This window comes from Coloeus monedula (assembly GCF_965178545.1).
Source record: "Coloeus monedula genome assembly, chromosome: 5".
Taxonomy (NCBI): domain Eukaryota; kingdom Metazoa; phylum Chordata; class Aves; order Passeriformes; family Corvidae; genus Coloeus; species Coloeus monedula.
Genome location: NC_138785.1, coordinates 67,827,090 through 67,897,984, shown reverse-complemented (window position 1 = coordinate 67,897,984; position 70,895 = coordinate 67,827,090). Strand labels below are relative to the sequence as shown.

Here is a 70,895-nt window from a genome sequence, read left to right as displayed (position 1 = left end):
TGCACAAGGTACTTCACAGTCAGCCTCCCTGCTGTTCTTCAGACAGGCAAGATGCTATTAAGGAAGGGGACTCCTGCTTCTGAAAAAGCTCCCCTACTTTCAGAACATTCCAGCAATGACTAAAGAAACCTCAGTACTCTAAGAAGCTGAAAAAATACTGCCTTTCCTTCTGTTAAATCATGTAATTCTGCAATGCTGGTAATTTTTCCACATTCAATGCTCTGTACCATTGATGGATTACATTCAACAGCAAAAGTGCCAAACTCCAGAGCTGTGCATTAACTACTCATCCACATTAAACATTTCCTACAAAAAACTGACACGTACTGAATTATTTCCCTAAGTTAAGCACAGAAGTTTTCTCTCATACCTCTCAGGTATGAAGTCAGTCTGTCTGCATTCATCTTCACATTCATTTCTCTTCTGCTTTTCATCAAACACAAAGGAGCCAGAAGCATCCTCATCTTTGCAGAACCGCTCCTGGGAACTACCTGAAGGTTCTGTACTACTAAAAACAGGAGGGAAAAAAAAAAGCTTTAAAAAACTACCCATCTGGCTTACTGCTCCAACTAGAAAACAGTTAAACTGAAGTAATAATTAACAGTTCATCTCATATGACACTCAAATGGTGTAAAAACTGCAACTTCTACCACAGGTTAATTACAACACAGGAAAAACTACACAGTGCAGTTACAAAGCTACAAGAACTCCATTCACTCTTTTCCTCCCAATTAACTAGTCCAAATCGTGTAAAGTATGAGGTGGCATCAATTAGCAGAGCTAGCCTTGTTACAGAAATTCAAAGTTGTGAAAAGATAAAAATATTTCCATCTTGAATGCACCTGACACTCTCCTGAAGAGAGCACAGAAATCTCTCTCTCACTTTAAACGTCTCAAATCCTCTAACATATTGTTACTGTAGGAGACACATGGTTCCATGACATCAGGAAAAGGAAAGAAGGAAAGGTTATCAAAGTCAAGGAACAGTAATCACCAAATTTGTGCTTATGCCTCTCGCTTTCTAGAAAAGTAATGTTAACTTATGCCCACCAGTGTAAAGACAAAGGGGAGGAATGCATTCTGCAGGCAGACCAAATGCCTTCCTCCCCATAAATGCCTGACTGCAGATGATCTTAAGACTAAATAATGGGAGTATCTTGAAGACTAACAGAATTCAAATGCAAAACAAAGCATTCAAGGAGACTCCCATTTCTGAGTCTGATCTTTTTTCTCCCAGTCAGGAATGCTCTAAAGGAACTACAGAGCCCTCCTTAAATTCCTTAAGCCCTGACTTAATTCACCCATATACACACACTGGCTGCAGATCCCAGGTTTCTTCAGCAGGAGGATCCCAGGCATGCAGTGCTATCTTCCACAGCCTGATCTGCTGGTCCCAGGACCTACGGCTGTACTTCTTGAACTTGTTGGGAGTTCTAGGGTGAACTCCTGGAATTCGCTGGTCCCTGTAAATACACAGTAAGATTTATTATTTCAGAACATGGAGGTTTTTCCCCTTAAAAAGAATCCTCAGCTCATCAGATCACACAGGCATCAGTGGTCTAATAAATAAAGTTCATATTTTTAAACACTTAATTGAGATGTGTATAAGACATTACCAAAAACAGATCATAAAAGCAACAACTAACCATCATGTGCTGAGTCAGACTGGAAGCTCATCCAGTCCAGCTCTCTGACAGCTGCCAAAAGCAGATCCCTACTGCCCATGAACAGACACAAAACAGAAGCATAACTCATACTCCTTCAATAATATCCCAACCTCCAGCTCCTTCAACTTTATTTCTCCTGAGTCAAGTGCAGCTTCTTTTATTTAGTATTGTACCCAGTCTGGCTGGGATGGAGTTACCTTCGTGCTCACACAGCTTCAAGGCCTTCTCCTTTCCCCATTCAGCCCTGCCCCATCCCACAGACACTAAGTTTACGGTGAACTCTAAGTTGAGAGGGAAAACTGCTGGGACAGCTGACTCAAATTACCCAGAGATACTGTGCACCATATAATGTCACACTCAGCAATAAAAACCAGAGGAAGAATTTGAAGAGAACTAAGGCAGTGTGCTGTTTTACACACACACACACCAGGAACAAGTAAGAGTTCATTTGGAAAGCTGCAACACAGTGCAACTTACTTTGGAACTTCTTTAAGGTATCTGTCATATGCAAGGGTATTCTTTCCAAAATTGATCTGTTTTTGTCTTCTCCTCAGGACCACTTCATCAGTTTCCCATTCAGCTGGATTAGCAGAGTCACTTGCAACAGAACTTGAAAATAAAAGTAAGAATTAAGTTGAAAAAAACCTTAATAGTTTTACAAGTTACATAAACATATTCTAGAACTGCCTGTATTCTTCCTGATAGACAGTGAGCACCACTCTGAACTCACTAGTTCACAGAAGTGAAAGCTGTGCTAATCAAATCTGAACCTCAAATAATCACACGAGTAGCTTTTGAGATAAAACTTCTCAGTGCTACTCCCTCCTTAAGGCTTCCTTCAGGCTTGATATGAAACAGCCTGTGTTTCAAATATTCATTAATGCATGTAAAGTAGTCAGAGATCATCAGATGGTTATTGCTAAAACCAATGCAACAATAAGCGGTAATAGTTCAATACCTACTTTGTGATTTTTTTATTTGATGTCCTCATTGTTTTGCCTTCTTCAATTCTACCTTCCCAGTTGGGGCAACTGGAAAGAGGCCTAGAATGTTCTGGTTCTGTAGAGCTTAAAGAAAATAATGGGAATTCATCATGAATGTTTGCTGCTTGTAACACAGTTAATGAACAGAAACATCAATAGTGGACAAAACCACTCCACAACTGTAAAACCACAAGCATGCTCCTCTGTTTCAGTTCTAAGTCACCTTCAGCCTGCCCTCTTCTGTCAATTTTAATGCCTCAACATTTAACAAGTGATGTAAGTAATACAGAAGCAGATTTAGCTGATAGTCTTACTTTCCCTAAATGGTTTCACATCAACAGATGAAATTACCATCCGTGCTGACAACATCATTTTAACACAGGACAAAGATTCCACACTGAAAAGGAACATATCCACTCAGCAAAAGAGAAACACAGAACACTGCTGGCACATCCACTTAAGTCTCACACTCATGCCATACCGTTAGTATTTTTTATGACCACATCAAAGACACAGAAAACACTCCTGAACACAAGGCCTTTCCTAAGGTATTAAAAAGATTAATTTATTAATGAAACAATATTAAACATGCCATCAAAAATTAAAATCACCTTCATACAGCGTAATATTCAGAAATGTATGAATTACATAAAAAAATATTTTCATGTACCCTCAGTAAAATATTTCCTGTTATATTCTGTTCAGTTTTCTGCACATATCTCAGCACTCACCACTTTCCACCCCTGCTATCAGACTGTAAGATACAAGTCTCAACCACTTCCTCCACCGTAGGTCTTCAGTCTAGAATATCCAAAAGCCAAGAAAAATATTCCTAGAATTACCTATGTATAAAATTCTATCTCATCTCAAATTTTCCTCAATAACCGTAGGGAAAAAAAAAGGTGCTCACTAAAAACTGCAGTAGAACTGAATATACCAAGTGCACTGTGAAGTGAACAAAGATGGCCTGCCCACACTTACACATAAAGATGCATAAGCAAAGTATGAAAATAACAGCATATGGCTTCATTGGGAATTTTATACTAATATTGAAGCCTTCAGCAATAAAGGGCTTAACCTACTGCTTCACTAAATAGCATTTCTCCCTTTCATTTGGAATACTTGCTAATACCATGGCATGTATTTCAATTAGACAAACTGGGTGGTCTTCTTCAGGGACGATGCAGGTATCATCTCCTAACTCTGTGCTACTCTGTTATAAGAAAACACTCAACCTAAGTATGTCCAAGCTTTTCTTGGACTCCTAAAGAAGAGTGTAGCAAAGTGGAGACGTAAAGAAAATTCACATTTATTCCTCACCTGTCCAGCCAATGGCCTGAATGGCCACACTGATATTCCTCAAGCACCAAAGAATCTGAATGCTTCCAGCTTCTATATTCCTGTTCTTGATGCCAGCAGTGTGGATGCTGCACAGAACTAGAAAACAAGAATTTTCATCTGAAATCAAGTCACTGGTAGTCACTGAACATTGCCCATAAAAAACAAATATGGACAATCTGATTTGGCATACAGATATGTGATTTACCTCAACTTATTCAGGAAACATTTACTTAACAAAGATGTTACGACAGTGCAATTGCTGAGAAAATGTCTTTGATTAATGCAATTAAGACATCAACATTTTCAAATAAACCATTATTATTTAAACAACCAAACATATACTCTATTTGCAGACAAAATGGTAGGAGAAAAAACCTAATTGAGGACTGTCACCAGTATTTATAGACCTGTGGACATGTGCCAACATCCACAGACCATCCTCCAGCAGCAGTGCACTACCTGACATTTATTTACTGCCCCATCCCGTAGTAAATGCATAGAAAAGCCAAATTCAGGAACTACACTTCAATGCAATGGCTAAGGAGAAGTAGGTCAAATGTTTATGTGGAAACACTTTTACCCAGGAAATTCTTGACCAGACATGGCTGCAGAGCCCTCACAAGGAAGCCTGGGATCTGACTGTAGTGCTTGCAACACGCTGGTGGGTCAGCCAGGGATTGCTTAAGGGTTGAGTTCTCTACATTTTCCTCCTGATTCTGGCGGCTTTGACATGTTAAATGACAGGTTACTAAACAAAACACAATCGCAGCATCTGCTAACACCAGACCTGGCTTCTGGGCTGAGGACCACACCTGCAGATCCCCCACCACACCTGCTTGAGAGAGCGACCTGGTACTGCAGCCTCTGCACTGTAAATACACGGTGTTTCTGTGTGTGCAACAGCAAACACACTGCTCTGTACGTGCCAGCTCTCTGCGCGTAACTAAACAAGGGAGAGGGAAGGAAGGATTTTTCATATTTTACTCCTGAGTTAAGCACTCATATTTTCTTTCCCTTCCTCCTCCACCCTGCCTGGCTTTGGGAGTTTCCTGCTCCCAGAGGCTCGAAGTTACCAACAACACACAGCACAAACAGCTCCCTCCGAATCACAGACCCAGGCAGAAGGACGCTTCCAAACCCGCTCGCTTTTCGCCAAGACAGTGAATGGATAAAACCCTTCTCTGACCACCTTCAGCAATTACTCGATTTAATGACTTGAAAGAAAAATTTTTAAAAAGCACACCAACTTAGCTACATTACAACACATGTCGTAAGTACGACACTGTTTGAAAACGTAAGGGGAAATGACAACCGAAAACTATGCCTTTTAAAAACATTCCGGTATTTGCTTTGCACCGCCCGCCCACTCCAGCCTGAAGCCAAGCCGCAGTGCTCCCAGCCGGGCTGGGGTGCCTCGCCTGCCCGGGCAGCTGGTCCCTCACTCGCCACGGGCAGAGGAGGCCGAAGGAGCTCCTGCAAGGGGCCGAGGCCGCAGGAGAAGGGGCCGTCTGGCGGAGGAGCACGGGCTGCCACGGCTGCATAGCCAGCAGCTGCCCTGGAGCCGCCCTGGGACAGGCAGCGCGGCACCCCCGCCCGCCCAGCAGGGCGATGCCCGCCCCGCTCCCCGTCCCCCCGCGGCCGCTCCCACCTGCGCAGCCCGCCCGGCTCCGCTGAGCCCGGGCGGCGCGGCCCGCCGGACATGGCTGAGGCGGGCGGCGGCCCCGCCGAACATGGCCCCGGCTCCGGCCCCGGCTGCAGCGGCAGCGGCAGCGCAGGCGCGGCCCGTCCTCCCGCGGGGAGCGCAGGCGCGCTCGGGCGCTGCCGCAGCCGGGGGAGCCGGGACGGGGCTGTTCGTGCGGGGCCCTGGTCGGTGTTACCGGAGGAAAGGGGCGCGTCCTGCGCCCCTGTGAGGGCCTGGGCACAGCTTTCCTCACACCGAGGGCGCCACTGCCCTCTCGCCATCTCCCTGCGGCTGCATTCCCCGGCCCACTCCGCTCGCAAATCTAGGGAAAACCCAGCTCCCACATCACGGCGTTACCTCACGCAATAGCCAAGGATTCGTTTTAGGACAAGGTAGTTTCCTGCTAGACGTCGTGAGGGGTTAGTGGCCACGACAATTTACACGCTACAGGGATGTGTCCCACATTTCAGACCATTAATGGAATCATAGAACAGCTTGATTTGGAAAGGACCTTAAAGATAATTTGCTCCAGTATTTATATCTCAACTCCTTAAACAGCTCAAAGTCAACAAACATTTCTTAAGAGATGGCACTCAGAACTTTATTCTTACTATATATCATCCTGACTGAAATGGTACTTAGCTGCAGACTAACCAGTTTTTAAAATCATAGAACGGTTTGTTGGAAGGAACCCTAAAGATCATCTACTTCCAACTCCCCTGTTATGGGCAGGGATGCCTTCCCCTAGATCCCATCCAACCTGGACTGGAACAGGATCCCTTCCAGGGATGGGGCATCCACAGCTTCTCTGAGCAACCTGTTTCAATGCCTCACCACCCTCACAGTAAAGAATCTCTTCCTTATAACTAATCTGAACCTACTCTCTTTCAGTTTAAAGCCATTCCCCCCTTGTCCTATCATGCCATGGCCTTGTCAAAAGTCCTTCTCCAGTTCTCTTGAAGATCCTTCAGGTACTGCAAAGTGCTGAACTCCAAGGTCTCCCTGGAGCCTTCTCTCCTCCAGGCTGAACACCTCCTGCTCTCTCCTACCAGTGGTGCTCCAGCCCTCTGAACATCTTCATGGTTCTCCTCTGGACTCACTCCAGTAGGTCCTCTACTACAGGAATGTGGTAAGATTCTTTATTGCTGTTGCTTGGTAATAAATCTGAGCACGATCACGATAAAATAAACGTTTAATATAGGACACACCATTGCTGCATGCCAGTGCTCCCTTGGAAAGACAAATTTTTCATCATTGCCCCTGCTGATTTCATGACATCCAATGTCACTCCTTCCCATCTGGTAGTTGTGAAAAGTCATTGGAGGTTTTTTTCCTGAGGTTCTTATTTAGATTTCATACACACCTTCTTCCATTTATGCAACTCTCTGCATTCAGGTTGTAGTAGGAAAATCCGTCCAAGAACGACTTCCCATGTACCCCTTCAGGAGAATTTAAGCCCTATTTTTATTTATTCCCATGTTCTCAGATAAGACATTGCATACAACTAAGTCAGATTGATTTCCACCCATGTAAGGTTTTACCTGGTAACTTTAAAATTAAAACCAGAACTCTTACAAAGAATCAATCGTATTTTTATTCAGCTCTTCAGAGAGTTTTAAGATTAACTGCATGTATTCATTAAACCTTTTCCTTAAGGGCTCTGCAAATAATACTGTTAAACAGGTAAGCTATCTAGCAAAAGAACCACCAAAAACCGCAAATAAGAAATCCTGCAGTATGTCTTTGGAAGAAAATGTCTTGTAATCCATGTAAGAGCTTGAGTATTTATTACTCAACTCCTTCAACAGCTCAAAGTCAACAACACTTCTTTAAAAATTGCACTGAGAACCACAGTCTTACTGAGGTTTGTCCTGACTGGAATGGTGCTTAGCTGCAATCTAACTAGTTTTACAAAATCACAGAAAAGGTTTGTTTTGGAAGGGACCTTAAAGACCATCCAGTTCCAACCCCCTGCCATAGGCAGGGACACCTTCCACTAGACCAAGTTACTCAAAGTCTCATTCAATCCCCTTAGCACTTCCAATAATGGGGCAGCCACAACTTCTCTGAGCAACTTGGTCCAGTTTCAACACAATAAAAATACTGAAGAGATCACATGATAATCTGGTATTTTGGTTTCAAGCTATGCCAAACCTCATGGTAGAAAAACTATTCGTATACTGGATTAAAAATATCTCTTGCTTGGAAAAAAATGTCTTTTTGGGGTTGACAAATTTTGTTAACCTAAAAAACCCAAAAGATAACATATTTTTTCAGTATCTTCTGGAACACTACAGTTACAGAAGTAATACAATGTGGAAATAAATAATATAGCCGTGACCCATGTGTTGAGAAAGACCTGTTGAGCTGCAGCACACCAGGAAATTTGGGCCACACATGATATGCTCATATGGGGTATTTATACAGACAGAGTCCACCCACAGATTTTCTTTAGTTTAATGACATCACATTTATATAATATACTTCAGATTACTAACATTGCCCACCCACAAGTCAGTGATGTGGAAAAGCACACACATAGCTGGAAATGCAATACTAAATCGCTCTTAGTGATTTACACACAATAATAAAAAAGAAAATTCTTTCAGTAAATATTTTAGCCACTTGCATTACTTAGTTTTTTGATTTTTTCTTTTTTTTTTATACATAATGCTGTAAGAAAACTGATTCTAAACCCTATCCTCATATTTAAGAAATGTACCAAGATTATGTGGGAGGCAATGGTGTGTTCTTTACTGCAAACAGAGAGCATCTTCTCTAGAAATGGCCCTATATGTGCACGTGGCTCTTCGCATGATAACCTGAAGCTATCATGAATACACATGCCTATTTTTGTACTCTATTATTTTCATGTTCATATGGATTTTTAACAAGTTGTTTCTCTAACACAGCCTTTAAGAAGCTCACAAACGTTGGAGGCATCTCAGATTACTTTGAGAATTTAAACCTGAGGAAAACTACTTGTTTTAAGGAATTTAAGTCAGGTACTATCATTAACATAAATCATAATTTTGTTTCAGTAATTATTACTAAGTTTTCTAAGAGGCACTTTTGTGGACAGAGCATTAGAAGATGCAAGGGTCTCATACATTTATGACTGTTACTCTGGCATACTTTTATACTGACAAAAGAGGTAAGATGAACAAAAGCAAAGTTCTACTGAAGTGAAAACTTCCAGTCAATTCAGAGTAGATTCCACTGCAAGAGCAATTAGGAGTTTAAAGCTTTTATTACACGGAATACTGTTGGCAACTGACCTGGTTTTCTATAAAACCATCTGCAGCGACATGTATCTAAGTTCCTCAAGGCCTTTATGATTTTAGCTTCACATTCTTTACAATAAATATTTTTATTCCAAACAGGCTGTAGGAACTGTATGACTGATGGTGGCAAAACCACAGCTCCAAAATCCTACCCTCTCTTCTGCAACTATTTCAAGGGCCACGTCCCTTGTATCCATGCCACATTATGTAAACTTTCCAGAAGCAAATGTTACAAAATGCTTATTTGTAAAGGCTGCTGTGCAGTGATAGGTGCATGTCAGACAATACCACCCGGCCCTGTAAGAATCTTCCAAAAGTTGAAAAATCCTGCAGAGACCATTTTAAATCTAGAAATTATTTCCCACAGAAGTACTGGAAAATATTTTAAATTCAATTGCTGATCAGCTCCTAGATTTTTTTATTAGTTTTCAGACTTGCCAACAAATCTGTCTGAAACTCCAGAACTCAATTTAGTTCTATTCAGATGAAGAGTGACATGCCACTGAAGATCTCTTCGGGAAAGAGACAAATCCATACTACCTGTCTCACTGTCAAATTCTCACTTTATACAATTTAAAACAACAGTTAATGAAAAACAGAGAAGCCACTGTTATTAATAGGTAGTTTAGATAGTTGCATAGTAGATGTTGTACATAGAGCAACTGAGATATGCTGGAACAGTTAGTGTCCTTGAACTCAACCAGTTTGGATTTTTACAAATGAATGTTATTTAAAAAATCCAAAGTTAAAATTCAACACCAACAGTATAACATAAATGTTAGTTTTCAAGAGATGCTGTCAGATCTGTTTTCAATTCCTTACCCCTCTCTGAATTCTTGCTTGCAGCTGCATTTGTAACCATTTCCTGGCTGACTCCAAGTAGAGGTGGGTGCATTCACCACCTGCAGCTCAGCTGAGACTCATGTAATGTTCCATGGTTGTGCTTCCAATACTTGTACATTTTTACATCCTACCACTTGTTGTTCCTGCTCAAACCAGTTGCCTGTCACAGAAGTCAAGAGGTGTGCATGTAATCACCAGCACGTCACCTCTGCCCATGATTTACTGGTAAGATCCTTTTGATTATTCAGGTGGGAAGTACTAAGAGCTTTTGTTCTCGTACACCAAAGCTTTAAAGTATTCCTTTCTCTATTTGACCCACCTGTGATTTTAATTTACAAATTAAAGCTCAGATGTTTGCTGCACTCCCTTCCAATGTATATAAAAAAAGTCCCATCACCTAAAGAGTATTGAAACCCTAAGCAATATAGCTCCTGGAAACCAACAGATTTAACCATAAATTAGCAGTGTAGGTAAATGGGTTATGTTGACAAATCCTTCTGTTGTTTGAAAAAAAGACATCCATCAAAACGTATGCTAGAGGCAAATTAATGGAATAAAAGGTCCATACAGGACTTGTAAATCTTCAGGAATTACATTTCTTAGCTCACTGCAACCCTTTATGAGTGGAGAGGAGCAGCTGAAGGGACACAACTGATACACTTCTTTGGAGAACAACTGCAAAGATTAATAATAACTTTACAACTGGATTAAAGAATAACAAAACTATCAATGAAGTCTAACCAAAGCAATTTTCTCAGTTAGCCCTTTATTAAAGAATCAAAACCCACGTTAAATTTAAAAATGTAAAGAATTTAACCTACGGTAAAACCTGAAAAGACAACAGTACTGCAAATATAGAAGGATAACCTTATTCCATCCAAAATGTAAGAAAGGAAAATAGGAGTTTAAACAAAATTAAAACCCAGAAGCTAACATCAGGTGAGTAAAATCCACAGGTAAAAGTGGAAAAGGACTGAAAAGATTTACATCTGTTTTCAACACTGTAAAAGAAACCCTTAGAGTCTGTACCCTGGTAGAACATGAAGTCTCAGAAACAGATCTAGCAGGCCTTTAACCAAACCCACTATGAAACTCAGTCAAACTGAAAAAGTACCCAAGTACTACTCATCGTATTAGGCAAACATCTAGAATGCAAAATTTGGCTCGGCAAGTCGGGCAAGGCACTTGGCTTGACAGCCAGGTCTCTGGGTGCTGCTGGTCCTGTCTGCTGGCAAACCACTTGCCCATGCAGGTGAGGCACCACATGGGCCGGCAGTAGCACTGCTGGCATTCCCCCTCGTTCGGCTCCTGGCAGTTCTTGATGAGCTTGATGTTAGCAATAGTCTGCATACACCCTATGCATGGCTCCAGCTCCTGAGGGAGGAGAAAAAACATCAAAATTGTGAACTGCACAGAATGGGTCCTGTTACTGCTCTTCAAAGGCATTTAGAAAATCATCTGTGCCAGAATAATCAAGGCAGAACTGCCCCACCAGAGGATATCAAGTGGTTTTATTAGAACACTCTCTAATTAATGACAGCAAAGCTTCTCTTTGAACAGAAAACCCAGAACTGCTGCATGAGACTAACGATTAAACAAAAATTACTGAAAAATAAACATTCTTTCACTCTCTGAAGAGCTTCCAGCAGCCACAGCAAGGTAAGCAAGCAGCCAGCTTTGTCATTCAAACGATTTTTTAAAAAAACTACCAATATAAAGTAAGGAAAACAAACCAAGCAAACAGTTCTTACCACTTAAAACAGCAAATGGCTGTTCCTATCTTCCATCTTTCTAAGTAAGAGACATAAAAGAGGAAACCAGGGCTGTACTGAACACAAGGACACTCATCCTGAAGGTCTAGAAACTTACTTAATTTTTCTTGGATAATATTGGAATAACTGATTTCCCCCACAGTTAATTATGACACATGAACTTGCAGTTGCATATGGGGACATCATCTTGCTATGAAGTGTTTTACAATTAATAAACAGTAATTAGCATTTCCCACATGTCTTCCAGCTGTCCAAGAACTTGACAAAGTTCAAAAGACAGCACACTGAATAGGCATGGAGACCTGAATCTTCGTACTGCTACTGGTGGAACAAAAACCAGCTCTCTCTGTGGTCTCTAGTTCCCATCTCCAGTGACTCTTCCCTTGTCAGCTCAAGTGTCTGCTCAGCTGCACTGGCACCTGGCTGTGGATCAGATCCAGATTGAACACAAGCCACTCAGCTTTAACTTGTGAAATTAGGTCTTATCTCAGGTTTTAAGCAGGAAAAATTCTAGCATAGAAAGATTAACTAACTTTTTCAACATATTAATGGAGCTTCAAAATAGGGCAAAATTCAGTGTTGTACTTTCAACATCCTTATCATAATCTCTGGTGTCATTTATCACTCAACGTCAAACCCAAGTTCAGTAGCTCAGCTGCCACTTAAATGTGTCACAAATGAAATGCTCTGCAAGAAAGCAGCTTTAGTATCTTCTCTTTATTGTGAACATCTCTTTTTGCTCGCATTGCAATCAGAACACACAACATGATGTGCAGACACACCTGATCCAGTTTTATTTTAGCTAGTTCATGAACCATATAAACTGCACAACACTACCAAAGATACCAACTCCTCGTTCCATTAGCTGAATCACTGGACCCAAACTCCCTGCAGGGTCACCAGTACTGGTTTAATTGGTTCCCCCTGGTACACTGGACAGTGCTCCAGTCACACTTCTGACTGCTGCACAAGTATAATAATGACCAGGTCTCTGCGAGTATTACTGGAGGTAGGACTCTATGCTGTTATAATTAACACCATATAATAGTGGCCATAATAATTATAGCTAAAACAAATCCCAATTAAGAATCATTAGTTTATTTCAGCAGAAGATCCAGCAAAACCTGGCTGTCTAGAAAAGCAAGCTGTACTGGAGCAAATTGCCTAAAGAACAGCAACAGCAGCTGTGACTCTGGATCCCCATAAACTTTCTACAAGTGCAATGTCATCATTTCCAAATGTTTCCATGTAACATTTTTATGGAAATTATTACAGTGGACTTTATTTCACTGTGTTATCTCTCATGTCTTAATACCGTAATGCTCACAATACAGCTTGTCTCCTCATAGCAGGAACAGAAGCAGCAGCCAGAGCTACATTTATGACATGTTTACTGAGACAGCAGGTGAGCATTTGTGAGGGAAGCATCACCCTGACTGAGCAAAGAGCACTTGTGTTTCTGGCATCACTGACCAGGAGGCCTGACTGGAGTCAGCCTGGCTGTGCAGACCCTAAGAAATTGTGCTTGGCTGTATCTTCTGAAGAAGCTAAGGAATTCAGGCCATGTCTTATGAGGGGCCAGTAAGATGAAACTGTAAGTCCTACAGCTGCACACCCTCACCAAGGGGCAGTTTAACCACCAGTCACTCTCTAAGTGACTGCAGCCCCCAAGCCCATGGAGCTCTCCTGCAGGGCAGGCTCAGGTAGGTAGGACACCTCTCAAGGTTTATCTCTTGAGGTCAAGAGATTCCCTACCTGCTATCTGTTATCTACAGCAAGGTGACAGTTTATATTAGATCTGAAACATGTTGTATGCAAGGTAGCTGAATTATTAGAAGTGTAGTGAGTAGTAGAGTGTTTGACTGCTGTTCAATCACTATTTAATTAATGACTGAATACTGCTTAATTATTAAATGAGGATTATTAAGCAGTAATCACATGATAATTCTAATTTAATCATCATTCATAGTTTAATCAATATTTTTAATAAAACCTTTTTGTTAACTCCATAATAATGAATTCTCTTAGTAATTCGCCGGAGATGGCCCTAGGTAAACATTTATCAATTGCACAGTAATCACGGGCTCATCTATATTGAAAGTGTAATTATTACAGTCTCACATGGATAGAAAGTCTCACCTGAGTGCTTGGAACGTGATATGTCTGGTTTATTTCCACCAGAGATGTAAAGGTTTCTAAAAATAAATCACTAAGGCTTTGATGGATCACAACATTAGCTGCATTGCTGATAGGAGCACGGAGCTTCTCCCGGAGCTCCCCATACTCTGTGGAGTTCAACCTGAAGAAGAAAAGATGGAGCAAAATGTTACCATGATTATCCACCCAAATACCTCGATAGTACCTTGCAGAGGTTAACATCAAGGAAGTGAATCCACAGAAAAGCTATTTAGGCTGGTAGTTATTAGTCAGAATAAATACACAGCATTGTCTTTTCTTGTTTCCTTTTGCTGTTTAGTTACTGGTTTTGGCAGAACTTGGTCAACAGAACACCCTGTCCTCATTCATATCTGTGTAAGATTGCCAGCAGGGTATGTCAGAGATCAGCTAAAACATCATACAAAAACAAAGGAAGGCTTTTGAAGTAATCAACATGAACAAAATCATGCATTAACTGCAAAGTGCTGTTTGCACCACTTCTGTTACCTTTTTAATGCCTTTTACTTAGACTATATCTAAATTCTCATTTATAAACGCCTGAGGACAGAAATTAGTTGTATCATGCAGCAGGCATCACAAGGTGATATAGTACTACATAAGTAGCAGAAGAATGGCAATCTATCAGGTTCTGTGATTTTATGATACAACTTTAGGTAAATCCAGAAATTTCACAAAAGTGACAAACCACTACTGATTTAAGGCTGCAACAAGCTGTGTTCCACACCAGCTGCTCCTGTAAATTAAAGTGATGCCCACAGCACTCAAGTGGCACCTGAGACCTCACACAGACCCTGCAGTGACATATCCCTGTTGTCATCCCTTTTTATGGTAAGAGTTCTGAACTGTAGTGTCAGAACTCTCCAGCTCAATGCTTCTACTCATGAAACAGCTTTCATGGAGAAGTCCTGGGAAGACTGCCCTCATTTTCCTACCATTCACTGAGTTCCCAGAGCCCAGCACAATGCAAGGCTGGCTTAGCTCTAGCTCCCAGTGGTCTCCATTGTTTTACTGCTACAGGATAATGTCATTTGTTAACAGATGCTGTCCGTGAAAATCACAGGGACCTTTATATCCAGAGGAACAATTCGCACTGAACATGCAGGGAAACATGGCCCACCTGCACAAAAACATTTTTCCTCCAGAAACATCTCACTGTATTTGATTCTGATTCTGGATACATACAATGATCCTGTATGATTCTGCTACATTCTAGCAGAGATTTACTATTTCTGACATCTTATTAGAACAACTTTTAAACACTGTTCCTGATGCTATTCTGTTTAGCTACAAAATACATTTTGGGGTTAGGACTTTCTTCCCTAAAAGGAATTGTCAAACAAGTTATGATTTTCTCAGCTGGGAATGTAGTTTTACCACTCTGGCACTAAAGTGCTTGCAGAAGAAAATCATTAGTTGTTTAACACTCATTTGGTCACCACTCTCACAGGTCTATAAAAGTCTCTTTTCTTAGGATTGTCATGCTTACCTTAACTAACCTCTTGTTCTGAATTCTGTTCACCTGCATTTCTACCATAATCACCTCTTTGCCTTCCTCATGCTTGCCCCACTGCACAGCTACAAGTCTGGTGATCTGTCTGCTTTTAATTACGTAATTACCTAATAAATGCTCCTGACATACAAATTTACAGCAAAAAGACACTCAAATACCTTTTCAAATATAGTTTTAGGAGCACTAACATGGCTCTTAGTAACACAACAACAAAGAGTTTAGCACCCTTCTACTCAGAGGTTTCGGCAGAACTAGTTCTTTAGCCTGGTTACACAGAGAGACTGCTGAGATAAACAGCATGGGCCCTTCCAAAACAAGCCCTAACAGTCCACGTTTGCTATGATTTACTGCTATGAGAGCACATAAATCAGAAAAGGACCAATATTACTTCCTTGCTTTAGGGGCAGTAGCTCAGTGAGAGCTCTTCTGAGCAGTGATAAAATTATGAGCCTTAAGCACAAGGAAAAATCCAAAGTTGTGGGTGAACAACACACAGTTTTAGACAAATAGCTATTTCTCTTCACCCAAAATTTGGAAGACCAAAAATTCTACCTTTCATTCCTGTTCTCCATCTCTCACCTAATTTTATCCAGTTACTTCTTTCTGCATCCAGCACAATCCTCTCCCTAAGAATGGATCAAAGAGGGCAATCCCTTTGTTTATCCGTTGTGTATTCAATGCTGCACGTGTACAAAGCTTCCTAAACAACCTTCCCTGCACTGCATGGCAGCACTGCACATGGCCAGCACCTCAGAACACCAAGCAGGGAGCAAAAGGGAAGGGATGAGACCAGGGAGTCTCCAGATCAGGCACAAAAGCGCTCCATCAGCAACATCCAACAGCACACATGTAACATAACAGGTTTCGCAGTTGTTTTACCGGATATCGAATGCCTTCACATAGGGATTAACACTGGCAACTCGGATGGTGAGGAACTGCACAGGCACGTTGGAGTCTGGGGTGAGTTCATGCTGTCTGGAGTCTGTCACTGTCAAGTGAATGTCCTGCTGCTGGGCAACATGTAAACAGTAGGTGGTCACTTTAATCACCCACGTGTCTGTAACGATCACCCTTGCTCCTGGCGCTCCAGTAGCGAATTTGTCGATTCTCCTGAATTCTGTGTTGATGGAAGAAGCTACTGCCCTCCAACCCGACTGCGGGAGAGCATGAACAGCAAGTGTCCGGGCTAGCGGATGATTATTCCAACCCTTCCGTGACCAGTAATATGCCAGGGCACTAGTGATTGCTGGGAGGAGAACTGCGAAGAAGAAGAAAGTTTTCCATTCTTTTGAAGCCAGGTAGAAAAAGCAAAGATGTTTTTCAGGTGCAGCAAAGCACATACCAAGGTAATAACCTGCAAGGAAAAAAACTTACTTTCAGAAAACAATTAAGTACCTGCAAAAACACATAGCCCTGAATCATATGGTTATCTAACCAGTGAGCTCAGCTCCAGGAGAGGTACTGTACTTCTGGATGACTTCAAATTCAAGCCTCTTGTCTTAAGCAATCGAAGGTAAATTCTTAAGCACCACTGATTTTTACCAGAATTATGTAGCTAAACAAAGCTGATTTGAATTTGCTGATTGAATAAAATTACCTGCGAGATGCCACTTAATTTTAGGAGAATTATATGGCTAAAGGAAGCCAATTTGCATTCTCTGGTTAAAACACAGAATCACAGAAGATGATGAGTTGGAAGGGACTCAAAGGATCCAACACTTAGCCCTGCACAGGACACCCCAAGAGTCACACCATGTGCATGAGAGCACTGTCCAAACACTCCTTGAACTCTGTGAGGCTTGGTGCTGTGACCATTGCCCTGGGGAGCCTGTTCCAGTGCCCAGCCACCCTCTGGGGGTGGAGCATTTTTCTAATATCCAACCTAAACCTCCCCTGACGCAACTTCAGGTCATTCCCTCGGGTCCTGTCACTGTCACCACAGAGCAGAGATCAGTGTCTGCCCCTCCTCTTCCTCTCATGGGAAGTTGTAACTGCAATGAGGTCTCCCCTCAGTCTCCTCTTCTCCAGGCTGAACAGACCAAGTGCCCTCAGCCACTCCTCACACGGTTTCTCCTCAAGGCCCTTCACCGTCTTGGTTGCCCTCCTTTGGACACTCTCTAATAATTTAATGTCTTTCTTATATTGTGGCGCCCAAAGCTGCCCCCAGCACTCGAGGTGAGGCCGCGCCAGCGCAGAGCAGAGCGGGACAATCCTTGCCCGGCTGTCGATGCTGTGCCTGATGCCCCCCAGGACAGGGATGTCCCTCCCGGCTGCCAAGGCACTGCTCACTCACATTCAACTTTCCATCGACCTGCACCCCCCGGTCCCTTCCGCGGCGCTCCTTTCCAGCATCTCCTTCCCCATTCTGTACTTAAACTGCAATTCCTTTGTGGGTGCGCGTGCCGCGGTGCAGCCAGCTGGTTACAAAGCTCGGGGTGCACATTCCAGGGCAGCCGGAGCGCTACTCACCCAGGGGCAGCAGGGAGTGCGCCAGCAGCGTGCCGGTGCTGCGCCGCAGGTGGTACTGCACGAAGGCCGCGTCCTCGCTGCCCAGCCAGGCGGACAGCAGGCTCTGCACCGTCAGCCCCGCCGAGCGCACCTCGTCGGGCGGGAACACGAAGCACACGGCGAACACCAGGTAGGCCAGCGTGAAGGTCACCGCGGGGCTCTCCATGCTGCGCCCCACCGGGCGCCGGGGTCCCCGGGAGCGGCAGTTCCCGCTGCGCCCCCGGATGCTCCAGCGGGGAGCGGTACTTCCCGCCGCTCCAGCGGTACTTCCCGCTTCGGCCCGGATGCTCCAGCGGTAGTTCCAGCGGCAGTTCCCGCCGCAACCCCGGATGCGCGGCGCGGGCGCTGCCGGGCTGGCGGGGCCGCCGGGGTGGGACCCGCCTCCCCTCGCACTGATGGTCCCCGCCCCTCCATCCATCTCCTCCCTCTCCTCCGCCCCTCCGCGCCTGCCTGGCCCCGAGCCCCGAGCCACGTCCCCGCTCCAGCCGGGAGCCGGGCCTCGCCCTCAGCCCGCGCCCGCCCAGCCCGAGCGGGACACGCAGCCCCTGCCCGCGGCTGGCCTCCGGCATTGTACGCGCTCGAGGTCATGCTCCACAGGCCTGGCAGAAGGAACCGATTCCAGTTGTTCATGACCGTAAAAGAGCTCTGTTGGATGAGGGCAGCATCTTTCTGAAGCAGGGAAATGACCTATTTTACTTAAGCGTCGGAAAAAACTCCTCTTTGTTTCTCCTTGTGTATTTTATGTAATGCTTTCTAATATTTTCTAATAAAACAGGGATGTAGGATCTTAAAATGCCTTAAAGGGAGGCGTATTTTAAGATATCTTTGTACATCCCCAAACAGTAAATGGAGAGGCCTAGCTTGAATCCCTGGTTACTATTGAAGTACAAGCAATAGCTAATAGCCACAAGATTTGCTGTTTCTTCCAGAATGTAGCAAACCCCCTGCATGCCCCCTGTTATAACCACAGACTTCCAGATTCGTCTCTTTTAGAGAAAGGGGAGATTGTATAACTGGAAAAGCACAGCAGAGAAAGCAGCATGTGATGTTACATGCTACTACTGATGGGAAACAAGTCAATAGTAAATGCCACCCACGGAATGTGACATCCTAACGCTGGCAGATGGCTGATGTGTTACTGTTGTGATGGAGATCGGGAATTTATGGTGGTTTAGTGACTCTTGAGGATGGTTACATCAGTAAAATCATGCTTGGATTCTGTGAGTCTTATTTCATTCTAAAAGACAGCCTTGTTAGCAAGTTTATTGTTTTAACAATCATTTCGTTGTTGCTGTCTGGTGACTCAACAGTAAGGACTGTTTTAATGTGTTGAATGAACTGTGAAATTCAGTAATAAAAAACGGGTTGTGAAGCAGCAAGTCTTCTTTCTGTGATTTCACGCAAAAGCACATGAAGCAGAACTGAGACTGTAGAATCATAGAAACATTTGAGTTGGAAGGAACCCTAAAGCTCATCTCATTCCAACCCCCCGCCATGGGTAGGGACACCCTCCACTAGCCCAGGTTGCTCAGAGCCCCATCCAGCCTGGCCTCGAACGCTACCAGGGATGGGGCATGCATCGCTGACGCGGCTGTCCTTGGGGACGCGGGGACATTTGTGCAGCCGGGGGGGCTGTCCCGGGCGGAGCCGCGCCTGCACTGCCCGCTCTGCCGCGCGCGGGGGCGCACTCCGGGGGGAAAGGGTGCAACGGCCACGCGTGGCGCTGTCCCCGCCCCCGTCCCGCGGGGCGCTGTTCTGATTGGCGGGCGCGCCCCGAACGCCGCTCCCTCATTGGTGAGCCGGGGCGTCCGTTGGGTTTGAAATCGTGTGGCGGCGGCGGAGAGGTTGCGGCCGGCGGTGGGTGTAGCGCGCGCTGCCTCAGCCGAGCGCCCTGAGGACTCGTCCCGGGAAGTGCTGGCAGGTACGGGGGGCTTAAGGAGCACGCTGTGACGTGGTGTGGGGCTGGAGGAAGTGTTTAGGTATCCCTTTGTGAGATTGGGGGATTTGGGGATCCCTCTGTAAGGTTGAGGCAGTGTGAGGCTGGGAGAGCCTATTCAGGGACCTCTTTGTGAGATTGGGGGGCTCGGGGACCACTCTGTGAATTTGGGGTGCTGTGGGGGTGGGCTTATGGACCCCTTTGGGAGCTTGGCGTTGGGAGGGGCTTGGAGGTCTTTCTGTGACCCTGGAGTCCTCGGGTAGGGGAACTCTGGGGCTGCTCTGTCAGTTTTGGGGGGTGGGGGGATGGAGCTGGGGGGAGGCTTAGTGACTCCTCTGAGCTGGAGATGGTTTGAGTTTGGTGGGGGAGTCCGTGGGGAGCTCGGAAACCTGTGTGAGGTAGGGTGGTATGGGACTGAGAGGGGTGGCTTGAGGGCCCCTCTGTAAGCTTGGGGTGGTGTGGTGCTTGGGGGGACTTTCAAAGACGCCTTTGTGAGATTCCTGCTTGGGGTGCTGTGGGACCGGGGGCACTTTTCTGTCTAGGGGTGTCAGGGGCACTTCTGTGAGCTTCAGATTAAGACATTTGGGGGTCGTTTCAGTCAGTTTGAGGATGGAAAGAAGGCAGGAGCTCGGGGGCAATGGCAGGAGGGCGTGGTGGAGCTCAAGTGCCACTCCCACTGAATTCGGGGATGAGGTGAGGATCTTGGGAGCATCTCTGTGTTTTGAGGATAATACGGGGTTGATGGGGGACCTGGGGTGAGTCAGGAATAAAGAGGGACTGAGGCAGGGTTGGGTTTGACTTAAAACACATCTCGCTACAATGGTGGGCACGGATGGAGCTCCTGCAAAGCCCTCCCTGGCCTTGCTGCTCCTCCCTTGCAGTCTGGAGAAGGTGATTATGAGAGAGTTGCTTACCAGGCGAGTGTTTTTGTTCTGAAGTGAGATGTTAGCACTAAAATGCTTGTATATATATATATTGCAGTCAGCTATGTGTCAGTTTGTATGAAAGTATTCAGAGCACATACCAATTTACTTTGCCATGAGTGAGTGATCTGCATCTTGGCTGCCCAAGAGTTCAGAAGGATAATTAAGTAGAAAAATGCCATCTCTGCCCTGCACGTTCAGTGGCTTTTCAGGCATTTGAGATTACGTCGGTGTTTTGGATATTGTGTCCCAGTATTTGTTAAACAACAGGTTACCTGAAGCACTTTACAAATTATAGGTAACTGAGGATTAATTATCTGATGTCATTGAATTTATTTTCATTCTTAACTGTAGAATGGCAGGTTCCTGCATGTGCCCACATAAATATTCTTCTAAAACAAGGAGCATTTTAATTTTTGTGAACTTCGATAGAACCATGGAATAGTTTGGGTTGAAATGGACCTTGAATATCATCTAGTTCCAACCTCCCTTTCAGGAAGGGGACCTCCCAGGGATGTGGACACCTTACAATAGACCAGGTTGCTCCAAGCCCCATCCAGCTTGGCCTTGAGCTTTGTTTTGCTATAGTGGGAAAACTTGCTGCCTTTCATAATACTTGTGTGCCTTGGATGCTGACCACTTGAAACAAAGATATGAATTTCACTTTATCACAGGCACTAGCTAATGAACTTATAGAATGTTAGATCAAATCTCGACTGCAGATTTTTAAAATAAATGCTGAGTTACTTTTAGTATTTTAATCCTAGAAAAAACTTGATTATTAGATTTAATATCTAAAGTGTTATATGTATATGTTGTCAGCTTGGTTTGGATTTGGTTTAGCAATGGTGCACAAGTAGCTCAAAGACAAAGCTGAAAAAGTCTCCAAACAAACCTCCTGTGCTTATGGAGCTTGTTTTAGAAGGTGTTGACAACTTTATCATGTCCTAGGCTTATTTCTAAAGTAATTACAGTAAAAAATACAGTTTGTAAAGATTCAATTAATCTGTTGTCTCAATTTTAGTTTGGAATAAAGGAAAGCAATGAAGTTCACTTCAAGTTCTACAAGTGATTAATGTAGAAATACTTTATACATAAAATAACCTGAGCTAAAGCATTAATGTGATGAATACAGAAGGAATGAAGAAATAGCTAATACAGGCGTGCTTTGCATGCCATTGCTTCCATAGCCATTGTTTGCATTCCACTGCTGATTAAAAGTGCTGTTGTCAGGCTTGCAGAAAAAGCAGCTGAGTTCTGTGGAGAGTAGGAAGCAAATTTTCCCATAAGGATTAATGTAGGAGTGGAGAAATGTTTGGAGGCTGCATCTTAGAAATTTAAATGCATAAGGGCAAGGAGATTGAAAACAGGACTTAAAATTTTCAGTCCAAGTGTTCTTGTTACCTCTTTATGACACTGAAAACAATAATTTGTAGTCTTTCTCAGCTGATTATCTGGATTTCAGCTGATTTCTAGATTAATCTCGAATGCATGATGGAAAAACAGGCTAAGGATTAAGTGTTTGGGCAAATCAAGCACTTGAAATAACTTAGAATGGTTACACATTGCAGAAAGCTAATGTCTCTTCCATTTGATACCGGTTATCTTGCATAGGTGATACAAGATAATACATCAGCTCTTATGAAATAAATCGCTTTGATAGCAGGTTTCCAGATAATTAACTGTACTTCTCAGGTGTCATGACAGGTTCATAGACAGTGGTTATGCTTAGATCCTCCTTGCCATACCTTGTCTGTTTCCTAAAAAAAAAAATAGCCATGGCATCACTGAATGTTACTGTTAGACCTTTAAGAACAGCAGAGGCTTCAATGGGAATAAAAAATAGGCAGAGTTCAACTACATATAGCATGGTGGCTTGTCTGGTATATTTTAAATGTGCTTTTGCTCTATTTCTAATTTATTTTCATTCTTAATCTTAGTTGTAGCCCAGGCTTTAGTTTCAAGTCCTTCACACTAGTAAAATTAGATCAGCACGTAACAATCTACTAAAGCTTGTGCATGTCCAGTGTAAGAACAGTATTTGAGAAATACCTTTCTAATGACAATTTTTCCCAGATTTGCATACCAATAATGTCTATGCTGCAAAGAATTCCTGAATCTTATGTGCTTTACAAGAGCAACATATACTCAGACAGTGCAGGAAAAAGCTAATTTGATCTGGGACTGATCCCAAACACACCCTAACCAACCAAATTTGTTTCTGCTGTTTGCTGGTGTACAATGTAGTGATGAGACCATGTGAATAAAGCAGAGAGATCATTGTCATTTGTCTCACCTGTCCCTTGCAGAAGCAGTTGTGTTGCTTAGCTGGATGCCCTGTTACAAGAGACATGGCTGTACATCACTGGCTGAAGGGGTTGGGAATGAGGAAACATTGCAGGTGACAGAGCTCCCTTTAAAGGACAGGCAACTTAATTAGTAAGGCCATAATGTGAGCTGTGGAAGGCATAATATCAACGATTAGCTTCTCAAGCCCCTACCAAAAGTAGAGAGGCTGCGCTGTGCTGCTTTTAGATATTTCAGAGTCTTCTGAGATAGACCTGTCTGTATGAAGACTTTCCATGCTTCCAGCTTTCCCTTTGAAGCTGTTAATCTTGGCTAGTCAGTGCCAGGCTGCCAACTTCTTCCATTATCTCAAAGTGCATCTGGCTGACCACACCCTCTCATTCATGCTGCGGTGCTGTGTGTGTTGATGTTCTAGAATGAGTCTGCAGATTTTAAATGCAGAAAATGGAGAAAATGGAGGAAGCATTAAGGATGATTTAACAGCAGAAGACGCTGGCTTTTTCTTTGCGCTGCCGGAGCCTACAGGGAGACCTTCCATTCTTCGCGTGTCCCAGAAAGAAAACTTGCCACCAAAAAGTGTGGGAAAAGCAATGAAGGTAAACCTTTGGTTTTGTATTATTTTTATTCTTTCTTCTTCTGAGATCTCTGCTACTGAATGCATGTGGTATTTGGTGCTTGAAAGATATTGTGCTCATGTTTTTCCTTTTTCTTTCCCCCCACGCCTTTCTTAAAGGTAACCTTTCAAACTCCTCAAAGAGATCCTCACACTCGAAAAATCCTGAGTCCTGCTATGACAGACAAACTTCAGACTGCTTTTGCACTTGATGGTTGCCGTGAAGACGTGGCAGATGATGTTTTGTATGTACCCTCTGATGCTGAGTAAGTAGTGAATCCACTGCTAGCTGTGTTACCCATGTGGGAACATGCTCAAGTTAACTTTCCCTATTTTAAACCTCTAAAATACAATTTTCTATTCTATCACAAGATGTAAACTGTACAAGAGGACCAAAATTAATGCTAACTGATACATAAACTTTTTTCAAACATAAAATTTTCTTTAAAATAATGAGTTAATTTGATCGTAATATTAATTATTGAACTTTATTTCTAACTCCTCTGTAATTGGTTTCATTGAGGTGACTTATGGTATGAATAAATAGCTTGAGAAGAGATACTGTAAGAAACAGTTTCGTATTCTCTACCTGATGTAGGGTTTTCATGTAAGAATACAACTATTCTGAAGCTAAGCCTTAAAATATCCTATCTTGTATGTTAAGTACTGTTATCTTGAGGAGTAAAATCTAACCAGATAAATCTTCTGAAGGATTAGCTTGAATTGACACCTTGAGTCAGGGAGTTTTAAGATTTTCTTTAATCTAGCAACACAAAGTGAATGTAACATCAGTCACAAGTATAAACAAGTTTATATGCCTTTATAGTCTAGCAGCTTGAGTCTCAAACTGGCTCATGGTAGCTGTCTGGAGAAGAGCATAAAGTCTTTAATGTTTCAATTTGGGGGTGTTGTGACAACAAAAAATAAAAATTTTTATTACTGACTTTTATTAGCCCCCTTTTAAAGTAGCATAAACATCTGACACCTGTAATTCCCACTAGCAAGAAGTTTCAGGTCTTAGTTTTGCCTTTTGCAAGCAAATACTTTTGTTTGTTTTTTAAGTATCCAATACTTTTATTTGATCCCTATTTTGTTGTTGGAAAGAGGAGAAAGGAAAAAAGATGGCAACACTTAAATATTCTTTAAGTGTGTAAATTTGCTTCAACTGTTAATTTCCATGTACAGTCTGGTTCAGAAAGCTGTTTCTAAACTAAAACACCACAATTGAATAATGTAATGGTATTTATGCCCCAAACTCATTGCTTGCACAAATAAACAAAGATTTAGTACTTAGAAAGTTCAAGTGACTTTAAAGGATCAGCACCGAATTGTTCTAGTTAGGGCATAATTGTATCAATGCACTGCTTGTACTGAACATGTCCTCTCTAGTTTTAAAATGTGAGGATTTGTTTGTAGCAAAAAAGTGAAAGGGCTCCGCGTAGCTGAACGGGGTCACTTTTGACTCCTCACAAGTGATTGACCGTTCCAAGCAGGTGTCTTGCTCCTGACTGGCATTTATTAGGTTAAACACGGAAGGAGAGTGGGAGGGACCTGAGTAGTCGCAGCCTGGGGCTGAGCTATTGCCGGGAAGAGGCGCTCAAACCGGGTGAGAAGGACTTCTTCAGCTCTTATCTCCCACCCCTGCTTTCGAGTTTATCAAAGAGGAGTTTTTAGTGAGTGGCTTTTAATCATGTTCTGTTCTGCAGCAGATAAGGATGGCACATAAAAATAATAACTTTATGGAGGAACAAAACAATGGGAGGAAATCCTGTTTCAGGAAGTAATGGCTTAACTCTCTGTAGTCTGAGGCTAAGCTTTCAGAAGTTGTGTAGAGTTTGGGGAAATAAAGTGGAGAGCTATAACTTGTAGAATATTCAGAATAGTGAGTACACAAACTCTTTAACTTGTTTCTTTTGCTAGAAAATCTTATCTTTCTCTTACTTGAGAAGTATTTTCTTGTATATCACTTGGCTCTTCAGATCTGCTGTTGTACAGAATTTAGAATGCCTGAAGTCCAGGTTCTGTTTTGGTATATAGGATAGAACCCCATAAGACAGATGCTAGTGCATACTTTAAGGGGGGAAAGTATTTGCCAGAATGACGAGACAAAGTAATGACTAGTGTGGGAGAACCTGAATCATGACTTGATTTCGTCCCAGATTGGAGTCTGTTGTGACTCAGATGAATCTGCATGAAGATGGTACCACAAGTTGTGCTTGTGTTTGAGCTGCTGCCTGTCAATAACTCCTAAGCAATCTGTGTTTCACTGCCTAGTGAAAGGGCAATGTCCAAATGCTGTGGTGAGTAGAGCAGTCTCCAGGGATGACTGGCATAAGGTAGCAGGGTGTAGAACAGGAGGCTTAAGAACACTGACTAACTTCAAAGGTTGATCTCCCTATGCTTTGTGTGTACCAGAGCTCATAAATCTTGACTGTTTAGGTGAAAAGTGAATTCTTGCTGTTATATTTTGCTGTCAGCTGTCTTACTGCAAAAAAAAAAAAAAAAAAAAGAAGAAAAAAGGATTGCTCTGAGCATGCAAAGCTACTTGTGCAAGTGTTTCTAAAGATAATTTCAAACCATGCCTGCAAAGTAACTGTGGCACATGTAATCTTTCTTCATTTTTTTTAAATGCAGCACATGTCAACAAAAGACTGAAGCTGAAACAAACTGGATACAAATGCCAGAGAAGGTCAGTGTGGCTCCTTACCCAGATGATGAGATGCCAGTGAAGAGTCGAGGTTCCTACAATATTGATTTTGATAACTTAAATGACATCAATCCTTTTCAAAGTTCAGTACAGTTGCCTCATTCTCCTGGAAATCTGCAGAAGTCTTCCATAAAAGTATCCAGCAGCCCTGAGAAAACTATTGAGGAAAGTAGTGATTCTCTTCTGCGGGATGATGCAGCTCCTTCTGCTTCAACCACAGCAAGTACAGAGTGTTTAAGTGAAGAGAAGACTCTCATCTCTGAAAAGGAATCCGCACTGAGCAAGCTGGAGTCTAACAAATCCAAACTGTCCCCTGAGCAAGCGATTGGTGACTCTGAGCAGGGTGTGAAGTCTGCTTCCACAGATGCAAGCCAAACTGATAATTCAGTGGCATTAGCAGAGGCACCTACACCTCCTGTACAGTCACCTGGCAACTTAGGTCCTGGTAGTTCTGATGTAACCAACTCTTTTAAAACTGGGGAATCAAAGCTTCAGAAAGTTTCAGTAGCAGAAAAAGCCTCTGCAGAAGAGTCAAAGCCTGATGAAGAACTGGGTGTCTCCAAAGGGAAACCTGCAGAAAAGCCTGATGTCACCAAGGCTGGACCAGTAAAACTGGAATTTGACTTTGATAATACCACTGCTAGAAAACCACCTCCTAAGAAACTAGGTAAAAGAACTGGAATTAAACCACCTTCCAAAAAAATTCCTATTACCAAAACAAAACCAGAGAATACTGAAGTGCAAAATAAAAGTAATGTGGAAGATGAAATCCCTCTTCCTAAAGCATCTTATAAGTTTGACTGGGACAAACTTGATGATCCAAACTTCAATCCGTTTGGAGGAGGCTCTAAAATTTCCACCTCACCCGAGTGTTCTAAACCCAGCTCTCAGAAAGCTCACCTGCCAGAGGAACAGGATAGTGCCTCACTGAGAGGGCAGCCTCTTCCGGTGGAGCAGGATAATGGTCCCAGTACCTGTGAAACTCTTGAGAAAGAACCCAAAAATCTGTAAGTAAATCTGTAGCTGAATGCAGAAGCACCTTAAATCCATGTGAGGAAAGTTAGATAGTATCTCAAACTAGTCCGTTCCTCCTTCCTTGACTGCCACCCTCCAATGCTGCTTGTCTGTTGTAATCTTTAACACAATTATGTTACAACTGCAAAGATCTTAATTGGGGAAACTTCTGAGATGACTAGCTCTAGGCAAAAGGTGTTCTTAAATCTTTGAGAATGGAAGGGAGCAGGCTTAGATGGGAAGAGCATTGTTCAAGTGGTGCTTTCCCTACTCCTCCGGGATTAAAGTGTGGAGAATCAGGTGACTGCAACTGTCTTTAAATAAAACAGGGAAGTAGGCAGCAGTGTTGCACATGGTGCGGCATGGGAAGGGACCAGGCAGTTTTGTTCTCTGCTCTAAGTTCACCTTGAACTCTAAGGTGCTATTTCTTCCCTGCATGTTCTTGGTATCTAAATGCTTTCTCAAATAAAAATACCTGTCTCTGAAGCTGCATTTTTTTTTTTTGGCACCACACAAATTATTTGAGAATGGAATGTGTTGTTACCTTTCCTAGAAAGTCTAGTTATTAAAATGTCGATGTTACTATACTGTACTTACCAGAACTACTGGCACAAATTGTTCATTTGACAGAAATGTTTGCACTCTTGCTCCCTGTGTAACATAGTCAGTTACTGTTTACCAAGGTGAAAAGTTTACTTACTGCTGATAGCACAAGTGGAGCATTGGACTTCTCTAATGAAGTTCACGCCAATAATCAAAGCATTGCCTTGGAAAGAAGAGCAGACTGCTTGTAATTCTGTTCTTACTTAAACAAAAAACCTATCTTATTTTAAAAAAGTAATGAGCCTAACAAATGGAAATAAGAGAACAGTGTTAAGAGGATAGAAATAAGTGATGCTTCTGTGACTTTCTGCTTCCCAGATAACACTGCTTCTGATGGAGGGAGAGCTCTTTGTCACATAAGGTCTCAGCAGGCGAGACAGTAAATTTACATCCCCACCCTCTGTCAAGCTTCCAGTGCTGTGGCAGTAGAATCTTTCAAAGGAGCTACCTTTGTTCAGTTCATCTGGCAATATAGAATTTGAACTGTGTGACTTAAATACAGTTTTTTTATTTTCCCTTTTTATTTTGTTTGCTTGCTTGTTTTTGTGTTTCTTTAGGGGAATTGTTGAGCAGAGTGTGGTAGAAGACATGCTGGAAGCTCAAGAGGAGAAGCCAGGAGTTCAAGCGGAAGCTGGACTTCCAGGAAAGGGAGAAGTGGTAAGGTATAGGAAAGATAGCCAGTTCTTACCAAGTTGTTCCATGAAGCAGAGTTCTTTGACTTAGTGACTTAATTTTGTGAAACCTATTTTTGATATTTTGTGTAAGAATTAGTGGGTTTGTGTATCTTTAACAGCTTTAGAAGGAATGTCAGCTGTGCAGACCTGGTGTTTTGAAGGTGACATCAGAAACAGCTAAATTGCTACCTTGGTATTTAGTACCTTTTTTGATCAGCAGTTGCATATAGGGATAAAAATAAGGGCTTGAACTCTAAAAAAAAAAAGGCTCTTGTATAATATGAGCTGTGCTCAGTGTTGGTAGTTTAATTTCTATGCCTGTGAATTCTCATTTTATTATGTTGGCTGCCCACTTAGTTTATGACAATCCAGTTTGTTCATTTAAATGATTTTCATTGCATTTTTAAATAATTATTTTAACAATTAAAAGGATTTTGTTTTTCTCATCAGGAGAAGCAAGCAAGCCCATCTAAAGTGTTTCCAGTTAATGTTGCCCCTTCTCAAGATAATTTGGTTTCCACTGACAGTGGAAAAAAGTCAATGTCTGCAGAAGAAATTAAACCTAGTTCCCCCAGAACTGAAGTAACAGCAGATGAGACGGCTAATGCTGAACCTGAGGAGCTCTTCAGACCATCATCAGAAGGTAAGGGCATTTCTTTTAAGCGGACTGAAGATGTATTGTTACAACAACGTGTGTGTATATATTGTTCTACTTAAGTTTTATCATGGATTCTAGGTTTTTTTTCCTCTCATTCTGAGCCTCTGAAAGGACTCCAGAACCCACAATGACTAGCAGCACTGGGAAATGTACCTAAGCCTATATCTAACTTTCTCTGGTTTAAGCTAAGTTCAAAAAGCTGACTATTAGAATTCAGCTGCCTGGGATGATGAAATTTAGGCTGGTACAGAAACTATTTTCTTAAAGTTTCAGTGGCAGTTTCTGTGCTGAAAAATTGCTCCCTTAAAATAATTTCTGGTATTAAAGATTTTGTAAATTGAGAGCTTTAGAGCTATACAGCTGTGTGTATTTGTGAGTCTTGTAGATTAGGCCTTAGCACTACTGGTTTCATACTGCAGTGTGAATGATCTTCCTGACAAGCATGCTTGTCTTGAGAGCTTCCTACATAGCTGTGACTTAACCACTTGGAAGGGTTATTCCTGGTAGGAGCATTGTGTGGAAGGAGGAGCAAATGGTTTGACTGCAGTGCTGTCTGTTACTCACCTTCATACTTGAGTGGAATTGCTGTATTGGGAAATGGCTATAACTTCATCTGTCAAACCTGAGCTGTGTGCTAATTTTAATGGTGAGATTGACAATCTTGCTCTTTCATGGGGCATTGCGTATGACAGAGTATCTGAGTGTGCTTGTCACTTTAACCATAGAACACCAAAAGTTCTTCAAATGTGTGCTAAATCTGACATATTCTTACAAGTATATGGAAGCTGTAAGTTTGCTTAGCATAGAAGTCTTTGCTTTTTTCAGGTCTAGATAGAAAGACAGTATTTTGAGCAAATGAAGAGCTAGAAATCATGAGACTGAGAGGAGGGATTTATTTGCTTTATGCACATCTGTTTGTTTCTGTCTATGGTAGGACAATTTGACAATATTGCGTCTTCATAGTATTGTTTCCCCCTTTTCCAGTTTTAGGAATGGGCATAGACTATCTGGAACAGTTTGGGACTTCATCAGTAAGTATGGCTTTAAGTATTTTGTATGCTGTCTTGGCAGTATGGAGAAGAGAGGAAAGGAAAGATGAAACTATCAAGCCTTAAATGTTCTCATGAATTAACTTCACTTTGAACTGTCACCTAGTCCAAAAGAATGTGATGACAAGGCTGTGTAGGGGGTGATGGTGCAAGGAAATGTAGTTATAGCAGTTCAACTAAAAATCAAAGGTCTCTGGCTGTCAGTGTGCAAAGGTGCTATTTTTCTTTAATAGCAGTAAAACTGAGGTGAATGATGTTTTACTTCTGTCCAAAACTGCCAGAACATGATGCTTTACAAGTGCGGGATCATTGTTTCAAAAAGATTTCTTTCGAAGCTCTTTTGCTTTATGGCCAGTTTGGGAAATCTGTCTCTAAATGGGGCTTGTCTTTAATCAGTTCAGCTTAGTTATTTTTTTCCTCCTTGAGTCTAGAATAAGAGTATCTCTCAACAGTGGAGGCACTGAATTGAAATTGTTCTGGTCATGCTGTGTTTGTCCTTATTATTGTATGAGCAAAGACAGAATGGAGCAAAGACACTGCTTTTTCAGCTTATAATACTATCCTTCCCCTCTCAGTGTCTTCTGCTGGTTTGGAATAGTTCATTAACGATTGCCCTTTTGATTCTGTCTGTGAGCAGATTGAGTTCCCTTGATATTACATAAGGACCTAAGCATGTGGGCACAAAGTTCTCTTATGTAATTTTCCTCCTGAGAACAATACTCTGGCCACTGAAGAATAGGATCACCCACTGTCCAGAGGATTATTTGTGTGTGGGTGGGATGTGTGTGTTGTGCTCTGAAGCAGCAGATCTGCCAGTTTATGCCTCTTTTCCTTCAGTTCAAAGAATCAGCCTTGAGAAAACAGTCACTGTATTTGAAGTTTGACCCGCTATTGAGAGACAGTCCAAGAAAACCAATTTGTGGTACTGTTGAATCAAGTGAGAGTATCATGACAGCTGCACCTCAGCCTGGGTAGGTACTGTCTTAGTACATAAAATCAGAGTTGTTTAGCTTGGAAAAGACCTTTCAGATTGTCAAGTCCAACAGTTAACCCAGTGCTGGGGAGTCTACCACTGAACCGTGTCTCCAGGTGCCACATCTATACATCTTTTAAATACTTTCAGTTTTGGTGACTCCACCACTTCCCTGGGCAGCATGTTCCAGTGCTTGACCACCCTTTCAGTGAGGAAATTTCCCCTAATATCCAGTCTAAACCTTCCCTGGTGCAATTTGAGGCTGTTTAATCCAGTATTCTTCCTTGGGAGAATAGACCAACCTCTACCTCACTACAACCTTCTGTCAGTTGTAGAGAGTGAGAAGGTCTCCCCTGAGCCTCCTTTTCTCCAGGCTGAGCCCCCTCAGTTGCCCCTCATCAGACTTGTGCTCCAGACCCTTCCCCAGCTCTGTGCCCTTCTGTGGACACGCTCCAGCCCCTCAGTGTCCGAAGTGACAGTGAGAGGCCCAAAACTGAACACAGGATTTGAGGTGTGGCCTCACTGGTGCTTAGTACAGGGAGACAATCACTGCCCTGGCCCTGCTGGACGCACTACTGCTGGTACAGGAGCTTTGCAAAGAAAGGCAGCACTTGAATTTAATGGTGTATGTTTGTTCATTTTTAGTCCTGTTGCTGATTTAAGTAAATTGCTTGAGGAAGCTGGAAAGCCTCTAGTGAGCCTTCAAAGTGAAGAAAAACCAAAAGGACTAGATCTTCTGGGGACGTTTACAACTTCTGTAAGGGTGTCTGGAATGCTATCAGGTTTCATGTTGATAGTTTGGGAAGGGGATAGCCTAGGTTCTGGACTTAAGACTTACAGAGATAATTTAGGGATTGCAGAATGTGATAAATGTTTATTTAAACTGTTGTTTTTAAACCAGGTTGGATACTCATTTATATCAAAGTTGAACTTACTTAAGAAAATGTTCATCAGAATTAGAAGTGTTTTTTTTGTGGAAACTGATGCTATTGCACATAGTCCACAAGAATTTGAGCTGTTTTTAAGAATGCTGTAGTTGAACAATCTTTTTTTATGCAAGTCAAGCCACAAAAGACAAGCTTTGTATTGTAATTGTATTAGTGGGATGAGAAGCACTTTGGTTAAACTGGATGGTCTTACAGCTATGGTTTATAGTTTGAACAGATCTGCAAACAGCAGCTCACCCTGAAATGGTCTTTTTTACTGGTGGGGAAACAGCATGGTGTCATCTGCTTTGTTTCTGATAGCTGTAATTGGTGGACAGCAGTTCTGATTCTACTTTGTAGATATTTCTTAGAGCTATGTGGTCAACTTCAAAGTGAGAAAGTTTGATGGTAACAAACTTCTGGATGTATCTTGTATGTTTAAGTGAGATGTGTTGACTTGATACTGAATAATGTGCATACAACTACTCAATGGCATGACAGTAGGAATCTTTTGAAACTTTGCATTTTTCTTTTCTTTACAGGACACTGGTCCCCTAATTCCAGGCTCCCTGAGCAGTGATGTTCCTCCAGTCCCTTTTGCTGCTTCTACAGATGCTGCAGTGGATGCTATTATAGATGTACTAAAATACAGCCAAAAAGACATGGATGCAGCTGTTGAGCTGGTTAAGAGAGAGGTATAGTGTCCCTTCCAAAGCAGAACTTGGCATAGCCTTGGAAGGTCCTTTGGTTTAGATTATCTGGGATAAATCTCTACTTTGCAGTTTTTTTCATCATACTTGACATAAGTATCTCATTCTGAAAAGCTTGCTGTGGACTTGGTGGATGCTGTAGGTATAGAACTCTTTAGAGCTAACACTTCAGGGAATAGGATAAACTTCATTATTAGTCAGCTTCTGCCTTAGATCTGGTCACTATTAAAAGGCACATGTTATTAGATGGGATAGTTAGGCTTAATATCAGTGATCTGGATACTTCTAATTCAACAGGCAGAAAATATATTTTCATACCAATGGAAGAGAGTGACTTCTTATGTAACTTCCAAAAACCAGATAAAACTGCAGTGCCAACTCAGTGCTATGGTCAGATCTTTTCTTGTGGGATGTGAATGCACAACAATATATCCAGCTAATAAAGTGAAGGTGAGATCTGGAGCTCTCTCTAGAGGAGAAGGACATTAGTGAAGGAGGGAAGAAGTAGTTCAGAAGATTTTAAGCCTGTTCTGTAATTACAGAAATTGCCTTTAAAAGCCCATCTTCTGACAGCTGCAAGATGATTTATATATCCACTCATTTTAAAAATTTGAGTACTTGATTCATTATGGCTTCTGAGGTATGCAACTTCACAAACACTAGATAATGTAAGAGGCGTATGGAAGCATAAGTGTCCTTAAACTAATTGTATCACTTCAGTAAAAAATGTGGCTTTCAAAATTCCTGACTGCTGTACTGCAGGCAGTGACAATAGGGACACCTAACAAAGACGACCTATGATTATTTGCTGTTTAAGTTACTCTTTTGTTTTAGAGTACAGAGACAGTGGCTTTTCTAGGAGTAGCTTTTACTTTGTCCTTTAGGTGACGACTTTCACCCAGCATATTATCTAGTACAGGAAAACAGATGTGGCTTTGACAGGGGACAGCTCTTAGTGCATTGATCTAAAACTAAGAATCTATAATAGCAGGGGGTAAAGCTTGTAATATCTTAAAAGTGCTGCTCTACTTTCTTGTTTGAAAGAACTATTTTAAACCTGCAAACACCATTATTGTTGTGACTGGATGACTCCAGCTGTGTTGCTTAAATAAAAGGCTTGGAATTACAATATTAACCAGAAAGGAAGACAGACTAAACTTCAGGGTTTTTTTTTTTTTCCCTCTCTGAAACAACTCAAGGGTAGGAGGAAAGGGAAAACCTGTTTTCCCTGTGAGCAAATACAGCACTTAGGAAAGCTTGCTTTTTGGGGGTCTACTGAACCCTTTCTGAGTTTACAAGTGCAAGTTTCTAACTTGTTTCCATCTTCTCATACTTTTGCTTTTGTAATGTTTTGTAACATTTTTTTCTAGCTTAGCTATCGCTACTTGTCTTTATAGGTTGTGCATTCTTTTTTCACTAGTGTCCTGCTTCCTCTCATCTGAATATATTTTAAGTGAGTTTGCTCTAAAATAAATACTGAAAAATCGGTGTGCTACAGTTTACTGTGCAGTTTTGGGACAGAATTAGCAGTAATCATGTGCTTTCACTTTTTTTTTAAAAATTCCAGGTTATTTTATGTATTTTGGGCCTCTTGTCTTTGAAGGCCTCCTGCACTGCAGTCAGCTGTGTTACAGTTCTTAAATGTAACTTTGTCCTGAGGCCTCTGTTATGATGTTGCACGAAGTGTTTAGCAAAAAGTATTTGTGCTGCTTAATTCCGTTACTGTTACTGTGAGTTCTGCTTTAGTTCAGCTGATGTGAAATAGGTATGATTATTCTCAAATGAATTGAGGCATCTTTTTATCCTCCCCTTTCCATGTTCCCTAATTTAGTATTGAATATAAATTATTTCAAACAGCAGTTTGGTCTTGAATATGCTTCTGGTATTTGTTCTCTCATGTGTTAAGATTAGCAGGTTTGTGAAGTGCTGCTTTTTTTTTTTTTTTTGTCTGCCTTGTAAATAAGAGGGAAATATGTGTCACTTGAGAGAATGTTCCTTGGCCCATTGTGTTCTCTCAGAAGTTATAGTGATTGACACAGACACTGAGTAAGAGAAGCCAAGAGGTTGGTTGGCTGAGTTGGCTCTGATCTTGTCACTTGAAGAGATACTGGTAATATGCTGGGAGTCATATATGCAAGATCTATGTATTAATCTAAATCTTATTTAAGTCAAGTTTGTAATGAAACCATTTAGATTCTGTTAAGCAATTAGAAATTATTTCTCTCTCTGTATTAAAAGTATATCAAAGTTGCCCTTCAGACTGTTTTTAGTATCAAATCTTTTATCTCTTTTTTGTGCAAAAATAAAAACTTACCTTTTTTCCCTCAAAGGTTCAAGAGAAAGAGCTGGAATGGAGTAAGAAGTATAATAAGCTTCATATGGAATACAAGGAAATGGGGTATGAATCTGTCCTGACTTTTATATCTACTTATTTACTCCTGATACTTTTTCTAACTTATGGTCAACTTTTCTTTTTCATGGTTTGTAGAAAAATAGTTGCTGAATTTGAACAGACAATAACACAAGTTATGGGTAAGTTCCATATTTACACTTTGAGTGTCTTGGGGGGCTGGAGCATGCTTAGCCTGGAGTTACTAAATGAGGGTAGTACTCTTTCATCTCTGACATTAATATTTCAAGTGCAGGATTAGTGTAAGGTTTAAGACAAAGTCGACTAACAATTTTATGCATATTCATAGACATGATGTCACTTGGTAGGTAAGGACGACTTTTTGCATCAGGCATGAACACACTGGAGTTTGAGCTGTTGGTTTATTAAAACTGCAGATCCAGTTGTCAGCACTTTCTGTTTAATTGTTTATTATCTGGCATCATTTAAGTGGCAAGATATCACTAGAAGTTCTTGCTGGACAGATCTGGCCTTTTGCTTTATTCAAGTTTGTGACTTCAAAACTAGGGAAGACATACTGTGAAACTCTTCTTGTATAGGTGTACTTTCTTAGCTCAAAGCTGAATAGGCACATCTGTGCCCGCTCTTTTGTGCTTCTCTAAGACTATGGGAAACACAGCTTGGGTGTGCTAACACAAACCTGTTCTGAAAGTCTGCTCTGCTAGTCTGACTTGTTATCCCAGTCTCCTCCAGATCTTCCAGCTGTTGTGTATGTTTAATGAAAAATATTTTTGGATTCCTTGCTTCTATCACAACATTTGAGGCTCCTGCTACAATAAACTAGGGTGGAATATTTTGACTACAGTGCAGGCAAAAAAATGCATTTGGCAAGCAACTGTCATTGTGTTTAATGGCCTTAAGTTTGATGTGAGGTAATATGTAACAAATAGAGACAAAGACAGACTTCTTGAAAGCAAGACAGAAATGGTGTCTTTCCAGTGAGAGGCTGTGTTATGAACCTTTGTAGGAGGAAGAATTGAAGGTGTGAGGGTTATCTCTCTGTACTGTGGAACTAGTTTTATTCTAAAGTAATAACTATCATGGGTTAACTCCACTTTCTCTAGAGGATGCTCAGAAGCAGAAGGAAGCCTCAAGGAAAGAAATACAGAGGCTGATGGAAGAGAATCAGCAAGCTACTTCAGATCTGAACTCTATGGAGAAGTCTTTCTCTGAACTCTTCAAACGACTTGAAAAACAGAAAGATGCGTTAGAGGGTTACCACAGAGTAAGATGATTTAATGCAAATAATGTCCTTCCAAGATAAATGAGATTTAGTGGAGAGGAAATGATGAAGTTTCTAGAGCAGCCATTAGTTAGGTAGTATAGGGACTACCTGTAAAACCAGGTGCTAAGTTCTTTATTTAAAGATTATAAAAAAACTATTGATTTGTTGTACTTAGTGACTGACTTGAAGTAAGATAATGATAGCTGTTAGGAGGCAAAGTTTCTTCAGAAGTGAGCTGTTTTTTGCTGCAACACATAATTTTTGTTAATCATAGAGATACTCTCATGTAGCAACTGCTGCATGAGAGCAGCTTGTTTCCCCTACATCATATTGAATGGACGTTGAAGAGGATTTGCAATTATAAACCAGAATAATAGTTTGAGTGCTCTTTACGAAGATGTTTGTGGGCTTTTTCTAAAGCTAATGTCAAGCCTTCATTCTGCAGCTTCTTCAGAGGCTGAAGAAAGGAATCTAATGAATATAAGCTATAGTTTCTTACTGCCTGAAATGCATAAAAATTGATTCAGTTGGTGATTAAAAAAGTGCCTTCAGATTTTTTTTCATTCAGTTATCCTTTAATGTCCCTGTTTACTAAAACTTATCAACTAGCCTGTTAGGAGTTCCATGGTAGTCTAGGTTTGAGAAACAGGCATGGTGTCTGTTACAACTTTAATTTCCTCTTTACTGAGATGTCAGGCTTCCTTCATCTTGTATCCCCTCCAGCTCCACTCTAAATTCAGAAGCCTTTTCCATAGCACAGAGATAAGCATCACTTGGAAACACAGTTCCTAAATTCAAGACCTGCAATTAGTGAAGTCTTAGCACCTGTTTTGAACAGTTCCAACTTCCTACAATAGCTAATAAAATATGTTCATAGTGTGACTACCAAGGTAATTTTCTTGCTGTTAGTGGTGGATTTGTTTACATCAGGGCTGAATCTTTCCATGGGTTCTTAGAAGTTGGGTTTCTAGGTATTTTTGGGACAATTGCAACTTAATACAAAGCTGATTTTAAAAAAATCAAAGCAAAACAAAACCAATTAGTGACTGTAGTTTTAGTGACTTTCTTTACTAGAGTTTGCTACTAAGTAGCGTATTGGGGGAAATATGGTGAATAAATGTTTGCAAAGTTAAGATAGTTGAAAGAAGGTAGTTTAGTCCATGTAGGCCTGTGGGACTTCACAGTTGTTCCTCTTATTCCAGTGAGCAAATACTGCCGCTTAAAAGTGTAGTCAAATAGCCCATTTGTCAAGTGGAGAGGCTCTTCCAACTACTATCATAAAAAGCTGACTAAACTTCTTTGGTTTTGGGACAGAATGAAGAAGTTCTGAAGAAATGTGCAGAAGATTACTTGGCTAGAATTAAAAAAGAGGAGCAGAGATATCAGGCACTCAAAGCACATGCTGAAGAAAAGCTGCAGCAGTAAGTAACATGTCAAGTGCCAGGAGTGAAATATATAGTTTTCACAGTTGCTGCAGAATGTGGTTCAATAGTGCCAAAACTTGGCTTAGACATGTTTCATTTGGTGATTAATCCAAAGTACAATCATCTAGTGTGATTCTGTGAAGAGTTTTGTTGTGCTGTCTGAAGGGATGTAAACACCATCTTGCACCTGTTTCAGAGCCAATGAGGAAATTGCCCAGGTTCGCAGCAAAGCAAAATCAGAGACTGCAGCACTTCAAGCCACCCTGCGCAAAGAACAGATGAGGATCCAGTCTTTAGAGAGGAGCCTTGAACAAAAGGTCAGTCACAGTGCCATTGGGTGAGTCTCTTCAAGCTGTTGCCTTAGACTAGGTCAGCAACTCCCTTGTGCCAGGGCTAGAAGGAGCCTTGCTAACTGTACCGGCTTTGATGGCTGCTGTCCTGCCTGGCTTTGGGAATTAGGCATTGAGACCTAAGACACAAGTTGTCATGTCAGGACTTGTCTGTATGTTTAGATTTTTCTTGGAGCACAAGGTTTGTTCCCAAACCAGTCTGGGCTACTGTCAGGAGGTTACCTGAACTACTGAAGGAGGTGGTGATTAACAGTTACACATGATGCAGAGCAGAATCTGGGAATAAATTTTGAATAACTGTCTGGCTCAGCTTGTTCAGAACATGACTTGTAAGCTGTTAGCACTAATATATATTTAACTGTATGTGACTCAAGTTTTCAGTATTGTTCAGGCCATTAATCCTTGTACTTTATATTGTTTCCTATTGGATAGGTAAAGTCTTAGAATGCTTTGTAAAGGTACATCTGTTTCCTTTGTTGGAAGCCTTCAAAGGAATAAGACTTTTGAGGATTAAAAGTCACTGCTGGAGATGCATGCTGTTAGTTTTACTGCATCATTGTTGTCTCTGCCAGCATTAAAACTCAAAAATGGATAATGCTGACACATTCCTATTATGGAAAAAAACCATATTTGTGAGTCTTCAGTCTTAGGGCTAAAGTTTGCCTAGCTGGGGAAACAGTAGGCCTGTAACTGGAGAGATGAGAGAAGCCATTTAACACAGAACTAAGTTTGGTCTTGTCATAGATACAGTAACACTTTGTTAAGAAATGGTTTAAACATTCCATAAGGAATTCTACAAACTGGAAGTTGTCACATGTCAGTAAAAGTGTCAAGGCATCATTTTACAGAGTCTGTCTTGTGAAGATTAAAAGCAAAACTGTCCCTGTCTTGAATTTTGGTGTACCTAACAAAGGCTTTGAGTCCCAAAAGTCTTGTTTTCCTGGATCAGTTGGTCTGCAAGTGTTATGGAAATGTCTGGGGAAGAAGTAGAAAGAGTATAGTGGATTCTGGCTCATTTCCTGAGGCTCCTAAGGATGCCATGTGACCTTTGGCATAGTAGGCTGTCCTTTACATTACATTTGCATTAGCCACTACCATGTAAATGACTTTCTATTCCATGTATTGGTGAACAGGCCTTGTAACTTGCTCACAAGGTTGTAACATAGTTTGGACATACCTGAAACTCACTTTTTTCTTTCTTCCACAGACTAAAGAAAATGATGAATTAACAAAAATCTGTGATGACTTGATCTCGAAGATGGAAAAAAATTGATATCTTAACTGTCTTGTAAATATGTTTAGTTTCTCTGACTTGCTGTCTTGTGTGTTCACTCACTTTTTTATGTATGTTGGGAAAAAATAAAATACTTGATTCACACTTGTCTTTCATATGATTGGCTATATCTTTTGTAGGAAACATATATTAAGTTCAGTTGCTGCTTCCAATAAGTAACAATGTCTTCCATACCATTTTCCCATGTTGCTCAAAGGAGAAACTTTTAATCAGTGTACCTTCAGTCTGTTCCTGGTGTAAGAACTTCAGGGTTCTATTCTTGTGACCTGGCTGTGCTGGGGAGGGTTGCCATGGGCCGTGTCTCTATTTTGCACTGCCTGCTCTCTCACTGAAATTGAGGCATTCCAGAGTTATAAAACTGAACCTGCACAAATGGTATAAAGTATATAGTAATGTAAAAATATTTGGAACTTCACTTTGGCTTTGGTTTGTGGATTTGTTTTTTTGGTTTTTTTATTATTAAGGGGAGCTGGAGTGACTTTGTTTTTGCAGATAAGCTAAGCAGAGGTTTAATGGTAGGCCTGATTGTCTGCTGCTCTCTCTCTCTCTCTCTCTCTCTCTCTCTCTCTGGGCTTTTCCATGTCATTAGTCTGTCTGACACTACTGACTTTAAAATCTCCGGTCAATCTCACTGTCCCTGCCTGTAATGGAAAGCCTTGAGAGCTGTGGGCTGCAGGTCACAGGTTATGATGAAGTCAGCCCTAGGCAACAGCAGACTTCTTGGATAAACTGATTTTTATTACCCAACAGCCATCAGCAGGACTGTCTTAGTGCAAGCTCCAACTTTTGATTCCTAAAATTACCTGGGAGGTTATTCCCTCACTTCCCTGACTCATAGATGCATCTTCCTCCAAAGGGCTGTTGCTGCTGAGTGCTGAGCTGTGCTTGGAGCCCTTCCCTTAAATTAGGGTCGGCTGCCAGGGCAGGTGGAAAAATGAGTAGCAGTGCCTCAGAGTTCACAGTCAACTCCTCTGAGGCAGCTACTCCTGAGTGTAGGTATCAGGAACACCCTACAGATCAAAGCTAGTTAATTAGCATGCTTCAGGTTCATGATTTGTGGGGTTTTCTTAGTGCAGAAATCACAAACATGAGAGGGTGACAGCAGTGGTGATGATATTAAATGCCTGGCTCTTGTAGAAGTTGGGCTGTATTTTTCAACTTCTATCTTAGGAAAGTGGCAAATGGCAGAGGAGAAAAAATAGCCATAGTACAGAGTGTACAAAACCAAAGTTTACTACCCCCTGCCTCAACTTCAGATTTCAGGAATTACTCCAGACTGCCTTGGGCTGTTTCTTTATAAATAGGCAACCATGCTGATGAGAAGTCTTGTACTTGGTCTAATTTGTGAGATGCCATAATTATGGAAACTGATTTTTACTGAATTTGTAATAGAATGTTTTGGAAGGGATCTCAAAGATTCTCATTCCAACCCCTGGCCATGGGCAGTGACACCTTCCATGAGACCAGGTTGCTCAGAGCCCCATCCAACCTGGCCTTGAACACTTCCAGGGGTGGGGCATCCACAAATTCTCTGGGCAGTGCAAGAGGCTGGCACTGAAGTTGCTGCTACTATTAGGCTACAACTACGAAAGGTCCAGCATTCAGCCCCAGAGGCCAGACCTGTGCTTTGCTCTGGTGTTGGATCATCTCTGTGGTGTGATGAGCCAGACTGGTCTGGGGGAAAGGGCAGTGACTGATTGAAACTGCTGTTTTATGATGGATCACTGTGTTGTGCATAAAAAGAGGGGTAGCAAAAGGGCAGAGCGTTTCAGGGATGAAGGTGGGTTTGTCAGGGATAAATAAACCTGCAATCCTAAATACTTCCACAAGATGTAGCTGCTGCTCTTTGAAATACGGGGTTTTCTGCGTGATGCTTCAGCACATTGTAGAGCTGGAGCTCGTCCTTCTCTAGTTGAGCTTAATGCCAATAAGAACAGTGGTTTTTATGGATTTCTGTTGGAAAGGATAAAGAGCTGCACAGTGATGCATGATAACCAGTAAACTGTAAATAGTGATAAATGCTGTCTGGAGTTTAGTGCTACAGGTGCCAAAGTGTTACACAACCTGTGTGCACCTTTAGGAAACTGCTACGTCAGGGAGCGCTGGGCTCTTCCTTATGTTCCTCTATTCTTTCAGGGTAAAATGGCTTTCTGCTCTTCACTCTGGCTTTCTGTTATTTATGCAGAATATCTCTGGTCCAGTTTGCTGGATGAAGTGAGAGATGTTCAACTGGTTTTCTTCTGTTTCTTGAATATAACAGCTGTACAAGCACCACCATCCCCAGTGTTTTGATGGCAGTAATACAGAAGGCCAGTAGAGATCAGCATGCCTGGATACAGGTGCTATGATTGTGTTGGTGCCTGACAATTCTTGTCTGATATCAAAAGTTTCATTAAGAATTACACCTTGTGAGACCAGTTACTGCCTGTTGATATTAAATACTGGAAATTGTACTTCAGTGTAACATGGAAAGACAGCACACTACATTCCTACTGTAATCTGTGACCCCTGCCTGGGAAATCTGCCCGGGGCTCTCCTGTTTGCTGATTGTGTCAGTACCTACAAGAACACTGATAATCCATGGAAATGAATGCTTGAATGGATATGGCTATAAAATGCCAGGGAACCGAGCAGGATGAGTGAGCAGCTTTTGTATGTGTGAATCCCTGAGGCTTACCTTAAAGGCATTGCCTTGGATAACTATTTTCCTTTCCAGAGGTTGGGAGCAGGGAAGGCCTCTGCATTTTAAACTGCTCAGAAAGGATGGTTTATCTTTGTCTGCAGGTGCAATGTGTACCTCCAACTTAATACTCACACTGTCTGTAAGAATTTAGTGTACTTCCTACATTAAAATCATTGTCAAGTGTTACTTTTGTTATTTTAAAGAATTGTTACTATCCTTCTAATACTGGACAGTCCTCTTCAGAAGAATTCACCTTTACAGCATACAATGGAGGTGCCAAAATACATGTTAATCAATTTGTGTGAAATGTTGTGTGGAAAATACACGTGTTTCAGTGGGATTAGTTAGTGTTTACTTACTAAAATAAGAATTAAACTGTCTTGGTTTTTGCCTTATTGCCATTTACTTACTGATGTGAACCTGCAAGCAGGTTATAGGAGGGAAAAGTGATACTGCTTGGTGCCTCTGCTCACTTAGTTTTATTTATTACTTATATGAAAAATTCCCAGGTGCTGTACAAACAGGATGACCGTTCCTGCTCCAGACAGCCTGTTTCCAGCTGAAGTACAGGAGAGGGTGTATTCAATCTCAGAGCTGATTAAGGTGGATCAAAGGTACTGAACCTTCTTCCAGCTGTTTCCACTCCTGTTCTGCCAAAACCAGTTTTCAGCAGGACGTTCATTATGGTCCAAGAACAGACTTCAGTCTCCTGCACAGTTAAAGATTGTTGTTCAGAAATTGTGGCTTAAACCTCTTTGGAGTCAGGGAATCTCTCCAGATTGATTCTAGAGTCAGCGAGTTGTACTCTGACCAATTTTCCAGTCTTTTTGTGCAGCTCTGACAGCACAGAGTATGTAAAGAAATGTCACAGTTTGACATGAGGGAATTTCAACAGAGTCACCTTGGTGTGAAATGGAAACCAGGCAAGGGCTGAATCAAACTCTGACTTTAGCTTGTGAGTTTTGTCCTATTTTTGATGATAGCACATGTAAAATTAAGAGCATTTTACATCAGCTATTTGCTTTTCAGCTCCTGCTGCCAGATTTTTGCTGGTGATGTCTTTGCTGTTTGAAAGTCTCTCTCGTAGTTTGCAGACAGAATCTGTGTCAAACTGTTGCAGTGGGGATTACTGCAACATGTGTAAGACAGAAATCAGTCCCTATTTTTCCACGGGCCTCGCTGCCTTATGCACATTGCAGTAATCCCCGCTGCAACATCAAACCCTGATTTTTTTTCTCCTTCTTGTGAGAGGGTTTCACAACGAAGTTCTGCTGTCCTCAAGAGGTTTGTGGTGTAACTTAATTCATCTCCATGGAGCCTGTCCTGGATCTGGTTGTGTAAGGGGAGAGTCCCTTGGGTGGTGTCCCATGTCAGAGCACTGCTGGAGCTGGGGACTGGCTTGCCCGTGTGTGTGATAGGTTGCAGTGGCCCAGAAGCAGCTGTGGCTGTTCAGTGGGGCTGACACACGTTGTGGCACCATGTGTGCTCACTGGTGTTGTATGGCTTGTTTGGCTTGAGGAAAAAGCCACTGGGGACACAAATGTGGTGAATCTTCCTCCCTCCATCTCTTTAAATCCTCTTAGACTTGCAGCACAAGACTACACGGGGAAGATCTTCAAACCCTTCCAATACTTGCTTCTGTATCACCTCAGTCCCAAAGCTGGTGACTTTTGTACAATGCCAGGGTTGACTTCAGATTCTTCTGGAGGAAATGGTGCAGGATGGCACTGAATTAGCTGATGAGTCATTTAAACTTTTTCTTTTCTGTTTTCCAAGCTTGCTAAGCAATACTGCATCCTGCAGCCCAGTTAATTGCTTTACTTTTTACTTTTTCCTTTCTTCTCTTCAGTGCCATATCAATTTTTTTTTCTCCAAATCAAGAACCTATATCCCCCCCTCCCAACACAAGTGAATGTGTGTGTCAAATTTGATGAACCCATTTCCTTTTGTGTAAGTTCTTCAAGCCAGTTCTCCATTATTTCCTCTGGGGAATGCACCAGCTCAAAAGAGAACAAAGCTAACTGAAAGCTTTGGGGATCAAGCAGCACATATATTAGCCAGTATGAACAGGCTGTGCTTCCTGGAGTTCAGGAAGGTGCCAGTCAAGGCCAGGTGGGGAGGAAATCCAAATGTTTCCCATGAATTTCATGTCTCCAGTTTAAAGGACAGGTGTCATTAAAGAATAAAAAAGCAAAAACAAACCAAAACAAACCAACAATAGATGGTAGACCCAGGAATTGAACATTTTTGGGAAAGCTAGTTATGCAGCATTTCAATAAGCAGAAAGTTCCATTGGTTGCCTGTCTCTTGGCATTTTAAACACCATCCCCTGCCTTTCTTTCCATTAGCAAAGCCAACTGGCCTGTGCTTGGGATGTAAGTGACAAGTGTTACCCTGGCTTACACTGAGGAGTTGTGTGAGAGCCTGTGCCTGACAGCTGATAATTTTATTTATGGTCATGGCACCATGCTTCACTGCTCTGTTTGAAGGCATTGTTGGTATTACATGGGAGAACTATGTTTGGGTTGGAAGAGCTGTAATTGTTGGTCTAAAAATACATCCAGCCCGACTCCTAAACTGAGGAGACAGGGATGCAATGACTGCTTTGTTTTCCCAATCACAGCATCATGTGCTGCTACCCTGATGTTTTTCCTGGTATTGACCCTGGCCCCCAGAGTTTAGATACAGAAAATCACTGGAGATAATCCATTATATCAGTCAATAATGTTGTTTATTGGATGTTGCAGCAAAGATGGGGTTTAGTTCATTGCAGGGTGTAATGATTTAGGTGATGGGAGGAGAATTTGAGCACGGGGATCTGAGTGCTGAGTAGTATGCTCTTGGTAAAACCACTTTGGTGCTCTGCACCTCTCTTTTCCACTGAGGTGTCTGGAGATTAACAATGTCTGCTGCTTTTATGCCACACACTTGAGGTTTTCAGTTCCAAAAGTTGAGTGTGTAGCTAATATTTTCCATCTGAGGGGCAGCCTGGAGCTAGCACTTCAAATTTTAGCTGCCCAGATCTCATGATAGGAAAGTGCTGTTCCAATAGATGAACTAATTAACAATGAAACATCACATCTGGTTGAAAAATCTCTTCTGCAGTTTCTATGGAGAGTTCTGTAAATAAATAAAATCCTTTCCAAAACAGTGTTTTGATCAGCAGTTGGTTTCCAAACGATAGAACTCATATCTGGGTCCCAAATCTGAAGCCTCCAGACCAGATCTAGTATCACTGGAATCTGGGACATCAGGGCTGGTGGATTTGCTGTGGATTTAACTCTTTAATGTAGGTGATGCCCAGAACTCCGCCTTCCAAAGAGAAACCTGATCTAAATTTTTCAGGTGACAAGCAGTGTAAGAGCTGTGTCTGTTCTTAGAGCAGGTGGTTAAACCTCACATGTTTATAATGAGAAAAATGTGATGTTTCAAAATAAAAGTGGAAACAACTCCATGTTTTCTGTAAAATGAATGCTTTTAAGGAGTTTGTAAGGTGTGGCTGCTGTTAGGACCCTGAGCAAGGCAAAAGCACCTCATGGGCATCCCTTTGCAGAGGCCAGAGCAGCTGGTACTGACAAATCCATCACTCCAGCTCAGGATATTTCAGTGCTTGGAGTGACTCAACACAAGCAGTGGGAGTTATTAACCTCCTTCTGGAGCCTGAGGTCCCTGCAGTGACAATTATGTGAAGTGCAGCCTGGAGTCTGTTTGTCTGGCAGGGATCTGTAATTCATTCTTCCAAGTGCTGTTGTCCTGGTTTACCATAAAGCCCCTCTGAGGAGCCCTGGGAAAGCACTTGGATAATGACAGAGCTCAGGGGCCAAAGGAGGATGCTGTGGTGACACCAGCTGGTGATGTGGAATGAGGTGACTAAAAAATGTGTGTGACTGATAAATAGCTGGCCGAGGTGTGAATGTACCATGAACTGTCCTTGGTATGGACTGAGAAGATTATGTCCATTCAGACCACACACACAGAAAAAAAAAAATTAGGAAGTATCTGTGTACACTTGAGAGTAAACATCAGTTGTGTTTGGCTGGCTCCTGAGAGAGGAAGAGTCCCATCTGGAAAGAAATGAGGCTCCCAGAGCCCTTTGGATTTAGGAGTACCTAATCTTAATTTCCAGGATTAGATCCAATAATCTGAGCATCTATGATAACCTGATAAGGAAAAGATCTGCAATTGGAAATGCTGGCAGCATCTTTGTCTTTCTCTGCTCACCTATGTATATATATAGATATACTTGTGTCTGTATGTATATGCACATATCTGTAGGTTTCACCTCTTGCTGTCTTGCTGAAGCTTCCTGGGACATCAGCAACACATGATGTGTGCATCTGTGTGTTGGGAAGCACAGAGAAGGGTGTTTTTAATATTCATTTTTATCACAGCACTGGCTGGGCAAGATGCCACTTGTGGCAAGTGTTATGTAGAGATGGAGCTGCTGGTCCCTGGCGTCTTTGTTGGGGGATCTCTGAGGCTGAGCCTGGCTTCAGACAGTTGACTACTCCCCCCTTGCACAAGAACCTTAAATCATTCAAGAGGCCCTCTATGAGAAATAATTGTGTAACTTTTAGTGCTTTGCAATTAGTCAGGGTCCAACAGTCTCCTGAGTACAGGTAGCCAAGGTTCTTGACCCTACAAGTGATATACTAAAATCTTTGTGTGCTCTGGAGGAGAGTGGTTCACAGGCAGGTGCTGATAAGTTTATCTCAGAGGTCCCATTACAAAACAGCAGTGGTATTGTCAGGCAGCCTGGTCTCAGCTACCCATGCCCTGCACTGCCAGGGATGTGAAGTGCCCCTCACAGCCCTGCTGGGGCTCACCAGCTCCCAGAAATCCTGTTGTGGTGTTTAACCCCAGTTGGCTACTCAGCCCCACGCAGCTGCTGCCTCACCCCTCCAGTGGGTTTGGAGGGAGAATCAGAAGAGTGGAAGTGACACAATTCATGGGCTGGGATACAGGTAGTTTAATGGGTAAAGCAAAAGCTGTGCATGCAGCAAAGCAGAACAAGGAATTAATTCACCACTTCCCCAGGAGGGTGTTCAGCCATCCCCAGGACAGCCGGGCTCCATCCCACGTCACCGTGACTCGGGAAGACAAACGCCACCACTCCGAACATCCCCCCCTTCCTCCTTCTTCCCCCTGCCCCATGTACTGAGCATGGTGCCATATCTATGGTATGGAATATCCTTGGGTCTTCTGGGGTCAGCTGCCCCAGCTGTGTCCCCTCCCAACTCCTTGTGCACCCCCAGCCTCCTCGTGGGTGGGGTGGAGTGAGGAGCAGAAAAGGCCTTGGCTCTGTCTAAGTCCTGCTCAGCAATAGCAAAACATCCCTGGGTTATCAACACTGCTTCCAGCACAAAACACGGCCCCATAGATGATTCTGTGAAGAAAACAGACTCTATCCCAGCCAAAACCAGCACACACAGCTAAACGGGACCTCTGATCCACTGACAGGAAAGCACTTTGCATGGGTGACAGGTGCTTTTCAGCTGATTTGCATGGATGGGCAGAGATCAAAGAAGGTTGATTGCTCTAGACAAGGAATTAGGCTGGCTGTACTGCCTGTCCAAGTGTGACATTACTGTGCGCTTAATTACTTTCTGTGCTCACAATAATGTTCATTTTCTCAGCATTGTAAAGAATATTATTTATAGGAACTTTATCCTTCTGCCAAGCAACAAAGCAATTCAAACTGCATCTTTCAATTGGATTTTGCTGTGATTTGTGGCTGTGAAATCCAGATGATGTTAAAGAAATGGATAAAAGGGATTTAAAATTGCATTCTTTCAAGTAAAATGAACTGCAGCTTGTGTTTTGGTTTGATTAACAATCAGTAAAATATAAAGGTAAGGGCTTTATAGGTGATAAAGACTGCAGGAGAAATTAACAGGATGGGCCAATTCGAGTTCCAGGTCCTCTGATGTGGCTCAGGCAGGGCTGTGGGTTCCTGGGTTAGCAGCGAGTGTGTTTCCAGGTCCACACTAGAGTGCCAAGAGGGATCTGAGCTGGGAATTTGTGACAATCAAGAAAAGACAGAGCAAATTACAAGGCAGCATTTCCACACCACCTGCAGCCAGGTGTGTGAAGGATTTAGGGGGTTTTTGCCTTGACTGTCAGACTGTGCACTGTCAACTTGCTTTACTCCCACTGCAAAACCTGGGTGACTGCGTTAGCACCAACAGAAACCAACACCATCTCAATAATAATGAGCTCAGTGGGGTGAAGTCTCAATTCTTTCCCTCCACTCTTCCTAATCACATCCATCCTGACAAAAGCAATGAAGAGCCAACACCTTCTTGCACAGAAATAAGGGGAATTAAACCCACCTTGCTAGAATAAGACAGCAGTATCTTTATGAGGCACAGAGCAAGCCCATAGAGCCATGTGTGTTCTGGGGCACAGACACTGCAGGTGCTGGGGTGTCTCTCTCCAGGAGTGGAGGAAGCTGAACTGCAGCAGGAGGGGTTTCCAGCCCTTGTCCCCATGTCTCTGAGGCTGCCCGAAGTGCAGGGTGTCTGTGGGCAAAGGCAGTTTCTGGCAGGAGGCTCCCATCCAGGCATCCTGATGTCCACAGGTAACACAAGTCCTGGTGCAGGTGTGCCTGCTGAGCCAGGGTGGAGTCAAGGTGGGGAAGATGGTCTAGCTCAGCTCCTTCTTTCTATTACAGGTAGGATTTCAGATGTTTCCCAAGACCAAGAAATTCTTGCAAATGACCTGAATTTTACTTAGACTTGGAATTTTCAAGCTTCTTATATGAGTTCTAAGAGGCACTCTCAGACACAAACTTGCTGAGTGAGAGGGAGAAGCAAAACAGGGATTTTATTTACTCCCTAATCTCCTTTTTGAAGCCACTGGTAAGGAAACAAGAAGCTTTTTTTTTTAAGCCCTCTGCTGGGAGAGAGGGTGGGTTTTTTCCTTATTCTTTATTGTGACTCAGAACTGTGCACACTAGCAAGTGACTGCCTCTGCATAACAAATTGGAGGCAACCTGGAAAAAAAAGTGGAAGAGCTGCAGTTTCTAGGGAGTTCAAAAACATATGCTCCAAAATCTGTGTGTCTGTATATTGACTGTTATTTCCAATTGCCAAGGAACTACATGTACATTTCTGTTTTTTCAAAAGCACATTGTGTGTGTTGTTGACAGGAGGCACTTTGGCTCCAAAATACTGCCAAATAGCCTTGTCAAACAGAGATATTTTTTTCTCTCTTTTCTCCTTCTCTCCTCTCTCTCTGTCCCTCTCCCTGCTTCTCTTTCTCTCCTGTCCTCTCTCCACCTCTTCCACATGTAGAGGATATGGGGTGAGGGGCTGTGCTGTGCAAAGGGATTAATTTCAGGCTGTGGATTCAGCAGTGCCTTTGTGTTTCTGACTTTTTAACTGCTGAAGGAGCCAGTGCCATGGCAGTGACCTTAACAGTGACAGAGCCCACACTGTCACTCACGCAGGAGTGATCATTACCTGCAAAAGGACAGGAGAAGGTGGCAGCCCTCATGCAGAAATGCCAAAGGTAGGGAGATCAATCCAGGCTCCTAAAGGCATTCTTTGTTGAGAGAGGCCTTAATATTTAATTAATAGAAAAGATAAAATTTTTATATTTAAAAATATAAAAATTAAAATGATATAATTCTGAAATAATACAATTGTGCTTAAATAATTTGAATACAAAGTTACAAAGTTTTTTGAGTTATGTTTAGAAGCAGCAAATGTTACCGAGAAAGGCAAGGGACAAAAGTTGCTATTTTGGCTCAGGAACTGTAATATGAAAGGGAAAGGTAGATGGCCTTTTTTCTCTGAATTTTGTGCCTCTGGTTGTAACATTCTGGTTCAGGAATGTCTATTAATATAAAATAATTCACTTGGGTGACTTTAGTAGGTAGAAACCAGAACCGATTTCAAAGGACTCTGAAGGAGACCCTTCATAAAGGAAACAAATAATTACACATTGTTTTTTGGTTTTGTTGTTTTTACCTTATTTGTGTCTAAGAAACTTTTAAATAGGCTTTCTTTGTTTGTCCACACTGGAGCAATATAACCAGGGAATTTGGCAGAGTCCCAGATCCTGGCAGTAGCTGCCAATAAAAGCTCACTGAGTAAGTACAAAAAATAAAATCACACAATATCATTTTTAACTTTGATTATGTTGTGCTGAATTGCTCCAAGGGAGGTAATGGCAAGCTCCAAGGGGTTAGGACCAGCCTGGGGTGTGAAGGATGTTTATCTTGCAAGTGTTTGCTTTGGGCTGTGTATGTAGTTCCCACTGCTGGGGAAACACTTTGTCAAAAGCCCACTATTAAAAGAGTTTGGGGAATAAACATTGCAACAATGGGAACAAATAAAATCCTTTATACTGTAATGTGCATAGCAAGCCACTGTCAAATATAAAAGCTGAATATGCTTTAAAATACTCCGTGCCATCCAACAAGGGAGCTGCCTTAGGTTTGCCAGCGGGTGGCTGAGCAGTGCCAGGGCCATGGTCCTGGGGCTGACGTGTGCTGTGAGGTGCACTTGGTGAGGGCCCCATCCCACTCCTGCTGTAGGATGAGCACAGCAGTGCTGCTGCTCCTCTGCAGAACGATGCTGCTCAGCCTGGGGAGCTTGGGAAGTTGGCACCTGCTGCTTTGGGCTTGTGTGCTGTGAAATGTGGAGTCTGGGAGGTGTCCTGGAGAAGACACCTCTGGGAAGGGGAGGAGGGGACCTGAGAAGCAGCTCCTGGGACATTGGGCTTCTTGTGTGGGCCAGGCTCACAACTGGAATTTGGCAGGGTGAGGAGTCATGATGGATCCACGTTCATGAAGCCAAAGGATTGGATCCATTCATGGGTTTGTCCCTCACCTGAGCCGTGGGGGGCTGCTGGCTGGGCTGTCCTTATGCCTTTTCCCCACTCTGGTCCTTGGTTGCCCTGCACTGTTTCAGTAGTTTAGGGCTGCCCTCTTGCTTAGGACATCCTTAGCTGGGTCCTGACTGTCTCTGCGACACCTCTTTGAGATTTTTCTCTGAGGACATGTTCAGAGAGCTGTCAGCCTTCAGGTGCTCCACATTTACTTTTTCTTCAGGATGCAGGTTCTTCTGTCAGTGCCTGGGATGCTGGGGACATCCTGCTCTGCATCCTGTCCTGCTCTGCTCTGCTCCATGGGGGAGGCAGCACATCTTCAGAGCCATGGTTCAGGACAGCCTCTCCCCTGACTTATCCTGTCCTGGAGTAAAAGCATCTTTACATGGAGGGGAGAGGATTGGAAGGAAAATTCCTCTAATCCTGTCTAATTCCACCCAGCACTGAGACCTGCTCGGACAGCTGCCATTATACTGAAGGATTCCAAGGACTCAGTCACGAAATCTGCTTTTTCCTTGCCTGACTTCTGGCACGTAGGACTGGGGACAAAAAGTAAAACTCTTTCCCCCAGTTCTGGTGTCCAAAATATAAGTACATTTTTACTTTTCTACATCCCTGCACTGCCCTGCAACAGATGATTTCCCCATTCCCAGCCTCCCTTCACTTGAAGCTCTGTCCTTGCTCAGCTCCAGTGTTTGTTGATCACATCCTCTCCCTGGACATTTCTGATGGCCTTCCTGTTTGCAGGTCTAGCTTTGTTGCTTGCTGTAATTCCTCCTGAAAATCTTGGGTCCCACAGAGAGCTCTCTCTCGAGTCAGGAAGTGTTTGTGCTTCCTGGTTTGTATGCAGATGCCAAAGTTCCTGAGAACTGTGGAGAAGTCTCTATTCTGTCCTCCATTCCATGGTTTCAAGTGAAAAAATAAACCCCAAGCCCCAACAGCAAAAACCAAACCTGGGGACATCATTCTCCAATGCCTCAATTCACAGGTTTTTTATCACAGTGAGGCAGTAAAATTAACGCATTTTTGTCTGCTCCTCTTTATCCCATCATCAGCCCCTTATATATGTTGTGCTTGCTTCCACATTGGTCTGAAAGTTGTTTGGTTTTTTCTCTAGAAATTCATCTCCCCCATAAGCTCTGGCACTGGTTTTCTTTTTTCCCAAGTAGTGTCCCTACCAACACACTGCTCCAGAGCGTCTCTGGTCTGACCCACACCATCACATCTCACAGACACACAGACTGATCCAACTTACGATCTTTATAATGGAGATTTTTCTTTTTAAACCCAAAGAAAGAGTAAAAACTGCGGTGAAGATGTGGATTTTAACTGGTGTTGTATATTTCACACAGAGGAACCACTCTGTGTGGGGCTGCAGATCAGTCCTTGCACCAGGAGCTTCCTTGAGGGAGTGATCCCACTCCAAATGGGAGCATCTTGTGCTGGTGACACCAGCTGGGGTGCCAGCAACCTGAGCAACCCGCTCCAGTTGATCCAACTGGAGCAGGGGGTTGGATGAGAGGGTCTCCAGAGGTTTCTTCCCACCACAGGTGCACTGTGACTCTGTGCTAAGCACAGGTTAAGGACTCTTCCTGGGGTGCCAGTGGGTTACAAGAAAGCCTTACCCAAGTTTCGGGGGTCCAGCTGGGAGGAGATGGGGTCCCACTGTGGTGTGGTTGGAGACAGGAGGTCAGTAGGAAGGAGACTGCTTGGGGCAGAGCTCACCTGCATCAGCTCATCACTCACACAAACCCCTGTTACTGCAAGTAGGGAGTGGCTGCACTTACCCTCTGTTTCTGGACAGACTTCATTCTGAAGATGCAGAGGTGTCTCTGATGCTCTAAGCCCACGGTGTAAATGCAGCTGGCAGATCTGCCCAAGATTTGTTACATGTCTGGGTGTTCAGAGAATGAGAGGATGCATGTGGGAGAAGGCAGGGAACATGCAATGTCCACACAAGTGGAGTGAGAGCTGCTGGCAAGGCAATCAGTGGATGCACAGCTCCAGGATAGCCCATGGTGCCTCTTGTCCATTGAACCTGGCCAGGAGAGCAGAGGATCTGGGGTGAGTAGTTTATGGATCAGCAGACACCCATTGCTCCTGTGCCCAGCAGCAGCTTCTTTAAAACCTTCATCTAGGAATTGTTTAGACATGACCTGGCATGAGGGTCTGGCCAGCGGGCAGCCTGGCTGGACATCCGCCAGGCAAAGGGTAAAGGACGCACCTGATGTGAAAAATTTATCCCAAGGCTTTGAATGTGAAATTCTTCTTGTGTGAGAGCACCAAGGAGAGACATTTACTCTCATTGGTTTTCTTTATGAAAACCCACAGGTTTTCTTTGGCCGCCTCTTTAGCACGTTTGAAAACACAAGAAACCATTTCTTAGGGAGCAGCCAACGAGCCCTCCAACTCCCAGTGCATTTCCATTGACTTTCACATATTTTTGTCATATTTTTCTTGGCCTATGCTATAATTTAGGCACTGGCTTCTATATGTCTTTGGTAAAGGTTTATATGGAACTAAAATCCCATTATGCTTTGCTGTGTAGGCTTGGGCCTGGCTAAATTTTTTTAGGATCTTCAGATCTTTTGAGGCTTTTTGTTTGCTGCATAGTGCCATTGGTTTAAAGCTCTACTTTTGCAATAAATTAAATGGGAGCCTATTTGTATTCCTGATGTTTCCTCGCGCAGAAATGTCAATAATCATGAGGAAAACTTCACCAGCAAAGGTTTTTGTGGCTGGTATTTTTGTATATTGGTCTTTGAAATGGGCTCCAGTTGTGCCAGGGGAGGTCTAGGTTAGGTATTTAGAAAAATTTATTCACTGGATAGGTGGCCAAGCATTGAAACAGGCTGCCCAGGTAAGTGTTGGAGTCACCATCCCTGGAAGTGTCCAAAAACTTGTGGATGTGGCACTTGGGGACATGGTTTAGTGGTGGACTTGGCAGTGTCAAATTCCTGGTTTGACTTGATGGTCTTAGAGGCCTTCTCCAATCTTAATGTTTTTCCTTACTATGCATTTGTTTTTAGTATTTCTGCCCTACTGTGATGTTTTATGACAGAGGGAGAGCTTATGGTCATTGTCAGGAGTGAGAACCTCACCTGTCCACTTGACTGCAGGGGTTGCAGCTTGAGGAGCAAAGCCCCACACCAAGGGCGTTGATCCAGAGAGGGCTGGAATCAGTGTGTGGCTGTGAAACTGAACATAAATATGCAAGATTGAAGAGCTGGTGTGTTTACCCACCTTGCCATCCCCTTTTATAGCAGTGCCTGACAAAGCTTTGAAAGGATATTTATAGTGGAGCCAGCTCCTATTAAGTGGATTGAACTTCTCCCCTCTTCCCCTTGAATATGGTATCAAAACACCTCAGCAGAATAAATATAACAACTATAAAATGTACTGTTTACTTTTGACCCTTTTTGTATTTACTTTATGGCATGTTTGCCCAGTTAAACCACTGACCACACGCTCCAGCTGTGCCCGTGGCAGGGCGAGCTCGTGAAGCCATGGTAAGAGGTGAGGTCCTTCTGCTTAATTTTTTTTAGCAGCTGAAGTTTCTGTTTGGTGAGATACTCAGAACCAGGTGCTCTTCAGCCCATGGTGAGGCTGAAGCATGGAGAAACCTGCTGACCTCCAGCAGTGATGTGTACATCTCCCACAGTCATGTGGGGACTGCTGGGCCTGGGGCTTACAGCTGAAGACTCTTTCGAGTGCTGAAAACCCTCTGTGGGCTTGGGTCCTCACCCAGAATTTGGCATATTCCCCCTCTCTCCTAGAGGGTCCTTTCACACTCACAGAGGATGAGGAGGGGTTACTCTTGGTGGATGTAGCTCTTTAAAAGTGGGGATATGTGCTTGACATGAGTTTGTTGTCTTGCGCTTTGCCTGGTTACTGGAGAGGGAAAGGCATTTCCAGAGAAGGATTCAACCTTCTCGGCATCCTTCTTTAGGATGGGATGAATCAAAACCCCAGAAGGGCTGAGAGAGAACTCAAAGCTGGCTTTTACAATCCCATGCTCTAAGGCAGGGCTGACTTCCATAATTGTCTGAAATATCCCCAGAAGGAGTCCTTGAAGGAGGTTAGATTGGTGGTGGTAAATCCAGAGCCATCCCAGCACCACTGTTATCCTCTGACCTTTTCCTTCTTGTGTCCCCATGGGGCTGTGTGCCATGTACCTGCACCAGTGCCACAGAGGACCACTGCCCCAGGGTCCTTGGGCACTCTCTGGTCCCTGGATGTTTCAGCCAGCCACACGATTTCTGCCAGACAAACAAAGCCAGTCTCTGCCTATACCTGTATAACATGAAAATGCAGAGCAGATTTTCATATGTATGCACAGATAATTAGAAATATCAGGATATTTGGAATAATCAGAAATCAATGTATTTTCATACCCTGATGTCAGCAGTGCTGTAATTTCCCTGTCTTTCTTGTGGGGCAGAAGGCCTGCAGAGATCTGACTCAGCTGGTTCATATGCAGCAGCCTCTTCATATCCCAGTGTCATTACAGCTCGCCCTTAAAGAAGAAGATTAGCTCTCCACTTAACAGCTCTTTATATGACAACACACAATAAATTCAGTGTAGAAGGAAGTATATGCATTCCTGGACCTAGTCTCTGAGCCCTTCTGTTAGGAGTAGAGCTATATTTCAGATTAAGATGCTGTAATAGCTCTGGGTTTGCCACAATTAAATCATCTTCAGGTTTGAGTTGTCACCTGAGACAGATTCAATTTCTCCTGAACAAAGACACAGAAAGAAACAAGAATAAGGTATAATGGGGAAACTGACCAAATGTCTTACTTTCCAGGCAAACATTTTGGGATGGATGAATGTATGAAGTGTCTGTGACAAATACAGAAAGCCATGAAGAAGATGCCATGTGTGGGGAGGGGAAGGAGGGATTTGGAGGAGCCTCTAAGCAGTGGCATTCTGGAGAAGTCAAAGAGAGTAGCTTTGGATGCTGCTCTTGTGCCAGTGAGGTCAGCATCTGGTCTTGCATTGAGACCTCTTGGGACTGAGATCTCAGGGAGCCAAAGGCTGAAGACGACCAGGGTGAGGTGCTTTTGGGATCTACACAAGGTTTAATGGACAGACAATAGAAAAATAGGAAATAATGACTAATTAAAATTATTTCCAAAGGCTATCACAGCTTCTCTGTCACTGGAAATATCTACAGCTCAAGAAACACTCAGCCAATGCAGATTCTGATATCATGCATTGACATAATGCAGGTGAGACTTGGGTGGCTTGAGCAGTCTCCAGTGGGGTACTGGAGAATGGTGAACATAACCATAAATAAAATAAAGGGCAGGAAAAACTCCTGGCAGGAGGATGGCCTGACAAGAGGAGGCAGAGTGCACCACTAGACTACAATAAATAACCAATGCCTGGGAATAATTCATAAAAAGTAGTGGACTGAGTGACAAGTACAGGTGTGGCTTGTGGAACTCACTGCTGCAGGACACCATGAGGGCTGGGAGCTTATTCTGAGCAGACCTTGGAATCACGTGGGGATGATCCAGAACCTGGTTCCTCACCTCTCCTCTTGCCTTCAAGAGAGTCCTGTAAGACATACTTAACCTTCATAACTGTGCCTGTAAACCATCCCCTCCTGAGACAGGCCCAAGGGAGTGGTCTTTGACTCATACTGGCTTCACTGGGGGCAGATGCAAGGCAAGGCTGAGGGCCGTGTGTAATGCTGTGTGTGTGAAGGAATGCTTCCGTTCTTTTAAACTTCATTAAGTCACCAAAAGAAAAGGTCTAGAAGTATTAAAACCCTATTGTGAAGCCATCCTGGGCTGGGGAAATTGGGGTGGGATAACAGGTAACACCCTGACTCCTCTGCACAGGGAGGAGTGGTAACAAATCAGCATATACATATATATATATATACACACTGCTATGTATGGCTTGTAGTTACAGACACTTGAAGAATGTGGTCACTGCACACAGGCATTGAAATGCCAATTACATATCCTTGCAGCATTGTTCAGCCAAGGAGAAATGGGAACAGAAGTGGATTTCTGCCTCTTGCTAAAAAGGCACACTTTCAAATACTGGGCCCTATCCTGACCTCAATTACTCCGAGTGGCCTCTACACTGCTGTGAGGTGGTTTGGTTTATGCTGTGATATTGAAAAGGGGATCTGTCCTGTTAGCTGCCTTTATACTTTAATCTAAATATCAAAGCCACTGAAAGGATGGTTGATCTTTAAAATAGTAGTTACTCTCATTAATTGTTCCAAGTGTGATTCAAACTGGGTTGTAGAATTCATAATTTAAGGAACGTGTTTATTTTAGTCCATCCAGATTCAGCTGCAATTAGCATTTCCATTAATATGCTGATTTATTCCCATACAGTCCCTTGTTACAGTGCCTCAGAGAGTGAGGCACTGAAAGAGATCAAAGACACGTGGTCCTGGCACTTCAACATCTCCTGGGAAATCTCTGCTCCCTCCTGCCAGGAATTTTTGCAGCTGTGGCTCTGGGACTTGGTTGTTGCCCTGCCTGGGTACCCAAAACTGCGGTGTCCTACTGCATATAACCACTTTCCCTAAAGTAATTAAAGCAATTCCTCAGGAGGGGCAGAGGTTTCCATCCACACCACCTTTTGGAAAACCGGTTCCTGGCCCACGCTGCTTTGTTGTGCCCCAGCATCTTGTGGACACTCATGGGACTATAGAGAGGGTATTTTTCCATCTAGGATTCTAGTATGGATGTAGCCACAAGCTGCAATCTCTTTTCCAGGAGCTCTGTCTAATGAATGGTGGTGGGGTCTGGTTCAGCTGCTGCCAGTACAGCAGGTCCTGCTCTCTGCAGAGGAGAGGGGGAAATCTCTGTTCCTTTGTGTTCACTGGTCCATGGCTCCTGAAGCAGCAAAACACAGATTTATTGCAAATGGGGCCATGCAGGACTATCCTTTCCTGTACCAACCTCAGTGTCTGGCTAACCCATTTTTGAGGATATGACATTTCCAGATCGTTTTGGGGAAGGCACACACTATCCCACACTCGTGTCTAGGGTTCCAGGTTCCCTGTCCATCTGAGTCCTTCAAAGGCCAGCCCAGGGAATTTGAAGTGATGGCTCATGAGGCAGGGTTTTCCCCCAGACCAGAAGACAGAGGTAAGTCTTTTTTTTCACTTTTGATCTCCTCTGTGAGCATGGGGCTTGCTCTGCTTGCCAGCATTATCTCGGAGCTTTGTCTTACAAATCCCTTCCTAATGAATTTCACAGAATCACAGAATATTGAGTTCGAAGGGACCCACAAGGATCATTGAGCCCAACTCTTAAGTGAATGGCCCAGAGACCTGGGTTTGTCCTGCTCTCTTCGACTGGCACATTAGAGTGATTTCACAAAGTTTTCTGCTGCAGGATGTAAGTTCGCCCCAGAAGTGGCCCTTGGAAGCACTGCAGAGCACCACTGCGTGCCCAGAAGCATGGAGGAACTGTGCCATCTGAACTGGGTGGGTGTTTTTAGGACACTGGAGGCAGTGACCCTCTTCATTTGCCTTTGGAAAAGAAGCAATGACCCCACTGTTGGCTAGGAGCAGTGGCCACAGGCTGCAGCCCTGGCTCTGTCTGTCACCAGCTGCTTTTACAACTCTGCCCAGGTTGTTTCCCCTGTTTTACATCAGGGAAGCAGTATACAAGGATCATACACCCCCGAAGAGTTTTTTTCTCCAAATACATGAGAGTGCTACCTGAGAATGAGATTACAGCTACAAATCACACCCCTTTTCCCTCCAACAGTACAAAGCCTACCTACCTGTTTTTAGTGCAATTCACCAGCTGTATATGACTGTACATTAGGTTTTCTAGCCCCAGAGGTGCTGTTCAGTCTGCCACCTTCTCTTTTCTACCCTAACACCTGCACATTATTTTTGTCTCTCGTTTTTCTCAGCTGTGGCTGGAAGGAGGAGGTGCTTCCCGCGGGCAGATGGGGACTGCACATATCGGAGGAGGCTCTAGATGGTGCTGCTCTCCCGGGAAAGCAAAGCTGGGCTCTTCAGTCACCCATAATAAAAACTCCAATGTAAAACGAGCAAGTCAGAGGGACTGAGAAAACCAGGGCGGCTCAGAGCTGCGGGAGCACCTTGACGGGTAAACCCTGAGCTCCAGGGCCAAACACTTGTCACTCAAAAGTGGGATGCAGAGAGACTGTGGAGTAATCATGGACCACTGTGGGATTCACCACGGTGTTCTGCTGTTCTCTGCAGACCCTGCTTGCCTGAGGTGAAGCAGGACGGTGCTTTGCCCATGCCAGTACTCCCTAGGCACAGGCTGGAGGCCCTGGGAGGAGATGTAGCACACCACAATAGTTCGAGAACAACTGAACTTCAGAGAAATATCTTCCTAATCTCCCTTCACTGGTTTAAGCCCTGAGGAATTTTATTTCTTCCAAACATCTTATTGTTTGTTTGTTTAATACTGCCTCTTGTGACTAGCTAATCTTGTTAGCCATAAGTGCAAGCAATTCTCTTTTGGATTCCTGCTAGATTTGTTGTGTATGGGAAGAAAATCACAAGGAGCTGAAGTATCATGGCATAATGAATTACCACTTCTCCACTGAGCTGTGGCCACTGGCCATTTGTGAGCTCTTAGCCCTCTGCACAGCAAAGCTCAGCTGCAATTTTAGCCAAGATTTAACCTGCCTTTACAGAAGGGCAGGATCTCCCCAGCTCCAGCCTGTTTCAACGTCATCCAGTGTGCTAAGGAGCAAGCCATGGTCTGTTTATTCCCAGAGTCTTGGTAATGTCCTGTAGCAATGAATTTCACAGGTCAGTTGGACAGTATTTAAAGTATTTCCTAATGCTGGTAACATGTCTGTGGCTGGCCAGGTGCCTCCAGCTTTCCTGTAACCTTCTAGCCCATGCAAAAGAGAGCCAAGATGACCACATAGAAGCTTGGACTTGACTGCTCTGACCTGCCACGAGGTTTTCTGCCCCAAAATATCTGCCTAGCACTGCATACCCTCACCCCTTTCTGTGTGGAGATGCTTGAGGAGCAGCTTTCTGAGCCCTTCATCTGTCCAGTGCACAGGGCTGGGATTTGTACCACTGCAGCAGCAGTTCGGGATGGTTAAGATTGGGCATTTTCTGTCACATGGCTTAAGGAATGCTAGGTAATGCTTCAGCTTTAGAACTGAGTCTTTACTTCAGGGCTGGCAGCACTCCACAAATCCTGAATAACACCTTCATCAGACCCTTCAAGTAAATCGAGAAAGCCAGCCCTCCTCAACTCCATTTCAGCCTTGCAAAGACTTTTTCTTCTTTACCTCCCCTGTCTCAGAGGAAGTTTATATCAGAATACTGCTGAAATTCAAGATCCCTCATCTGCCTCCTCCCACAAAAGCAGAGGCACAAAAGAGGCATTAAAGACACTGAACATGCAAATAATCGAATGTTTTCATATGTGGAAGAATGGTTGCTTTTAGTAACTCATCCCAGAACACGACGGCATTAGAGGTTTCAGAATGAGCGCCTCCCAACTGCATCAATAAGGGGAAAAGGTCCAAAAAGTAAGCTAAATAGTGCTGCTGCCTGAATATAGCCTTTCATTCAGCTCTTCCCACACCGTTTCAGGCCCATTTTGTAGTTTTTCTGAATATATGATGGAATTTGTGTTTTTTGGCTCCCTTTCAAGAGTTTATATTTTCATTCTATAATTTCCTTAAACATTTAATTTCCTACATTAGTTGACGGTCTCTTGCATCTGCCGGAAGATTAGTTCTGGTGCTTCTGTGCTTGTGCTGGGAATTTATTTTTTTTCATTTTTGTTATTGAAGATACAGAGAGAGTGAACCCAGCTGTGAGTAGATGCTGTTGCACACTGTTTTTCAGGTGATGTAGGAAGACATAATGGATAAAGAGATATTTGAGTCAAAGGGCTCAACTTTTGTGCTACTACAGGAGTCAGAAGTAGTCAATTCTATTTCTCTTGTCACCAACAAATTATTCCCCACATAGAGTGACTCCTTATCAGTTCCTACTGGGCAGCTGTCAGATGGATTTTAAGATGCAAAACGCCATGACCTGTCCCAGCTTATCTAAGTTGTGCGTTATTAAGGTTACTGAAAAGTTGCAAATTTAGGGTTTCCTTGATACTTGACTGGAAAGAGAGCTGTGTGTTTCAGCTTTTTCCAGCACACAGGACTCATGGTTTTTGACACTGAGGCAAGGGTTGAAGGGCTTGAAGCCCTGGACTGATGTGGGATCAGACATCTGAATGGCAGATGACACAGCAGTGGCACCATCAATAACCTACCCCATCAATAAGTCAGGTACTTTCTGACCAGGTTACAGTATTTCTAGGATTTAGGTCTGGTCAGATGAGTCTGGTCTTATGAATACTCCTGGTTCTTGTAGCAGCCTGAGCTTGCCACCATAGTCTCTGAGGAAATTTGATCTGGCTTGAATTAGCATAGTATTAGGAGAGATAATGTCCTCCTCCCAGTTAATATCAGCTGATACTTGCTCCAACTGACATCCTGCCTAGTCTTTTCATAAGTAAAATCTTCCACTGTCTGGACCTTAAAATTCATCATGTCTTAGTGGAAATGATCTGATGGAGCACATAACAAATTCTCTTTATTCGTTACGCCCACAACACACACAGTGTGTTTGTGCCCACCTGTGTCCCTGGCTGCCCATAAGACTTTGGCCCATGGAAAGATCTGCAAGGGATCTGAGGGAAAGCAATGGGCATGCCAGCCCGCCCAAAGTGGGGGTCATGCCAGGAGGGATCTCTCCTACACAGTTCTAGGATGCAGATCATGTTCCTCTGTCCTTACTCTATCAAAAGATTCACTAAATGTTCACAGGTTTTTTGATCTGAGCAAGGGCTTCCCAGTTGATTCCTGCGGATGGCCGGATTTCCTTTCTGCACAGTGTGCTGGTTGTCTCCTCCATCCCTTTCTTGTTCATCAGTCTGGGATACTAGAAGAGCTGTGTGTGGTCCTGGCCAGCTACTGATCCACGCTTGCTCCAGGAGAAATTGAGGTTTAAGGAAAAAGTGTCTGTGTGGAGTGGGACTTATTTTTCTTGATACCAAAAATGTCTGGAAAAATGAAGTTAGGCAAAGAAATGCCTGCAAAAGCCACACATCACCTGAATTCCCAGAAAGGCAATGGTTGGAGAGCACAAAACAATATGTGAGAAAGTATCAGAAGTGGAAAATGTACAATAGCAGTTTCTAGGCCAGACATGTTTGAAAAATTAAAGCTCACAATTGGTTCTGCCATCCTTTTCTGCCAGGTGAGGTGAAATCTTGTTACAGCTGGGATACTGCAACACGTGTATCAGACAACGAGGCCCATGGAAAGAATATATACATATGGACTGATTCTTTCTAGATGTTTAAGAGATGTTTATTTCTCCAGCCGCATGGCCGGGGCTCTGCCAAGGAACTGCTCAATCACGGGGCCCGAGGGTCCTTGCCCGCGTAGGGGAACACAGAACAACCAGTGGGGAACGAGGGCAGGGCCAGAGAAACCCCGTGTCTCCCCCCAGGGCCCCTCTCCCAGGGCTACATGGCAGGGGGGAAGGGACATTTCACCCACTTATTTTTAACAAAAAGAGATTTAAAACTTAACATAGAAAACAACTGGATAAACATAACAAGAACAGTTTCAAAACAAAACAAGCCACCCTCCTGAGTCTTTAAATGTCCAAACAGATTCTCTGGAACATCTTAAGGCTGACAGAAGGGAGACAGGATTTTCCGGGCATGCTTTGTGGGGGAACTGAGGCAGGAGAGGGTTTCTTCCATTTGTACCTGTTGGAACTCTAAACAACAATAGTTAATTTCTTCCCTCCCCCTCTTCATCCCCTGCTCAGCATTGAAAAGGGATTTTTGGGGAAACAATTGGCAAAGGCATGGTTTTGTGAGGGAAACCATGGGTGAAAAAACGGATTGGGAATACACTGGGGGTAATAGGATATAGGGTAAAAGGGAAAGGTGGGATTAGGAAAGGGAGACTGTAGGGACTGTTTATAATGCAGATATTGTCTAACATGACTACGATTTTTAGCATATATACTGCCTTTTACAGAAACACCATCAGGCCCAGTGACCTCTGCTGCTTGTAACCCTTTTCTACCTTGCACAATTTTGAACTCTACTACTTCTCTATCTCCTAAACTTGGGATGTATTTTTCAGGTTTATTCTTTTAAATAGCAGTTCTATGAATGAATATGTCTTCTTGGCTGCCACATCTTGTTATAAATCCTTAATTTTGTTTAACATTATACCATTTTACTATTCCTAAAACCTTAGCTACAATGATTTTTTCCTTTTTCCGAGTGGCTGTTGTTTTCTGTCTTGCTGCATTTTTGCTTTCTTTTTTGCTTTTGCTCGCTCCCATATTGGAACTGCCAGTGCTGCCGGGTCTGTTGGGGCTGCTCATGCCTGCGCGCTCTTCCCGGGGTCGCATTTGGGGCCGCGCAGGCTGGGCTGGGCCGCGCCGCTCAGCTCCCCACGCGCTGCCGCCTCTGCTCTCAGCTGCGCTGCTGCTGCTTGGGGCCGTGCCCACATCTCGGCCGGGCCCCCGAGCAACAGCCCCCCCGTGCCCTGCTCCAGCGCACGTTTCGTTTGGGCGCGGCTCCGCACCGCTGCCACCTCCACCAGCTGCCGCCCGCACGCCGCCCCTCTCGGCCGGGCGTTCCCAGGGCTCGCTCCACCACGCGCTGTGCGGGACCGGGCAGGCACCGCCGGGTCCCGCCGCTCCCGCCGCGCCTCGCTCCGCCACCGACACCGCGGCTCGCTTGGCTCCGCCCGCACGCGGGAACTGCCTCGCTGCTGCTCGCAGAGCGCTCGGTGCACGTGGCCTGGGCCACACGGTCCCTGCGCCAGGCTTCCCTTCGCCAGGACACAGCTGACATTGCTCAACAGTCTCGGTAATTAAATCATATTCACGAAAATATTCTTCCATCATCATATATTTTGACTCAGAAATTAACTGTGTCCAAACGGTGTTCCAAAAGTCTTTGGTAAGAATCAAATCCCAAGAAACATAGGAAAAGTTCTTAAACAGCCATGCCAGGAAGTGTTTCAGTTCCTTTTGAGCTTGAATTAAGCTAAAATTTACAAATCGTTGTTCAAGAATCTTTTCAAGTTTAAGATAAATGTCCATATGTGGCCCTGAGAACCAAGAGTCTTTCCACGGTTCTTCCATAGTTTAGAGATGGAACAGCAAAACAAAAACAAGAAGAGAAATCCAAATCAGTCCCTGTCCTTAGGGATCAGGGATCGCTCTGCCCGCCTTTACCACCATTTATTACAGTGCGGATACTACAACACGTGTATCAGACAATGAGGCCCATGGAAAGAATATATACATATGGACTGATTCTTGCTAGATGTTTCAGAGATGTTTATTTCTCCAGCTGCATGGCTGGGATCTGCCGAGGAGCTGTGGCAATCACAGGACCCGAGGGTCCTTGCCTGCACAGGGGAACACAAAACAACCAATGGGGAACGAGGCTGACTAGACCCCGTGTCTCCCCCCCAGGGCTCCTCTCCCAGGACCACATGGCAGGGGGGAAGGGACCCTGACAAAACCTGATGCTGAGACTAGCCAGCAGAAAAAGGCACAAGGGCTCTTGTACTGCTGGGAATTTTTGTTACAGCTCTGTGTTGAGAAGGAGGTTTTCCCCCTTTCCTCCAAAGATGACTTTCTTCCTGGTGTCCCTACTTACTGCTCTGCTCCCTGACCTGGATCTCCTCTAGAAAACCCTGTGGGGCAGGGCTGGGACAAATGACCACAAGAGGAGGACAGATTCAGTGAGAGAGCCTGATGTCTTGAAGGTGGTGATGGAGGGAATAGATGGACAGGTCCAGCCCCCAGAATGGATCCAGACCAAGGACATTCTGATGTGGACAGATGTTCCCAACACTGGCCACTACAGCCTCACTATCCTGCCCATCTGTGTCACAGGGAGGACAGCAGGGGTGCAGTTCTGCTGTGCAGTTTGAGGTGGGGATGACCCTGGAGTGCTGACAGACCAATAAACTGATACAGCTGGCTAAGAATTGTCCATCATTTATGCTAAAAAATAAACAAGGCAAACAGTGCTGAAATGAAACATTTGGGCTCAGCTGTGCTAAGCATTTATGTATGCTCAGCTCACACAGGATGGAGATCTGATGGCTGCTTCTCCTACACAGACAGAGCCATTGGCTGGATTAGGAATTCTGTGCTGAGCTGCTGCCCTCTGCCTTGTTGGATGTTTGTGTGGTGCCATGGCACCCGATGATGAATGTTGGTTGGGAAGTCCTGGATGTCCTGAGCTGGTTGAAAAAGGAGCCTGGTACCACAAGGCACTTTCATGGAGACTGCTGGGCAGCTCAGCCAGGTACAAGTTCAAGTCTGAAACACGTCAAAATGACGTTAAATACACTTCTTCCCAGAACATTCATCCTATGAAAATGCTTTGATATTTCAACATTTTGTCCCCAGTCATAATGGAAACAAATACTAAAATATTGGAAATTCCTGTGGGATGAAATTCCTGTGAAGTTCGTTTTTGCACTTAGTGAAAGTAAATACAAAAATGCCTTGTGGGTGGTTTTTTGTTTTTGCTCCCTTAATTAAAGTTTCCTGATTTTTCCACAGTGTCAGGGATGGTTTAAAGAGCTTTCTCCCTTCAAGAGTCATTGCACACAAATAGACCTTGAGATTTCCCCATGGTGAGGAGGGAGATGTGCGTGGAAATCCAAATTATTAGTGAGCATAGTCCAAGGGTGGGGAACAAAACCTCCTCCTTGTGTGGTTATGGGCATGTCTTTGCAGAGTGCTGATTGTTGCTCTCTGGTTTGCTCAGTGCTTTGAATCAATGTGATACTGTCAGGAAGAAACAAAGACGTGCATTTTTGATTCATTTTCTTCCTGGCGTATAAAAAATATGGTGCTTTGTTGGAGACCTTCTTGGTTTATTTTTAATAGGAGCGTGGGACGTCAGGAAACATTCAGATTTCAGGCCTTGTGCAGTGGCAGAATTCATATTCAATGAGGACTGAGGGAAGGATGCTTTTGGCCAGCAAGGTGCTCGCCAGCCCTGGCACTCATCTGTGGGCTTCTTCCTTTTCCTCTCTGATGCCCAGCTCCAGTGGCATGGCTGGAAAGTTTATTGCTACCTTGTTTGGCAAGAGTTTAACACCAGGTGAGGGCTTTACAAGCAACTGGCATTTTTGGCAGGTTTAGTCAATCTGCCTCCTGAGATTCCTGGTTTGAGGTCCAAACTTTTTGTTCTGCCTCAGTGTCCACAAATATTGGTAAGTTGATATGTGACCTTTTGCTCCACAATATGCCTTTTCCATCAGCCAAAGACCCTTAACCTCTCTGAAACTCAGCAGCAAGAAACTCCTTTTACTCCATACAGCAAATAGCATGTGAGTAACAGGTCCATTGTATCTCCAGCTCTCAATAGCCCACTCAAAATTCTGCATCTTTGCTGTGCTTGGAGTTTGCAGGTGTTCCTCTGAGGAGGGTAAGTCTGGGGGTGTCTGCGGTATCAGGGTGTGTTGATGCTACCTGGTTTCCCTGCTTTTGCCACTCTTCCAGGATTAGAGCTATCCAATACCAGTGAGCGTTTCCCAGCTCAGAGCCAAGGCAGCAATTTAGGATGACTGGCACTCAGTGCAGGTGGACTGTTGTCTTGAGCACAGACTATTCCCTAGCGTTTCCAGCATATTAGAAGCCTGTTTATTATGTTTGTCCTTGGAAAGGAAAATGTTATGTATAAGAACAAAGTCCCAGGTTCATAATAGTGGCAAGGCATAAACACAATATTTACAATGTGGCAAGCATGGGGAGACACAGAGGGACATGAACTTAAGCATCTTTGTATGTTTGGTGGGGCTGTGGCCCCACACCACCACAAGTCTGGAGAGGTGACATTTCCAAGTGACTTCAAATCCACTCACACACACAGATTCTCTTGAAAATTGCTGTGCTTCCTGTGTATCTAATTTGGGATTCATGGGTCAGTACTGTGGTAATCTGAGCAAGTGGTTTTGGGTGTAGGCCCTCTGAAGGAACTGGGGTGGCTCCAGAAGGCACGGCTGCTTGTGAGCCCTCCTCTGCAGGCTGATAGGGAGCAGCCTCTCCTCAGGTGGCTGCTGCTGCTGAGGAACTGACCACTGCAAAGACAACTTATTTAGGGGAAAAGCTGGGGAAGTGATGTGTCCAAGGCAGAGAGACAACCCAGAGAGTCTCTTTTGGAGGGGCAATACCTGCTGGAAGCCAGGTCCTCTGCCAGTAGCACAGAGCTAGGTGGCTCACAGTGATGCCTTCCATGCAGGTCTCCGCAGCACCCTCCCTCCCCAGCAAACTGCAGTCTGCTTTCCTGAAGTGGTCAGAGCAGTGTCCCCTCAGGACCATGGTGTCAGCAGGTGACAAAGCTGTTTGGCTGCAGACAAGCCATTTGTCTTGTCTCTGCAGAAGAGCCAGCAAACAGAGTTTTCACAAATGCCACTGTGTGCAGGGGAGGTGCTGGCCTGGGAAGTGCACATCACACAGGACCAGTGCAAGCCTGGCAACAACTGACATGAAGCCTCAGCTCTTTTATTAGACAGAACAGCAAATTCAGTAGAAATGCCCCCTCCCTACAGCCACTTCAGCTTACTAGAATAATCCTTTCCATCTACACAATAGATGAGCTTATACCTGTCTGTTCCAGTCCCCTTGGTTCTCAGGAGCATTTAACTGTAGGAAATGTGAGACAGAAAAGCTATGGAGTCATGTGGAATTATTTCACTGCATGGCAAAATAATTTGAGGCACAGACTTACCAAACTGTCAAGACTTTTTTCAGCCTTGATTCCCATTAAAATGCACCGTGTGGTGTTATTTTAATACAACATGTGCTACAATCCCTCAGTAGCCACGCTGTTAAACTTACAGTACAAAAGTACATTAATGCTAGCATAAGCACCAAATAACTAAAACTTCTCCACAGAATAATTAAACTTCTCTGAAATGCCATGTGCACGGGGAGATTTCATCCTCAGCTCCGGTGTGGTAGGGCCAGGAGGGTGGATCTGATAAATGAGTGATCCTGGGGAACTTGTGTCCACTGACAGCACCTTCACACACACCTTGAGCCCACTGATGCTGTGATCCAACCATGAGAAAAGTGGTTGTACCAAGTCCCTTTCAAGTCACTTCACTTTTTCCCTACAGTTTTCTGTTCAGTACCCAAGAACTAGTTGCTCTTTTGTGCAAGAGTCAGTATCTAACATGATAAAACTCTAATCTTGATTGACTTCTGGAGAGTTAATATTAACTAATGGTTCAGAGAAGGGAGACATTGCAGAGGAGATTAATAGAAGTCACACTATGCTGCTGGAGATTTGTTTTCATGTTTGTCTTGAGACTGCTACTGTTTAAGTTTCAGTGTTTTCCCCAGACACAAAAATAGTAAATAGTTAAAGCATCAGAACACCATACACATTACAAGAATAAGAGGAATGGAGAGGTGGCTTCTTAGCTGGATGCAAGTGGTGAGATATTGGTATGCTGAGAATGAAGATTTTGTCAACAAATTCAAAGAGCCCAGGGTTGGGGGATGACTGACACGGCCAACACAGCCTTGGGAACACACTTCAAAAGGTGAATGCATGGGACGCTGCCAGGCACGGTGAGAGAAGACAAGTAGTAGCAGCTATTGCTGTCTGTGAGATTTTCCTAAGGGAACCAGATGGTTGGGAGGTGAACAGTGAGTCCCCAGTCTTGCTCACACAAGCCTTCTCCAGGACAGCCCCTCTGCTCCCCCCACTCTAATGGGCACTGGGTGTGCATGTTGAGGGTTGTGCTCAAGTGCTCAAAAACAATGTGTTTTTCTCCCCTGTGTATGGACAAGCTCAGCTGAACAATGTTTGGAGCTGTATAAACTCACTAAAGTAAGAGTGGAGAAAGCAAAGCTGATGCTGATGGCTGTGAAAGAAACTTTAAAAAAAGTCTTTTAATATAGCTGTTCCTCCCTCAGGCATTGAGGAATTTGCTCCCTGTTTCTTTAGCTTCCCTGGTGTGCTCTGGTGTGTGATTCAGAGCAGACCTGTTCCTCCATGTACACCTCACCCTACTCCAGCCTGACAGACTGAGCAGTCCACAGGGTGATGGAAACAACTCCAGGAGAGACTGTCCCACCTGAGGAGCTGCTCCTGCTGCACTCTGCATCATTCCTCGTGTTAGACTTGGCTTTGAGAAGCCACCCACTGCCTCTTGAAGATTTCACTGACTATACCATATGCATCCTTCAGCTGGAGACCCTTCCCAAATATCTCACAGATCCCCCTGAGAGAAACCTCCCTGTGAATCTACACCCGGAGCACACCTGCCCCTACAGTCAGTGTGCATCCCTGTTTCTCCCTCACCTTTCCTGTTGGTGGGCTTTAAGTTATTGGGAGCTGTCCTGTAGGAGCTGAAGTTATTCTTTTTCACAGTGCGAGGAGCTTTGCAAATGCAGAACACGTCAGAGAATGAGCAGAGGTCAGCTGGCACTGAGCTGGGTGAATCAGTCACCATGCACATTCTTCTTTGTGGTTTGTGCTTCCTTTTATCACAGAGAAGGTAGTTTTTGTTCCTGAAGCAGGGGGAGACTGCCTGTAGTACTACTGGTATTTGCTTAACTACCTTCCTGCGAGTGTAAATTGTCCCTCTTTCTTTCTCTCTATGGGGGTAAAACACTCAGCAAATCCCCTTTTTCAAACCAGGGATCAGGTATATCAGCAGGCACAAAATGAATTTCGCATTGAGTTTGGATCTCCTCCTCTGCAGGGGTCTCTGGGTCTGCTAAACTTTCACACTTGATGGCTGAAGTCTGCATGTGATTAAAGAGGAAAATGAGAAGCAGACGGCGGAGGTGAAAGGTGCAGATTGCTCTGTTTTACTGCCCTGGGAGTGAAGGGGGTTGGTATGCAGGCCACTGTAGAGAAGCTCAAATATTTCTTCCCTATTTCAGAGACTGAAGGGAGCAGCCCATCTTGCAGATGGTGTTGATGAAGGGGCATGTTCATACTGGCCAATCTCAGGATGCAGCTTTAGCAGCACAGCAGATTCTCTGCAGAGGGAGCTGGGGCAGAAAAGCTGGGTAACAAGTGCCCCATATTGCCCATCACTCTCTCAGTACTGGCCAGGGGGATAGATAGGCACCTGCTGGGGCAATAAACCCAGTCAGTACTGTGTCCAAACTGTACCCTGGGTGGAAGTATCAAAGGAAAAGTGAAGCAGAGGAATCAATAAAGTAGTGAGTGATGCGTGCCCAGAGTCTTGTCACTTCTATCTGAGACCCTGTGGAAAGGTGTGACATCTTGCTGACTTTAGTAGTCCTGGTAGGAGCTGGAGGGAAAAACTGCCTGATGCAGTTGTCCAGGGTGATGGAGTGGGAGGAACAGACACCAGAGAGATACTTTGGTACCCGATGAATCAACCAAAGTGGCAATATTTGTAAATAGAGGTGGAGAACAGGTTCTATCCTCCACTCTCCTTTCCAAACCCTCCTGGTTCACTTCTCGCAGCCTGGCTGTGTGCTGAGGTCGAGTTGGGACTTGTGTTCTATCTGGGCTCAGTGACTGCTGGCTTCAACCCAAGAGCTGAGTGAACCCACCCCATCTGGCCAACACAGCCATAGCCTCACAGCCCTGGGGCCATAGTCCCCAGTTCAGGTCTTATTGCATTCCTGAAGGAACATTCCCAGCTTGGAGGATGAAGCAGAAGCCAAATTACAAGGGGGAAGCTGAGAAGTTTGGATTACACAAGCAAGCAAACCTTTGCCTTGACTTTTGTGCTGGGCATCAATCACCAAAACGGAGGAATG

General features: G+C 43.6%; 3 protein-coding genes across 5 annotated transcripts in view; 1 reads left to right on the top strand and 2 right to left on the bottom strand.

Annotated features, from left to right (window-relative positions):
* LOC309573240 (uncharacterized protein) overlaps positions 1-5,953 on the bottom strand; it is a gene marked incomplete at its 5' end in the record, with an annotated part of 10,963 nt that extends 5,010 nt beyond the window's left edge. Inside the window, 6 exons of the mRNA XM_082282003.1 lie at positions 371-508; positions 1,314-1,463; positions 2,145-2,276; positions 2,630-2,734; positions 3,971-4,087; positions 5,640-5,953. Coding sequence (XP_082138129.1) covers positions 371-508; positions 1,314-1,463; positions 2,145-2,276; positions 2,630-2,734; positions 3,971-4,087; positions 5,640-5,953 — 956 coding nt within the window. The remainder of the gene's footprint in view (positions 1-370; positions 509-1,313; positions 1,464-2,144; positions 2,277-2,629; positions 2,735-3,970; positions 4,088-5,639) is intronic.
* Positions 5,954-10,554: 4,601 nt separating this feature from the next.
* Positions 10,555-18,093, bottom strand: TMEM129 (transmembrane protein 129, E3 ubiquitin ligase). The gene is made up of 4 exons (XM_082281710.1): positions 17,729-18,093; positions 16,139-16,613; positions 13,711-13,870; positions 10,555-11,173 (listed from the first exon to the last, which is right to left on the bottom strand). Exons 1-4 carry the CDS (start codon positions 17,931-17,933, stop codon positions 10,925-10,927), a joined length of 1,089 nt encoding a protein of 362 aa, XP_082137836.1. The 5' UTR covers positions 17,934-18,093; the 3' UTR covers positions 10,555-10,924.
* Positions 18,094-23,349: 5,256 nt separating this feature from the next.
* Positions 23,350-39,647, top strand: TACC3 (transforming acidic coiled-coil containing protein 3; the record flags this gene model as incomplete). 3 transcript variants are annotated; one of them, XM_082281497.1, is made up of 16 exons in its annotated part: positions 23,403-23,529; positions 23,667-23,812; positions 26,181-26,235; positions 26,337-27,260; positions 28,428-28,527; positions 28,995-29,187; positions 30,187-30,233; positions 31,089-31,222; positions 31,870-31,981; positions 32,693-32,845; positions 35,191-35,258; positions 35,349-35,392; positions 36,335-36,495; positions 37,810-37,916; positions 38,116-38,236; positions 39,477-39,647. In XM_082281497.1, the coding sequence occupies 15 exons, from the start codon at positions 23,758-23,760 to the stop codon at positions 39,540-39,542; spliced, it is 2,340 nt and encodes a 779-aa protein (XP_082137623.1). In that variant the 3' UTR covers positions 39,543-39,647. The 3 variants fall into 3 exon arrangements, with proteins under 3 accessions (XP_082137621.1, XP_082137623.1, XP_082137622.1); XM_082281495.1 differs by having other exon boundaries at positions 23,350-23,529; positions 26,181-27,260; XM_082281496.1 differs by lacking the exons at positions 23,403-23,529; positions 23,667-23,812 and adding an exon at positions 25,793-25,846 and having other exon boundaries at positions 26,181-27,260.
* Between the last annotated feature and the right edge of the window lie 31,248 nt (positions 39,648-70,895).

What these genes read in the sequence shown, in the direction of transcription:
- TMEM129 (XM_082281710.1), bottom strand. Translation starts at nt 17,933, where the DNA reads ATGGAGAGCCCCGCGGTGACCTTCACGCTGGCCTACCTGGTGTTCGCC. An exon ending in GCACTCCCTGCTGCCCCTGG is followed by an intron (nt 16,614 to 17,728) that starts GTGAGTAGCGCT and finishes TTTTCCTTGCAG; the next exon opens with GTTATTACCTTGGTATGTGC. An exon ending in GTGAAGGCATTCGATATCCG is followed by an intron (nt 13,871 to 16,138) that starts GTAAAACAACTG and finishes TTTCTTCTTCAG; the next exon opens with GTTGAACTCCACAGAGTATG.